The following is a 72,089-nucleotide window of genomic DNA, read 5'->3' on the forward strand; positions in this document are numbered from 1 at the left end:
CTATTTTCTGTTTAGTTTTTAAATTCTGTTCGGTTCTTTTGTTTTGAAGTTCAATTCTGTTCGGTTTGTTCTTTTCCTTCTCCTTTGTTGATTCAATTTGACAATATTTGGTTCATCCAAATGAGTTTGGGATTTGGTACTTGTTTTGGTGAGTTCTTGATCTTAGAACTATGATCCAACTTCTAAGAAAGTGCCTCTACATTTTCCAGCTCAAGGTGATTCCTCAAAGTGTCAAGAATCTTGTTCTATGTGGCTATTGGAATCACATCAATATCTGACTGGAGGACCCATGTGGGCGAGCCAGGTGTTTACAAACACGACGCCTTCGCCAAAAGGCATGATACCTACATCTCTGTGCGCCCTTGCACACCCGGGGAGCCCGTTTATGTGGACGACCGGTCGAACAACGGGGAGGCCTTCTTCTTCTTCTATTAGACCGTGTTCAAACGCATAGGCCTGCGTTTTCCCTTCTCTGGGTTCGAGAGGGAACTCTTAACCAAAATCAACGTCACCCCTGCCCAGTTACATCCCAATAGCTGGGCCTTTGTCAGGGCGTTCGGGATTCTTTACGGATACTTCGGCCAACCCCCCTTTGTGGACATCTTCCTCCATTTCTTCGAGGTCAAGAAGCAAGGGAAGAGCCTCTGGGTCAGCTTCAGCGGCATCGCTGGGAGGATCCTGCTATCTCTGTTCCAACAATCCTACAAGGATGTTGAAGCTTTGAAGAATCCAAACCCTTTGAAGGATGTTGAAGCCTCTGCTATGCTTGATGTTGCTGTGCTGGTTTAGCTTAGTTCTGGGGTAGTTTATATGTTGTAATCCACCCTTTGATTAAATCTAAAGCATTAGCATTCTCAATCTTTGTGAAAGTAAAATGTTTTCAAACTAAGTTAAAACAACCGATTGTTTTGTCGAAACAACCGATTGTTTATACTTAGGTGTTTTGAGAAAAAGATTGAAAACTGTTTTTAAAATGGTTGAACTATTAAGTACCAAAACAACCGATTGATTCGAGGAAACAACCGATTATTTGTTTTGGGACCATAACAGAAAAACTGTTTTCTGTTTGTCTGAGCTTTAAATGTTTTAACTGCTTACGCTCCAGTCATTAAATGCTTTGACCAATCTTTTAATGCAATTTAAGAGTTTGTTAAGATTTGATAACAAACTACATCTTTGAATATATTCAGAAAAACAGATTTGCAAATTAAGAATATTTGACAAGTTTTTGCTAAGTTTTTTTGAGTTTTTCAAAGAGTTGACATTGCTAAGAGTTTGTGATTGATCTAAGTGTATGGAATAGGATTCTACTTGTATTGATTTCAGTTTATCTTCTGTAACAAGTGTAATCCTTGTACTCTGTTGAACAAGTATTCATTTTTGTGTTTTGCTGAGATTGGCTGTGTGTTCTTGAGGGGATCAAGATCAACAATCTTAGTGTGAGTGTGTTGACCAAGGAGAGTGTGTTTCTTGAGGTGTTCAAGGTCATTATCTTAGTTGTCGTGTAAGTGATCAAGGTGTGGTTGCTTAGTGGATTTCCTAAGGGTTCTGAGAAGACTGGATGTAGCTTTGGGTTTGGAGTGAACCAGTATAAACAACTGTGTACAATATCTCTATCTCTAACTCTTTAAATTCAGTTTATTTTGTTGTTTGCTGGTATAAACAACTGATTGTTTCTGCGAAACAACCGATTTTTTTTCTGGTACTACAACTTTTGCTTGCTGTTTTGGCGAACTGAATTTCTGAATCAATTGTTTCCTGAGATAAATTCATTCTTGTTTGAAAAGATTGTGAAAACCCTCTTTAAACAATTCACCCCCCTCTAGTTTAAAGCCATCTTTTCTTACAATTGGCATCAAGAGCTTGGTTCTTGAAAGTTATTCAAGTTGATCCTAAAAATCATTTTTAATGGCTGATAGACTACTGTACCGACCAGGTCATCAGGCGTGATGACGTGTCTTGCACGTGCTCGGGTGGGGCGTGCTCAATGGAACGTGTAGGCCAGAAAAGAGTTCAGAAGTGGGCATAGTTGCCGATCACTGAATTGGCGTTCTCCGATCTCTGGTGTGCGTAACCGGCGGTCGCCAGAGTTACGTCGCAGTCGCCGTATGAGAGTGCTAGGAGAACGGATGATCAGAGATCGCCCGGGAATGCTAGGAGATCGGGTGGTTTACACACCGCCACAAGGAGCACATCGCCGGATCTCCTAGCAAACTTAGTTAAAGCTGTTAAAGGCTCAGGACGGTAATTTCAGGCATGTAAGTTCAGTAAGACGATTGTGGCACCAACATGGGGCATGAAGGTCGAGTGGGTTGGAGGGAACACCTTGCTCATCAGCGACAGGATTCCCAGAGTGGACATTTGTTGGTAGCAAGGTTTCCCCAGCTACAACATGCATGGTGTAGCAGTAAGGAGGGTGCCATTCGCGATGAGCGATATCACAGAGATGATGCACTTTGTTGCATCCGATACTCGCCTTGTCGGGTGGTGTTCCACGGCGCATTATGTGCTAGGTTACTCCTTGAGTTGAGGACTTAGCTGTGCGGCTGGTTACTACACGAGAATGACGTTCAAGTTGCCCCAATCCAGATGATGACACGTGTAGGGTTGGGAGCAATGGAGAAATGACGCTCAAGTTGCCCTAGCTCAGATGACGACACGTGTAAAGCTGGGTGCTACTTGCTGATGGAGGAGGGCCCAAGCTCACCACACGATGAAAGCCAAGCCTCCAAGACTAGACGGTCTAGCCTATGATGAGGAGCGTTTAGCCCATAAAGAGGAGCGTCTAGGCCATGATGAGGAGCGGCTACATAAGGAGCGTCTAGGCCATGAAGAGGATTCCTTCTAGACCGTCTAGCTTCACATACACATGGGTCAAAGCTACGATTTTGGGAAGAGAAGACCTTTGTAATTGTTACATAAAGGCCCATTAGGGGTGCTTAGTAGAAAGGGTAGTGTAGAAAGCACATTTGATGGAAACATTCTAGAAACTTGCTAGGTGTGACCGGTCATAGCACATGGCCTAAGCTTTGCATTTCATTTGGTTTACATTTCATTATGTATTAGCTTAGTTCCTACGTCCAAATAGCCTATAAATAGGGAGGCTATCTCATGTATTTTCCAAGTTTATTGTGAGTAAAGTTATGCTGCCAATTTGTGCTCAACTTTGCTTCTCCCTAGAATCCTAGGCTCTAAACTTCAATTCCTTCATCTTTTCCCTTGGGCTGGCCGAACCACCCAATACCCACACTTATCATGCACCTACAAGATCAACACCACTCTTAGGAGGATCTTGCTCACTCTCATTCATTGCTTCCGCCCCATACTCTACATTGATTCAAGAAGAACTTCATGAAATGCCATCACCTGCTATCCCAGCCCAGATGGCGACACGTGCAGGGCTGGATGCGAGCCACGTGTCCAAAAGCATAACGGCCTGGAGAGAGAAGAAACCTAGCTATAAAGGTAACCTTAACAGAATTTTGCAGGGGTACGTTTTTTATTACGGCTGATACTGTTAGGGTTGTGTGCCTACAGTACGGTCCTACAGAGCATATTCTCTCTTAGTTTTTGGGTGTTCTTGTCACTGACTTGAGCGTCGGAGCGCCACCGGCCGCAGAGGCGCCACTGTGTGTTTTTCAGGTTCTCAGAGAGGCTATCTGTGGAGTGGACTTGGAGGGCACGTGGTGTCAAGCTGGTGAGGAAGATCGTGACGAGGCAACGCTCTTGCGCTAAGTCAACTGGCAGGATCAACTACCTTTTGGGGAAGGTGCTTCAATTAACAGACCACCTTTGTTTTGTGATTTGAACTACTAGTTTTGGAAAGTAAGAATGAAAATATTTATGGAATCTCCTGACAAAGGAATTTGGGATGCAATTGAAAATGGTCCTTTTATCCCAAAGTTTGAAAAGGATGGATCTGTCATTGAGAAACCATGGTCTCAATGGAATGATGCAGAAAGCAAAAAAGCCAAATTCGATTGCATTGCCAAAAATATTATAACCTCTGCTTTAAATTCTGATGAGTTTTCCAGGGTCTCGCAATGCAAATCATCAAAAGAAATGTGGGACACTTTGGAAGTCACTCATGAAGGAACAAATGAGGTGAAAAGAGATAGAAAGCATGCTCTTATCCAAGAGTATGAGATGTTTAGAATGCTTAAAGGAGAAACAATTGCTGAGGTGCAGAAAATATTTACGCACATCATCAATCACCTTATGAGCCTAGACAAGACCTTTGATAAAGAATCTTGAAATGTCTTTGTACCGCCCAGGTGGTCGGAAGTGATGACGTGGCAGCAAGCTATTATATAGGCGTGTTGAACAGGGCACCTGGCTGGCAGAAGGGAAGGAAGTCGGGGGGCTCGTGTAGTCGCCAATCATTAAGTTGGCGTGCTCCGATCTCTAGCATACCTAAACCGGCGGTCACCAGGTTTGTGATGAAGTCGCCGGATGCGAACCCAGACGACCAAGTGATCAGAGATCGCCGAAGGATCAGGGAAGCTTGTTCCAGGCTTTCGAAGCAGAGGATGAAGTCGTCAGATGGTCATTCCCTAGCTAGCCAGAGGTTGAGGTCGAGGAACAGCTTACCCGAGCATGCACGATGAAGCAAGTGAAGTAGATCATGAAGGCGGCCGGCGAGACCACAGGGAAGGTGTGTATGATGACACCCGTACTCGCCACGCAGAAGAGATCAAGCTCCAAGGCAGTTATGCGCTGAGTTACTCCTTGCATGGATAACTTAGTCGAATAAGCCTGAAGAGTAAGAAGTGATGCTCAAGTCAAGGATGCTCCAGATGGTGGCACGTGTACAGCTGGATACGAGCCACGTGTCCAGATGTGTAACTGTCAGGAGAGAGAAAATGCACAGGTATATAAGGAATCCTAACGAACTTCTGAGGTACGCGCGTTTTAGAATACTTCTTTTACGCTTGCGAGAACTTGAGTACGCTGAGAGAGAATTTTGCACGGTTCCTGAAGTTCTTAGTTTTCTCTTAGTATTTTGGTGGTTCAGTCGCTGACTTGGGCGTCGGAGCGTGATCGGCCGCAGCGGCGCCGTTCTGTCTTTTGCAAGTTCTTGAGGTGAATCAAGGCGAAGGACGGAAGCTAACACGGCGCAAAGTCGATCCAGATTTGACGAGGCAAGGCTCTTGCGTCCTGGTCAACAGGCAGGATCAGTCTTGATAGAGCATGGCAACCAAAGGTAACCGCTATCTCCGAATCTAAATATCTAACATCATTAAGTATTGCTTCTTTGTTTGGAAAGCTTAGGGAACATAAGCTAGAGATGAATAGACTCAATGTTCAAGAGAGTGAAGATAAGCACACAAGGAGCATAGCCTTGAAAGCATCCAAGCACAAGGAAAAGCAAGATTCCAGTTGATCCTGCCTGTTGACCAGAACGCTGGAAACTGCCTCGTCAAAGGATCGACGTGTGCACCGCTTCACACCTCCGTTCCTCTTCGAGATCCACCTCAAGAACCTGCAAAGAAACAGAGCGGCGCCGCTGCGGCCGATCGCACTCCAACGCCCAAGTCAGTGACCGAATCACCAAATACTACGAGAACAAGAACCGTGCAAATTCTCTCTCACAGTGTGCTCTAGAACTCGCAAGCGTAAATAGTATAATCTGAACGTGCGTACCTTAGAAAGTTCGTTGAGAACTCTTATATACCTGGTTACTTTCTCTCTCCTAGCAGTTACAGACTTGGACACGTGGCTCGTATCCAACTGTACACGTGCCACCATCTGGAGCCTCCTTGACTTGGGCGCTGCGCTGCTTCTACTCTTGTTTTACTAAGTTACCTATGCATGGTACTGCCCAGTACATAGCCAACTTGGGAGTGTGATCTCTACTGGAACTGGCGAGTTAGGGTGCCTTCATACACCTTCCCTGTGGTCTCGCCGGCCGCCTTCATAATCTGCTTCTCCTTCATCTTCGGCGATGTGCTTTCTCTGGCGATCTCCAATCGCTTGGTCGCCTGAGTTTACATCTGGCGACTTCATCTTTAACCCGGTGATCGCCTATTCTGGTATGCTGGAGATCGGAACACGCCAACCTAATAACTGGCGACTTCACGAGCCCCCCCGACTTCCTTCCCTTCTGCCAACCTAGCGCCTTGCCAAGACGCCTATACTGTAGCAGGATGCCACGTCATTTCTCCCGACTACCAGGGCGGTACACAAGCCCCCCAGTCTTAAGCGAAGACTCGTCTAGCGAAAAGACTGAAAGAGTCACGTCAACACCGATCTACGTGGCTCTGACGCAGAATTCCAAGCGGTTGTACTTTCTGCTGCTCTGACGCTCCACCAAACCCTCGTTCATCACTCGACACGTGGCTTTATCAACAGTTACCTTCAGATATCGTTTGCGCTTCCCAAACCCATTTTCGAAAAACTCTTAAACCCATTTTCACTCAACACTGTTCCATCACTTTCCCTCGCATTCACGAACACTTTAACCTTCTTCTGCAAAAAACTCCCAGCGCTCTCCAACATTCTGAACCATCATCAACCTTCATCGTCTTCCTGTTCATCAAAAGGTACCTACTTTCCTTCTCCTGCTGGTTTTTCTTGCATTTTAACCGATTCGCATCATCCTGTAACTGCCTGGTGCATACGCTGTGGGTTGCCTTTTCCATTTCTCCTTCTACGTAACTTAGGGCTTCGTCAATCATCGCAACAAACCTACGTTCGTTCGTTTTTCACCTTCCTTCCATGATCGAGTCAGCCTTTGTAACCCCTGATCATTTTCCCTTTTCTTCTTCCTTTGCAGCTGCAACAATGACTCGCACAAAGATCACCCCGAATCCTCCTCCTTCATCAAGAAACCCCCCTTCTCAAGCACACGACCCACCACGAGTTCGTGGCGCTTCATCTTCCCAGGCTGAGAGGCCTGCGTCCTCCCGCCCTAACCCGGCCCAGGCGACTCCACCTATCGCCGGAGGAGCCCCCGTTCTCTTGCCAGACTTCAAAACCTTGTATCCCTGGGCCAACTCGACCCTTCTGAGGGAGACATCTTCTGTGAATACTGCGGGAGCAGTTTTGCGGCTGACTAAGGGGGATGAGCTTCATCAATCATTTCATAAGGAGCACGACGAAAAGATGATAGTGCTACCTTGCCCCCCCGATCTGCCTGTTTGTGCTGATGACAAGGTGAGCGCCGACGGGCCCTTCTGCTTCGTCTACACGACGTTATTCAAGAAGGTGAAACTGAAGTTTCCCTTCACCCGATTCGAGAGGGAACTCCTTACCGAGCTCAACATTGCCGCCGCCCAGCTTCACCCCAACAGCTGGGTGTTTGTTCGAGCTTTCCAAGTGATGTGCGACCATCTGGGGTTGCTCGCATCCGTGGATGTATTTTTATTCCTCTTCGAAGCCAAGCACCCAGGAGACCGCCTGTGGGTTAGCTTGAACGCAATTGCTGGGAGGTCAATCTTCTCCATCTTCCAGCAATCCTACAAGGACTGGAAAGGGAATTTCGTCCAAGTGCGCCCCAACGACAAGGACGACTCCCTACTCGACGGCTTCCCCTTGTACTGGGTGGACAAGGGGAAGAAAGAGTCCAAGAGCTGTTTCAGGAGGCCCAGAAGTCCTGACAGCATGGGAGCGTTGGACCGAGACCTCTGCCTTTTCTGGAAAAGGGTCGCGGATGCTAACATCACCTTCCTTACCACCACCCTGATCTGCTTCGAATTCTACGAGGACCAACTCGAAATTCGAATAGGTTAGAACATTTAAACTTGTTGTTTTAATACTGCTTCTATTTGACTGTTTTTGGGCGTCTTGTGCGTTATGCGCAAGACTTTGGTTTTATTTTTCCTACACCGATCACCTGCTTTGCTGCATACCACCTTATGCACTCATTTTCTCTTCGAGTTAACCCATGCATTTTCGTTCCATGCAGATAACATGTTGGGCAGGGGCATGCTTGCTGAATTGAAGGCGCTCGCCCGAACCCACGGGTTGGCGACGGGTTCTCAAACGGTGCCCAACTCGGTGGTGGAGACAGCCATCGCCCACGGGCGATCGCCACCTAAGGAACCTGCCCAACGCAAGAAACTGGTCCTCAAGAGGCCCAAGAGGAAGGCTCCCCAGATAGTCCAAGAGGATGAGGAAGAAGATGACGAGGTCACTGAGGATGGCCTCGTTACAAAGAGGAAGAGGGTGGCACCTTCTTCACCACCTGCACCACCCCCTCTTCCCTCGTCAACGCCACCATCCGCACCTGCTCCTCTTCCATCATCGCCACCCCCACAAGCTCCTGTTTCACCAGTCCAAGCTATCCCGTTAGCCACTACGTTGCCTGCGGTTGAGGCCCAAGAGCCAAACTTCATGGAGGACCCCCCGAGCGCCTCCACGCCACATATATCAGCGGGAGGGGGTCCCCCTTCAAATGCCTCAGCCGCAGAGGTTGCTCCAATCGGGGATGAGGTCGCTCATACCTCACCGATTCTGATCACCGAATCCCCGATTCCGTCGCCACGCCAACAAGCGCCCACTGAAGAACCTGCTAAGGAAGGTGGCGACGAAAACCCACAACAAGCCCCCACAGCGCCTCTGGTACCTCTACAAGCGTCAAACCTCCCCCTTGAGGTCACGAGGATGTGGGAGCCTCTATCTGCTAAGCTAAAGACGATAGCAGAAGACATCCCAGCCATCATCACCAGAGCTGTGGAAAGCTCTACTAGGAGGCTCCAAGACGACCTCTTCAACCTCAAGACCGAGAACAGCACCATGAGGGTTGAGGTGGAGAAGTTGTCTTTCAACTTGACGCTGGCGGAGATCGAACACTCCCGAGTGGAGGACGCAATGAGCACCGAGCTCAGGTTGGCGCGCAAAGAGGCCACTGATCTCCGCCACAAAGTGCAACAGCTTGCTCAAGAAAAGATCGAACTAGAGAGCAAGATTGTGCCTTACCGCGTCAAGGTGGCTGACCTGGAGGCTCTCATGAAGGCCGACGCCGTCAAGGTGCAAAAACTAGAGAAAAGGTCAGCCGACCGAGAGACCCTCCTCGGGCAGGTGGAAAAAGCGAGGGACGACGCCATAGCTGATCTTGCCAAAGCCAACGAAGAGAAGGGACAGGTAGCTGCTGAATTGGCCCAAGTGCAAGCGGAATCCAAGAAGGTTGCTGAAGACCTTCTCCAGGCTCAAGAGACCAACGAACAACTCAAGAAGCAGGTTGAAGAGCTGGAGCAACAGAATAAAGAGCTGAAAGAGCAAACTGAAGATTTCAAGAAGCGGATCGAGGAACTTCAGAAGCAAATTGAAGAACTCAAGCTAAACTCTGCTCAAATTCTGGCCGCTGGATTCGAAGCTGCACGGGAACAATTTGCCTGCCTGTTCCCCGACCTGGATCTCAGCATGGTGTCGCTGAATAATGAAGTGGTGGATGGAAAGGTGGTGCCCGCCGAAGACTGATTAATTCAATTCCTCCATCGCTTTCATACTCTCCCTTGTATTGCAACTTGTAATAGACTTTATGCCCGTTCGTACATATGTTTTGAACTGTTAATGATAAAGTCTGCGTTTTTCCCTCTTTTGACTTCTTCAATCGCTTCAACTTTCCTTGCGTGTTTTACTTTCAACGAAATAACTCAGTAATCTCGTAGGCACAATCTTGTACTTGGCTGTTTCGAACCATCTCAACTTCGAATAATAACCACATTTATCAACTCGTAACTTAAGGCAATAACCCTTAGCGTAAAATGATACCTTAAGCAACAAACTTTGACTCAGCCACCGGCTTAGACACTGCTTCACCCAATCTGCTCCATCAAAACGGGTCTTTTAACTTTTTCGCCTCTGTTTGAACTTTTCCTAGTCACCAGAAACTCTTGGCGGTCAGCTTCTTTCTAGCTTCACGCCTTGGCCATTGCTCTTTGATCTGGGGGTAGAGGCGCCTTTCGGATCCTCCTCTACCTTCCTGAACTTCAGGACCACAGGCCGGGTGGCTAGGCGCTCTCTTCGAGCCTGCCTTAGCCACCTTCCAAACTTCATCCACCCTTAACACCATACCTGAACTCGTTCGAGACGAGAAGGATTTTATCTTGCCTGAACTCGCGCATAGGCGAGAAGGTCTTTAACTCGCCTGAACTCGCGCATAGGCGAGAAGGTCTTTAACTCGCCTGAACTCGCTCATAGGCGAGAAGGTCTTTAAATCGTGCCTCTACATTGCCCCAGGGGTTACATCTTCTCGCCCCCAGAAACACCGAGGACTTCTACTTGCCTCCATATTGCCCCAGGGGTTACATCTTCTCGCCCCCAGAAGCACTGAGGACTTTTACTTGCCTCTACATTGCCCCAGGGGTTACATCTTCTCGCCCCCAGAAACACTGAGGACTTTTACTTGCCTCTACATTGCCCCAGGGGTTACATCTTCTCGCCCCCAGAAACACTGAGGACTTTTACTTGCCTCTACATTGCCCCAGGGGTTACATCTTCTCGCCCCCAGAAACACTGAGGACTTTTACTCTTTCTCGCCTGCACTCGCTCGACGGCGAGGAGGTCTTTTACATGCCTCGGGACGCGCGCGGGCGTTGAGGTCTTTTAACTGGTGCCTCCGATCGCCGAAAGACGATAAGGACTTAAAAAACTTTAACTGATGCCTCCAATCGTCGAAAAACGATGAGGACTTAAAAAAAACTTCAACTGATGCCTCCAATCGCCGAAAAACGATGAGGACTAAAAAAAATTTTTAGAAAGCATGCAAAATATCTTTAACTCGCCTTAAGTCACGTATAAGTGACAAGGTCTTCTTCAAAACTTTTCTGGAAAACAGCAAGCATGCAATCTAAAAACGCCTTGTACTTCGTAAACTCTTCTTTTATTGGGTGGCCTCATTAAAAACCCTCCTTAGGGAAAAAAGAGTGCCCCCTTCAAACTGTTTTATCAGAGACATTGTAATGTAACCTTTGTATTTGTCTTTACTTACAAGCTCTTAACTATAGTACAACTTCAGGTGCGTGGCGTTCCAAGTGCGAGGAATCGCCCCTCCTTCCAGCGTCTCTAAGCGGTAGGCGCCGTTCCCGAGCGCCTCGGTTATTCTGAACGGTCCCGTCCACTTAGGCGACAGCTTATTCTCCATCTCGTACTGGTGGGCTTTCCTCATCACCAGGTCGCCTTCTCTAAATTGCCTTGGCATCACCTTCGAGTTGTACCTTCGTTCAATCCTTCTCTTCACCGCCTCAGCTTTCAGTCTCGCCTCTTCCCTGACTTCGTCCAGTAGATCCAGGTTCAGCCTTCTTTCTTCATTCGAGTCTTCCTTTACAAAGTTCTGGAATCTCGGCGAGCTCTCCTGGATCTCTACTGGAATCATCGCATCGCACCCATAGACCAAACTGAACGGGGTCTCATGGGTTCTTGACTGCTCGGTGGTGTGGTATGCCCAGACTATGCGGGGCACCTCCTCAGCCCAGCTTCCCTTGGCTTTTTCTAGCCTTCTCTTCAAACCTCTCAACAACACCCGATTAGCTGACTCCACCTGGCCATTTGTCTGAGGGTGCTCGACGGATGCAAACACTTGTTGAATTCCCACCCCTTCGCAGAGCTTCTTCAACAGGTGGCTTGCAAACTGAGTCCCATTATCCGACACCAGGCGTTTAGGCACTCCAAACCGGCACACGATGTTCTTCCACACGAAACCTTCGATCTTGTGTGCGGTGATCTGGGCCACTGGTTCTGCTTCGATCCACTTGGTGAAATATTCAATCGCCACCACCAAGTACTTCATCTGCCTGATCGCCAGCGGGAAAGGTCCCAGGATGTCGATTCCCCACGTATGAAACGGCCAAGGGCTATAAATCGACTTCAACTCCTCGGGAGGCGCCTTATGCCAATCGGCGTGCTGCTGGCATTGTTTGCAACATTGGGCATACTTCTTGCAATCTTCTCTCATCGATGGCCAGTAGTATCCTGCACGGAGAGTCCTCGCGGCCAGAGCTCGACCCCCGACGTGGCTTCCGCATATACCTTCGTGGAGTTCCGCCATGATTCTCGTGCACTTCTCGCCATGTATGCATTCCAGGAGCGGGTGAGTGAACCCAAACCTGTACAGATCGCCATCAATCAGGGTGTACTTGCTAGAATTCTTCTTTACCTTCCCAGCCTCAGTCGGATCCAGCGGGAGAAGGCCATCCGCCAGGCACCGCTTGTACTGGGTCATCCAAGTGTCTGACTCATGGGTAGCGCAGACCTGCATCACGTTCACCTTCTCTCCCCGGCAAATTCTAATTCTCGGCGACCTCAGAGTTTCTTGCGTCAGGGACTTATGGCTTCTCGCGGCTTTCTCCGTCGACTTGCTTATCTGAAGGACCAGGTGATCTGCCACAAATGCTCTCGGCATCTTCAGAGTTTCTTGAATCACCGTCCTCTGCCTACCCCCCTTGCCTGAACTGGCGAGCTTAGCCAGCAAGTCAGCTCGGGCATTCTGCTCTCTGGGCACATGCACTACTTCAAAGGAGGCAAAAGAAAGCTTCAACTCCTGCACATATTCCAGATAGGCCGCCATTTGTGGATCTTTAGCCTGGAACTCGCCTGTTACTTGCCCTGTGACTAGCAGCGAGTCAGTCTTAGCCATCAGCACCCTAGCTCCCATCTCTTTGGCCAGCAAAGTTTCGGCGATCAGCGCCACATACTCCGCTTGATTGTTACTGGCTTTGAAGGCAAACCTCAAAGATTGTTCGATCAGCACGCCGTTGGGTCCTTCCAATATGACTCCAGCACCGCTGCCCTGCTGGTTCGACGATCCATCCACCGAAAGTACCCAACGGAAATCATCCCCTTCAACTCGCGTTGCCTCAGATGAGAGCTCGACCACGAAATCTGCAAAGATTTGCCCCTTAATCGGGCCTCGGGGCTCATATTTGATATCAAACTCTGACAATTCTACCGCCCACTTCACCATCCTTCCTGCAACGTCAAGCTTCTTCAAGACCTTCTGGATGGGCAGGTCAGTCATCACCAGTATTGTGAAGCTATGGAAGTAGTGGCGCAACCTCCTCGCCGAAAATACCACAGCCAGCGCAGCCTTCTCCAGGGCCTGATATCTCGTTTCGAGACCCTGCAACACCTTGCTCACAAAATAGATAGGCTTCTGAGCCTGATCTTGATCCTGGGCGAGCACCGCACTCACCGCCCTCTCAGTTACAGCAAAATACAACCTGAGAGGGGTTCCCGCCAGCGGTTTGCACAGAACCGGCGGGCTCGCCAGATACTCCTTCAGCTTGACGAAAGCTTCCTCGCATTCTTTCGTCCAAACAAACTTATTGTTGCGCCTCAGGCACTGAAAATAGGGATGGCCCTTCTCCCCGCTAACGGATACGAAACGGGACAGGGCTGCCATCCGACCTGTTAGCTGCTGAACCTCCTTCACCGTAGCTGGGCTCCTCATCGCCAAGATGGCGGCACACTTATCAGGGTTGGCCTCTATGCCTCTTTCAGTCAAGAGGAAACCCAAAAACTTCCCAGCCTCCACGCCGAAAATACATTTCTCTGGATTCAGTTTCAATCTGAACTTGGCGATCGTCGTGAACAATTCCTCCAAGTCAGCAACGTGCTTGCTTTTTTCCGGCGAGGTCACGACCATGTCATCGACGTACGCTTGCACGTTCCTTCCCAGCATCGGTGCAAGTACTCGATCCATCAGCCTCTGGTACGTGGCCCCCGAGTTCTTCAGCCCAAACGGCATCACCTTGTAGCAATAGCAGGACCTCTCCGTCATGAAGGCTGTTTTCTCTTCGTCCATGGGATGCATCTTAATCTGGTTGTACCCCGAGAAGACATCCAGGAAGCTCAACAGCTTACACCCCGCAGCACTATCCACCAGGGCGTCTATGCTTGGTAAAGGATACGAATCCTTTGGGCAAGCTTTGTTCAGGTCAGTGAAATCGACGCACATGCGCCATTTCCCATTACTCTTCTTCACCAGCACGACATTCGCCAACCATTCAGGGTACTGGACTTCCCTGATGTGGCCTGCAGCAAGGAGCTTCTGCGTTTCTTCTCTAATCGCCTGCCTCCTTTCTTCGTTGAACTTTCTTCTTCTTTGTCGCACTGGTCTCACCAAGCTGTCCATCGCCAGATGATGGCATAGGAAGTCGGGATCAATCCCGGGCATGTCCGAAGCGGACCATGCAAACGCGTCCAGATGCCGCTCAATCACCTTGGCGATCTGGTCCTGGAGCTCAACCTCCAGAGATCTTCCCAGCTTGAACATTTTTCCCCCGATCTCTTTCTCGAGCCACTGCTCGACAGGTTTTGGCCTGGATTCTCGGGCGATCACCGCCCTGGCGATTCCCTGTTCTCTCGCTTCCTCAGGGCGATTCCGCGCCTCTTCCTCCTCCAGACTAGCGTTTCCCTCTGCTAGCTCGGCGTCCACCATCTCCACGTCCCCTCCGGCGGTCTCTTCCATTACCGTCGATCTGGGCTTCACACCGGGAGGTGGGGTTGTTGTTACTTTTTCGCTTCTTTCTGATTAGACTTGATCGTGATCACCACCCCCTCCATAGACGACAACTTTACCTTCATGTGCCGAGTCGACGGGATGGCGCCTATCCTGTTAAGCGTGGGCCTTCCCAACAGGATGTTGTATGCTGAAGGAGCGTTTACAATGAGGTACTTGATTTTCTCCGTCCTCGAACCAGCCTCATCTATAAACGTGGTTCTCAACTCAATGTACCCCCTGACCTCCACCTGGTCACCAGCGAACCCATACAGGCACCCTCCATAGGGCCTTAGCTGGTCAAGGGGCAACTCCAGCTGCGTGAAAGTCGGCCAGAACATCACGTCTGCCGAGCTTCCCTGGTCCACCAGAACTCTGTGAACCTTCCTTCCCGCCGTAATCAACGAAATGACTATGGGATCGTTGTCATGGGGCACAACGTCCCGAAGATCCTGCTTGGTGAACGTAATGTCCACCTCCGGCGAGTGATCTTCAAACATATCCACTGTCATCACCGACCGCGCGTACTTCTTCCTCTGCGATGCGGTGCATCCACCACCTGAGAAGCCTCCTGCAATGGTGTGGATTTCCCCGTGGATAGGCATCTCGTGTTGCTGGGCTTCTCCACCCGCTGGCTGGGAACTCGACGCTCCCCCCGTCCTCCTGTCCAGCAGATAGTCATTTAGGAACCCGCTCTTAACCAGATCCTCGAGCTGATACCCTAAGGACAAACACGAGTCCAAAGTGTGGCCAAAGCCCTGGTGAAACTCACACCAGGCGTCTGGCTTTGGTCCCAGCACCTTGTCGCCCACCTTCTCGGGCGCTTTCAACCTGGCAGATATGTTGGGAATGGCGATCAGGTCCGCTAATCCCATAACAAACTTGTGCTTAGGCGGGCGATTGTATTCCCGGCGTGCTGGTTGCTGGCGCCCCTGGCTCCTCCCCTTATTCCTCCTATCATAAGGATGGCGAGTCCTCTGGTCCTTCCTGGTCGCCGCCGCTGTTTCCAGCACCCTTTGCGGCTGGATTCTGGTCTGGGCGCGTGGCCTAGTGGGAGCCACGCTCCCTCTCTTCTCAGCGACCTCACTTTCGTCGGCGATGTGAGCCACCGCAAGTCGCCTGACCTCAGCAAACGTTGCAGAGTGAGCCCTGATCAAAGCCTCGCAGAATGGTCCCGGCAGCACGCCCTTCTTGAATGCATAGACTAGCATTTCTTCATCTTTGGCCGGCGATCTGACCATCTGCGCTCCAAAGCGATTCAGGTAGTCTCTGAGGGACTCCCCCTGGTATTGCCTTATGTCAAACAAATCATAAGACACCCTGGGCGGTGCCTTGTTCACGATGTATTGCTCGACGAAAACCTTCGAAAACTGCTGAAAACTGGTTATGTGACCGTTAGGTAGGCTCACAAACCACTCCAACGCCGTTCCCTGGAGCGTGCTTACAAACATCTTGCAATACACGGCGTCTGACCCTCGCGACAGCATCATCTGCGTATGGAACGTGGTCAGATGGGCCTCTGGATCCTCCACGTCGGTAAAGACAGCCTTGACAGGGACCACGCTCGTAGGAATGGGCGTGTCAGTAATCGCCTGAACAAAAGGCATAGGGAAAACGCGGGGTGGCGATGACGGCGCTACCTCTTCAGCAGAAGAACGCCCTTGCTGCTCCTGAAGAGCTTGACGCAGCTCCTCAGTCACCTTGCTGAGCTCCTCATTCCTGGCGCGAGAGGCGACTAGGTCCTCATGCATTCTCGCCTGTTCTATACGTGAGGCTTCCACAGTTGCCTGCAACGAACGCATCATCTCTGCCATCTGCGCCATGGTCATGGCGGCGGCGCCTTCGGCAGCGACGGGCGCAACTGGACTTGAGCGATTGCTTCTCATTTTTCTCATGAAACTCAGCGAATCACAGAATGCAGCGAACAACACTTACTTCAACTACGATTGAGTCAGCGATCAATCGGAAAAACTATGCGAAACTCCGCGAGAAAACTCAAGAACACCGCAAACCTTCAAAGAAACTTGCAACTTCACCAAAAACCACTGCTCTTCCCACGGATAACCAAACGGATGAAAGAACTCAACTCCACCGAACAAATCGCGCGAAAACAGCAGGAAAACCTCACTTCACCGATCGAAAACCCAAGCGAACGGTGTAAAACGCGAGTTCACCGAACAAATTCAAGCAGACAGCGAATGATGGTTGCACCAGCACACAACCACGCAAAAACTTCGAAAACCGCCAAGAACTCACGCTGTGGATGGGAGCAAGTTTTACACGACCCCACGGTGGGCGCCTGATGATCCTGCCTGTTGACCAGAACGCTGGAAACTGCCTCGTCAAAGGATCGACGTGTGCACCGCTTCACACCTCCGTTCCTCTTCGAGATCCACCTCAAGAACCTGCAAAGAAACAGAGCGGCGCCGCTGCGGCCGATCGCACTCCAACGCCCAAGTCAGTGACCGAATCACCAAATACTACGAGAACAAGAACCGTGCAAATTCTCTCTCACAGTGTGCTCTAGAACTCGCAAGCGTAAAGAGTATAATCTGAACGTGCGTACCTTAGAAAGTTCGTTGAGAACTCTTATATACCTGGTCACTTTCTCTCTCCTGGCAGTTACAGACTTGGACACGTGGCTCGTATCCAACTGTACACGTGCCACCATCTGGAGCCTCCTTGACTTGGGCGCTGCGCTGCTTCTACTCTTGTTTTACTAAGTTACCTATGCATGGTACTGTCCAGTACATGGCCAACTTGGGAGTGCGATCTCTACTGGAACTGGCGAGTTAGGGTGCCTTCATACACCTTCCCTGTGGTCTCGCCGGCCGCCTTCATAATCTGCTTCTCCTTCATCTTCGGCGATGTGCTTTCTCTGGCGATCTCCAATCGCTTGGTCGCTTGAGTTTACATCTGGCGACTTCATCTTTAACCCGGTGATCGCCTATTCTGGTATGCTGGAGATCGGAACACGCCAACCTAATAACTGGCGACTTCACGAGCCCCCCCGACTTCCTTCCCTTCTGCCAACCTGGCGCCTTGCCAAGACGCCTATACTGTAGCTGGATGCCACATCATTTCTCCCGACTACCAGGGCGGTACACCAGTGATGATAGTGATGAAGAAAACCTTAGTTTGGTGTCAAGAAAATTAAGCAAATTCCTAAAGAGAAACTGCAACAAAGACGACAACAAGGATAGGTATGGAAACAAGAAACCCAATGATTTCAATTCAAATAACTATACTTGTTTTGGTTGTGGAGAGCAAGGTCATATAAAGGCAGATTGTCCAAACAAGAGCAAAGAGAAAAAGACTAGCTACAAGGAGAAGAAAGGCAAGACAAAAAGAGCCTACATAGCTTGGGATGAAAATGAGGTGTCATCATCAAGTTCTTCATCAAGTAAAGATGAAAAAGCAAACATATGTTTGGTAGCTGAAAATGATGACGAATCTTGCAGCTCAAGTGAGGTAAGTTCATGTGCTTCCTTAAATGAACAAAATTACAGTGAATTACTTGAAGCTTTTCAAGAAACACATGATGAAGCTAATAGATTGGTTCTTTCAAACAACCGATTGAAAGATCTTAACAGTTGGCTTGAAAAGAGAGTTAAATCACTTGAAGAGGATCTGGAAAAAGCAAAAAGTGATTTTAAAAAATTGGAAAATCATTTAAAAAATGCCTCTTGAGAAAATTGTGAAAATCTTGAGAAAAAGGTTCACTATTGTACCGCCCTGGTAGTCGGGAGTGATGACGTGGCATCCAGCTACAGTATAGGCGTGTTGACAAGGCGCCAGGTTGGCAGAAGGGAAGGAAGTCGGGGGGCTCGCATAGTCGCCAGTTGTTAAGTTGGCGTGTTCCGATCTCCAGCTTACTAGAATCGGCGATCACCGGGTTAAAGATGAAGTCGCCAGATGTAGATTCAGGCGACCTAGTCATTGGAGATCGCCAGAGCAAGCACATCGCCAAAGATGAAGGAGAAGCATATTATGAAGGCGGCCGGCGAGACCACAGGGAAGGTGTATGAAGGCCCCTAACTCGCCAGTTCCAGTAGAGATCGCACTCCCAAGTTAGCTATGCACTGGGCAGTACCATGCATAAGTAACTTAGCCAAAATGAGAGTAGAAGCAGCGCCAAGTCAAGGAGCCTCCAGATGATGGCACGTGTACAGTTGGATGCGAGCCACGTGTCCAAGTCCGTAACTGCCAGGAGAGAGAAAGCTACCAGGTATATAAGAGTTCTCAACGAACTTTCTGAGGTACGCATGTTCAGATTATACTCTTTACGCTTGCGAGTGATAGAGCTTACTGTGAGAGAGGATTTGCACGGTTCTTGTTCTCTTAGTATTTGGTGATACCGTCACTGACTTGGGCGTTGGAGTGCGATCGGCCGCAGCGGCGCCGCTCTGTTTCTTTGCAGGTTCTTGAGGTGGATCTCGAAGAGGAACGGAGGTTTGAAGCGGTGCACGCGTCGATCCTTTGACGAGGCAGTTTCCAGCGTTCCGGTCAACAGGCAGGATCAACTATCTTGTTGAAACTGTGGACAAGCTTTCAAAGGGGAAATCAAACTTTGAGAATGTCTTGGCATCTCAAAGTTGTGTTTTTGGAAAGGTTGGTTTAGGCTTTAATTCACAGAACAAGCAAGATAAGTTTTCAAAAAGTTTTTCAAGAAAATCAGAAAAACAACCGATTGTTAAGACGAAACAACCGGTTGTTACATGCTTTTACTGCATGAAGAAAGGCCACTCTGTTAGGTTCTGTAAAATAAGGAAATATTATGTTCCAAGAGGTTTTATGAAATGGATTCCTAAGGGATGTGAAGTTTCTAACTGCAAAGAAAAGTCAAACGGACCCAAATTTGTAAGGGGACCAAATCTTGTTGCTTGAAATCTTTTATGCAGGAAAACTAAAGAAAAATTGAGGGACTGAGTCATCTGATCAAGTTCTTGAAGAAAAAGACAGTCATTGAAGCTGAATCAATGCTGCGCAAAAGACCTCAACAGTAAAAAAGAGGCCTCTTGATCATAAAGCACATGGCTCATTGAAGAATTAAAGTAAGGATAAGACTTTCCTTTATTTGTTCTCAATTTCTGTTTCAAAGTTCTTTCTTATGGTTAAACAATCTTTTTATAATCAATGTCATCTGCTTTGAACTCTTTCTGCTCATGGTTAAAATTCAAAAACAAGTTTTTAACTGCTGCAGAAAAACAACCGATTGTTTCATCGAAACAATTGATTGTTTTGGGTCTGACAGCACTATGAAAAAATTGCTTTAATTGCTATTTTCAATTTCTATCCGTTGCAGATCAATTCAAAAGAGAAAATCTTGGTCAAAGAATCTGTGTTGAAAGCTGATTATGTTTAGAGAGAAGTTACAACTGTCATAAAGGAATATATTCCAAAATCTTGGAAATTCAAGAGCCTTAAGAACTAGTCAAAGATCACATGTGAAGACCATGTGATTCTCAGCTTTTTTTTTCTGACATTTTCTGTGCAGAGCTGATCCTGCCTGTTGACCGGAACGCTGGAAACTGCCTCGTCAAAGGATCGACTTGCGCACCGCTTCAAACGTCCGTCCTTCTCCAAGATCCACCTCAAGAACCTGCAAAAGAACAGAGCGGCGCCCCTGCGGCCGATCGCACTCCAACGCCCAAGTCAGTGACCGAACCACCAAATACTGAGAGCAAGAACGCTCAAGAAATCTCAAGGAACCGTGCAATGTTCTCTCTCACAGTGTGCTCTAGAACTCACAAGCGTAAAGAGTATAATCTGAACGTGCGTACCTCAGAAAGTTCGTTGAGAACTCTTATATACCTGGTTACTTTCTCTCTCCTGGCAGTTACAGACTTGGACACGTGGCTCGCATCTAGTCGTACACGTGCCTTCATCTGGAGCTTCCTTGACTTGGGCGCTGCTTCTGACTCTCTTTTTGGCTAAGTTATTTATGCATGGTGCTGCCCAGTACATAGCTAACTTGGGAGTGCGATCTCTACTGGAACTGGCGAGTTAGGGTGCCTTCATACACCTTCCCTGTGGTCTCGCCGGCCGCCTTCATAATCTGCTTCACCTTCATCTCCGGCGATGTGTTTGCTCTGGCGATCTCCCATCGCTTGGTCGCCTGAGTTTACATCTGGCGACTTCACTTTCTACTGGGCGATCGCCTGGTATGTTGAAGATCGGAACACGCCAATCTTAACAACTGACGACTTCACGAGCCCCCGACTTCCTTCCCCTCTGCCAACCTGGCGCCTTGTCAACACGCCTACACTGTAGCTTGGTGCCACGTCATCACCTCCGGCTACCAGGACGGTACACAAGCCCCCCAGTCTTAAGCGAAGACTTGTCCAGCGAAAAGACTGAAATAGTCACGTCAACGCCGACCTACGTGGCACTGACGCAGAATTCCAAGCGGTTGTACTTTCTGCTTCTCTGACGCTCCACCAAACCCCTCACCTATCGTTCGACACGTGGCTTCATCAACGGTTACCTTCAGTTACCGTTTGCGCTTCCCAAACCCATTTCGAAAAAACTCTTAAACCCATTTTCACTCTACTGTTCCATCACTTCCCTTCGTATTCTCAAACGCTCTCACCTTCTCCTGCAAAAAACTCTCAGCGTCTTTCAACATTCTGAATCACCAGCATCCTTCATCGTCTTCCTGATCATCAAAAGGTACCTCCTTTCCTTCTTCTGCTGGTTTTTCTTGCATTTTAACCGATTCGCATCATCCTGTAACTGTCTGGTGCATACGTTGTGGGTTGATTTTGCTATCTCTCCTTCTTCGTAACTTAGGGCTTTGTCTCTGTTGCAACGAACCTCCGTTCGTTCGTTGGTTCACCCTTCGTTCATAATTAGCGTCAGCCCCTGCGAGTCCTGATCACCTTTCCTTTCTTCTTCCTTTGCAGCTTCCACCATGACTCGCTCCAAGATCACCCCGAATCCACCTCCTTCATCACGAAACCCCTCCTCACAAGCACACAACCCCCCGCGAGCGCGCGGTGCCTCATCTTCTCAGGCTGAAAGGCCTGCACCTTCCCGCCCCAACCCGGCCCAGGCTGCTCCGCCTGCCACCGGAGGAGCCTCCGTTCCCCCACCAGACTTCAAAACCCTATATCCCTGGGCCAACTCGACCCTCTTGAGGGAAACATCTTCTGTGAACACTGCTGGGGCAGTTTTGCGGCTGACAAAGGGGGACGAGCCTCATCAAACGTTTCATAAGGAGCACGATGAGAAGATGGTAGTGCTGCCTTGCCCCCCCGATCTGCCCGTTTGTGCCGACGATAAGGTGAGCGCTGACGGGCCCTTCTGCTTTGTCTACACAACCTTATTCAAGAAGGTGAAGCTCAAGTTCCCTTTCACCCGTTTCGAAAGGGAGCTCCTTACCGAGCTCAACATCGCCGCCGCCCAGCTCCATCCCAACAGCTGGGCATTTGTGCGAGCGTTCCAAGTGATGTGCGACCATCTGGGGTTGCCCGCATCCGTAGATGTATTTCTGTTTCTCTTCGAAGCCAAGCACCCAGGAGACCGCCTGTGGGTTAGCTTGAATGGGATTGCTGGGAGGTCGATCTTCTCCATCTTCCAGCAGTCCTATAAAGACTGGAAAGGGAAGTTCGTCCAAGTGCGTCCTAACGACAAGGACGCCTCCCTACTCGACGGCTTCCCCTTGTACTGGGTGGACAAGGGGAAGAAAGAGTCCAAGAGCTGCTTCAGGAGACCCAGAAGTCCTGATAGCATGGGAGCGTTGGACAGAGATCTCTGCCTCTTTTGGAAAAGGGTGGCGGATGCCAACATCACTTTCCTCACCACAACCTTGATCTGCTTCGAGTTCTTCGAGGACCAACTCGAAATTCGAATAGGTTAGAGCATTTAAACTGTTGTTTTAGTACTGCTTCTGTTTAACTGTTTCTGAGCGTCTTGTGCGTTATGCGCAAGACTTTGGTTTTATTTAAGCCCACCGATCATCTGCTTTGCTGCATCCTGCCTTATGCACTTATTTTCTCTCTGAGTTAACCCATGCATTTTCGCTCTATGCAGATAACATGTTGGGCAAGGGCATGCTCGCTGAATTGAGGGCGCTCGCCCGAACCCACGGGTTGGCGACGGGCTCTCAAACAGTGCCAAATTCCGTGGTGGAGATCGCCGCCACTCAGGGCCGATCGCCACCTAAGGGCCCAGCTCCCTCCGACGTCCAACCCGCCGCCCAGCGAAAAAAACTTGTCCTCAAAAGGGCCAAGAGGAAAGCTCCCCAGATAGTCCACGAGGAGGAGGAAGAAGATGACGAGGTCACCGAAGATGGCCTCGTTACAAAGAGGAAGAGGGTGGCACCTTCTTCACCACCTGCCCCACCCCCTCTTCCAATCTCAACACCGCCATCCACGCCTGCTCCACCTCCAACAATGCCATCTCCACCAGCTCCCGCTTCCCCAGTCCAAGCCATTCCATTGGCAACTGCGCCACCCGCGGTCGAGGCCGCCGAAGACAATTTCTTGGAGGACCCCCCAAGCGCCTCCACGCCATATGTATCAGCTGGAGGAGGTCCTCCTTCTAACGCTTCAGCCGCAGATGTTGCTCCAATCGGGGATGAGGTTGCTCACACCTCTCCGATTCTGATCACCGAGTCCCCGACGTCGCCACCACGAGCAGAAGCACCCACTGAAGAACCAACTAAAGAGGGTGGCGATGGAAACCAACAACAGGCCCCACCAGCGCCTCTCCAAGCAGCAAACCTCCCTCTTGAAGTCACGAGGATGTGGGAGCCTTTATCTGCTAAGCTGAAGACGATAGCAGAAGACATTCCCGCCATCATAACTAGGGCGGTGCAGAGCTCCACCAGGAAGCTCCAGGACGACCTCTTCAACCTTAAAACAGAGAACAGCACCATGAAGGTTGAGGTGGAGAAGTTGTCCTTCAATCTGACGCTTGCGGAGATTGAACACTCCCGAGTAGAAGACGCAATGAGCACCGAGCTCAGATTGGCGCGCAAGGAGGCCACTGATCTCCGCCATAAGGTGCAGCAACTGGCTCAAGAAAAGATTGAACTGGAGAGCAAGATTGTGCCTTATCGCGTCAAGGTGGCTGACCTGGAGGCTCTCATAAAAACTGACGCCGCCAGGGTGAAGAAATTGGAGCAAAGGTCAGCCGACCGAGAGACCCTCCTTGGAAAGGTGGAAAAGGCGAGGGATGACGCCATGGCTGAGCTTGCCGAAGCCAACAAGGAAAAAGGGGAGCTCGCTGCCGAATTGGGACAAGCGCAAGCAGAATCCAAGAAGGTTGCTGAAGACCTTCTCCAGGCTCAAGAAACCAATGAACAACTCAAGAAGCAAGTTGAAGAGCTGGAGCTGCAGAATAAGGAGCTGAAAGAACAAACTGAAGATCTCAAGAAACGGATTGAGGAACTTCAGAAGCAGATTGAAGAACTCAAGCTGAATTCTGCTCAAATTCTGGCTGCTGGATTCGAAGCTGCGCGGGAACAATTTGCCTGCTTGTTCCCCGACCCAGACCTCAGCATGGTGTCTCTTGATAACGAGGTAGTGGATGGAAAAGTGGTTCCCGCTGAAGACTAATCGATTCTCTCCATCTGCTACCTTCGTGCCTTTCCGTTGTATATAATTCTGTAATAAACTCGTATTTTCTTGTACATGTATTTTTGAGCTGATACTTTACTTAATGAAATTACTTTTGCATTTCTTCTTGTAACCTCTTCGTCTACCTTTAACTTTCCTTGCGTGATTTACTTCAAAGAAATAACTTAGTAATCTCGTAGGCACGATCTTGTACTTAGCTGTTTCGGACCATCTCAACTTCGAATAATAATCACATTTATCAACTCATAAACTTAAGGCAATGAACCTTAGCGTAAAATGATACTTCAAGCAATGGACTTTAACTCAACCCCTGGCTTTATAACGTCGCTACACCCGATCTGCTTCATCAAAACTGGTCTTTGACTTCTCGCCATTGCTTGAACGTTTCCTGGTCGCCAGAGACTCTTAGCGACACCAGCTTCTTCCTGCCTTCACAACTTGGCCATTGCTCTTTCATCTGGGGGTAGAGGCGCCTTTCGGATCCTTCTCTACCTCCTTGTGCTTCAGAGCGAGAGACCGGGTGGCTAGGCGTTCTCTTCGAACCTACCTTAGCCACCCTCAGAACTTCTTCCACCCTCTACACCATACCTGAACTCGTTCGAGACGAGAAGGATTTTATCTTGCCTGAACTCGCTCATAGGCGAGAAGGTCTTTAACTCGCCTGAACTCGCTCATAGGCGAGAAGGTCTTTAACTCGCCTGAACTCGCTCATAGGCGAGAAGGTCTTTAAATCGTGCCTCTACATTGCCCCAGGGGTTACATCTCCTCCCCCCCCCAGAAACACTGAGGACTTTTCACTGGTGCCTCTACACTGCCCCAGGGGTTACATCTTCTCGCCCCCAGAAACACTGAGGACTTTTACTGGTGCCTCTACATTGCCCCAGGGGTTACATCTTCTCGCCCCCAGAAACACTGAGGACTTTTACTCTTTCTCGCCTGCACTCGCTCGACGGCGAGGAGGTCTTTTACTTGCCTCTACATTGCCCCAGGGGTTACATCTTCTCGCCCCCAGAAACACTGAGGACTTTTCGCTCTTCCTTGCCTGCACTCGCTCAGCGACGAGGAGGTCTTTAACTTGCCTCAGGACGCGCGAGGGCGTTGAGGTCTTTTAACTGGTGCCTCCGATCGCCGAAAGACGATGAGGACTTAAAAACTTTAACTGATGCCTCCGATCGCCGAAAAACGATGAGGACTTAAAAACTTTAACTGATGCCTCCGATCGCCGAAAAACGATGAGGACTTAAAAACTTTTTAGAAAGCATGCAATATATCTTTAACTCGCCTTGAGTCACGTACAAGTGACAAGGTCTTTCTTCAAAACTTTTCTGAAAACAATAAGCACGCAATCTAAAACAAATTGTACTTTGAAAACTTCTCTTTATTGGGTGGCCTCATTAAAAACCCTCCTTAGGGAAAAAAGAGTGCCCCCTTCAAACTGTTTTAACAGAGACATTGTAATGTAACTTTGTGTTTATCTTTACTTACAAAGTTCTCAACTGTAATACAACTTCAGGTGCGTGGTGTTCCAGGTGCGAGGAATAGCCCCTCCTTCCAATGTCTCTAAGCGGTAGGCGCCGTTCCCGAGCGCCTCGGTTATTCTGAACGGTCCAGTCCACTTGGGTGACAGCTTATTCTCCATCTCGTACTGGTGGGCTTTTCTCATCACCAGGTCGCCTTCTCTAAATTGTCTTGGCATCACCTTCGAGTTGTACCTTCGTTCAATCCTTCTCTTCACCGCCTCAGCTTTCAGTCTCGCCTCTTCCCTGACCTCATCCAGTAGATCCAGGTTCAGCCTTCTCTCTTCATTCGAGTCTTCCTCTACGAAGTTCTGGAATCTCAGCGAACTTTCCTGGATCTCCACTGGAATCATTGCATCACACCCATAGACCAAGCTGAACGGGGTCTCATGGGTTCCTGACTGTTCGGTGGTGTGGTACGCCCAGACTATACGGGGTACCTCCTCAGCCCAGCTTCCCTTGGCTTTCTCGAGCCTCCTCTTCAAACCTCTCAACAACACCCGATTAGCTGACTCCACCTGGCCATTTGTCTGAGGGTGCTCGACGGATGCAAACACTTGTTGAATTCCCACCCCTTCGCAAAGCTTCTTCAACAGGTGGCTTGCAAACTGAGTCCCATTGTCCGACACCAGGCGCTTAGGCACTCCAAACCGGCACACGATGTTCTTCCACACGAAACCTTCGATCTTGTGTGCGGTGATCTGGGCCACTGGTTCTGCTTCGATCCACTTGGTGAAATATTCAATTGCCACCACCAAGTACTTCATCTGCCTGATCGCCAGCGGGAAAGGTCCCAGGATGTCGATTCCCCACGTATGAAACGGCCAAGGGCTGTAAATCGACTTCAACTCCTCGGGAGGCGCCTTGTGCCAATCGGCGTGCTGTTGGCACTGTTTGCAACACTGCGCATACTTCTTGCAGTCTTCTCTCATCGTTGGCCAGTAGTAGCCTGCACGGAGATTCCTCGCGGCCAGAGCTCGACCCCCGACGTGGCTTCCGCATATACCTTCGTGGAGCTCCGCCATGATTCTCGTGCACTTCTCGCCATGTATACATTCCAGGAGCGGGTGAGTGAACCCAAACCTGTACAGATCGCCATCAATCAGGGTGTACTTGCTAGAATTCTTCTTTACCTTCCTAGCCTCAGTCGGCTCCAGTGGGAGAAGGCCATCTGCCAGGCACCGCTTGTACTGTGTTATCCAAGTGTCTGGCTCATGGGTAGCGCAGACCTGCATCACGTTCACCTTCTCTCCCCGACATGCTCTAATTCTCGGCGATCTCAGAGTTTCTTGCGTCAGGGACTTATGGCTTCTCGCTGCTTTCTCCGTCGACTTGCTTATCTGAAGGACCAGGTGATCTGCCACAAATGCTCTCGGCGTCTTCAGAGTTTCTTGAATCACCGTCCTCTGCCTACCCCCCTTGCCTGAACTGGCGAGCTTAGCTAGCAAGTCAGCTCGGGCATTCTGCTCTCTGGGCACATGCACTACTTCAAAGGAGGCAAAGGAACTCTTCAACTCCTGCACATATTCCAGATAAGCCGCCATTTGTGGATCTTTAGCCTGGAACTCGCCTGTTACTTGCCCTGTGACTAGCAGCGAGTCACTCTTAACCATCAGCACCCTAGCTCCCATCTCCTTGGCCAGCAAAATTCCGGCGATCAGCGCCTCATACTCTGCTTGATTGTTACTGGCTTTGAAGGCAAATCTCAAAGATTGCTCGATCAGCACGCCATTGGGCCCTTCTAAAATGACTCCAGCACCGCTACCCTGCTGGTTCGACGATCCATCCACCGAGAGTACCCAACGGAAGCCGTCCCCCTCAACTCGTGTCGCCTAAGACGAGAGCTCGACCACGAAATCTGCAAAGATTTGCCCCTTGATCGGGCCTCGGGGCTCATACTTGATGTCAAACTCTGACAGCTCCACTGCCCATTTCACCATCCTTCCCGCAACGTCGGGCTTCTTCAAAACTTTCTGGATGGGCAGGTCAGTCATTACCAGTATGTTGAAGCTATGGAAATAGTGGCGCAACCTCCTCGCCGAAAACAACACAGCCAGCGCAGCCTTCTCCAGGGCCTGATATCTCGTTTCGGGGCTCTGCAACACCTTACTAACAAAATAAATAGGCTTATGTGTCTGATCTTGGTCTTGGGCGAGCACCGCACTCACCGCCCTCTTAGTTACAGCAAAATACAACCTGAGAGGGATCCCCACCAGCGGTTTGCACAAAACCGGCGGGCTCGCCAGATACTCCTTCAGCTTGACGAAGGCTTCCTCGCACTCCTTCGTCCAGGCAAACTTGTTATTGCGCCTCAAGCACTGAAAATAGGGATGTCCCTTCTCTCCGCTAGCTGACACGAAGCGAGACAGGGCTGCCATCCGACCTGTTAGCTGTTGAACCTCCTTCACCGTAGCTGGGCTCGTCATCGCCAAGATGGCGGCACACTTATCAGGGTTTGCCTCTATGCTTCTTTCAGTCAAGAGGAAACCCAAAAACTTCCCAGCTTCCACGCCGAAAATGCATTTCTCTGGATTCAGCTTCAATCTGAACTTGGCGATCGTTGTGAACAATTCCTCCAAGTCGGCAACGTGCTTGCTCTTTTCCGGCGAGGTCACGACCATGTCATCGACGTACGCTTGCACGTTCCTTCCCAGCATCGGTGCAAGTACTCGATCCATCAGCCTCTGGTACGTGGCCCCCGCGTTCTTCAGCCCAAACGGCATCACCTTATAGCAATAGCACGACCTCTCCGTCATGAAGGCTGTCTTCTCTTCATCCATGGGATGCATCTTGATCTGATTATACCCCGAGAAAGCATCCAGGAAACTCAACAACTTACACCCTGCAACACTGTCCACCAGGGCGTCTATACTTGGTAAAGGATACGAATCCTTTGGGCAAGCTTTGTTCAGGTCAGTGAAATCGACGCACATGCGCCATTTCCCATTACTCTTCTTCACCAGCACGACATTTGCCAGCCATTCAGGGTACTGAACCTCCTGATGACTTTTTACGGCAAGTGCACCGCGTTTGTCAAAAGTAATAATTGTCCCTAAGGACGGATATCGATCCCACAAGGAACAGTGAATTATCGAGTACAATAATCGCTAAATATAAAAACAGAACAATTAAAAGAGTTTTGAATTAATTGTGTTGGCACTGATCAATAAGAAAACAAACAAAGAATTAGTTGTTTCAATTGGAAAAATAAGGATTAGTTTCATCTCTCTCACTCTCAAGTATTTTGATTAGCATGTCAATATTAAGTTCTTTGATTGAAATTGATGCCCGTATAAAAATCATTTATATCGATTCCTCGCATATAAAATCCTTAAGAATGTCCCCTAACTATCGATCCCTCGCATAATTATAAGAACAACTTAGAACGAAGCTCAGACGTTTAATAGCAATTAACATTTCAAGTCTATTCCTAGCACTCAAATATGTTAAGTATTGTTGTTTAGGTCCGAACCCTAAAAATACCTCCCGGTCAAATTTAAGATTCTCAATTTGTCACGGAAAATTAAAAGTAAAACAACAATACCAATAATCAATCAAGAACTGAATATTAATATATAAAATATCACCTCAATACATAAGAGTTTGAGCAGATTACTCCCAATCCCAAAGGGTAGAATTAGCCACGCATACTTCTATCACCTTCCATTCTCCCAATTGGGTTACAATTCACTCTATGGTGTTTTCCTCTCAATCTGGCCCCTAAGGTTGAGCCTCTAGCCCTCTATTTATCCTAGTTTTCTAGGGTTAGGTTGTTTATTGTGTCGCGCTAATGGGCTAAATGATAAAACATAAAATAGGCCCAATCTTCCTTATAAATCTGCAATTAACACCAAATTTGGGAATAAAATACTCTTATTCAAATAAAGATCATAAAAAATGTAAAAAGGTATAAATTCATAAATTAGGGATTATTTTATATGTAAATTAGCAATAAATCCTCATAAGTGCCTATATTTTAATATGAAATATTACTGAAATTAGACACTTATCACTCTCCCCAACTTAGAATCTTGCTTGTCCTCAAGCAAAGTAAATGAATATATATTGAATTTAAATATCAAACAGCTTAATTCACTAAACAACAGATCAAATTAGAAACTTATGATGCTTCCAAATTCAAATATAGAAAATTATAGACACAATCAATTTCCAGGATCAAATCAAAACAAATAAATGAAAATTCATCAAGGAATATCTTCTCATATGCTCACGGGTAAGTGTTTCTCTCTATTTTCACTGAATCATAACAAATCACAGTTGCTTTTCATTTCATCTTCAAATCACAAACATATTAGAAACATGAATCTTGAGGTCTTTTACAGGGTTGTAATGAGGCTGGGCTTCCAAAAAATATTGGTTTTTCTTAGATAACAAAATGCACATCTTAAAGAAGAAGAACATACCTACAATTCAACTATAGAGAACATATATGTTATCTAATTACCACTTTCTTTCGATGTCACCTTTTTCCTCATTTTCTTTCTTTTCGTGATTTTCATGAAATTTTTTTCTATCTTTCTTTTTTTTATTTCTTTTTCTTCTTCTTTTCCTGTTTTTTTTTTCAATAATAGGAAAAGATTCTTCCTATTTTCAACTTTTTGAACTTTCAAAATCAGAACCAACCATTCCCTTTTCTATATGTATTGCATTTATGTTCTCCTTCTTTAGACATGCTAAAGGGTAGAAAATTATATCAATAAAGGTTAAGGTGCAATATTAACAAAAAATTTCTTAGCCCAAAGGGGATATAAAAAAAAAAAATGGAATTCTAATATAAATGTTGGCTTTTTGGCCCTGGCTCCTAATTAACACAAACAAATGCCTCAATCATCTTCATGCTCTTTTATGATGCAACAAAAATAAAAATTAAGCAACCACAACTGTCAATTCATCAGTAAAACCCTCAAAATTGTTTAAGGTTCACACACTCACTTGGTTTCAATGGTCTCATTCCTTTTTTTCTTGTCATTATTTGTCCTAATCAATCATCCTGTTAAATTTGCATGTATCATAATTTTAACTACATTTGAATAGGGATTCAATCATATTTTCTTTTCTAATCCGTGTCTAATTCATCTCACTATTTAATATTTAAACTCAAATTCTTTTTTCCACAATTCAAAATTAATATTGTAGTTCTTTTTTATTTGAAAAAAAAATAAACTAGAAAACAAACAAATTAAAACTGAAATTTAGTCAAGAAAGATAATTCAAGACTTAAAATTACCAAACTAACAAAACATGAAATTTATTCAAAATAAGCAATAAAAACAAACTAACAAATAAGCAAATAAACAAAAAACAAAATAACCGAAAAATAAAATAAATAAAATAAGGCAAAATTCAAATAATTGAAAAGAAAAGATAATTAGAAAGATAAAACCATATTTTTGCTCAATCCTCTCTTCTTAAGAAGTCATCCAGCTTTTTGTTAAAATCTTTATCTACAGTCTTGCTTCATTTGCTGGATCTGCCCCCTGAATAATAGAACCTGTCCCAGGTCAAAAATACATAACCTGCAAAATGATTAGGAGGCATATAGGATTTTTTTTTTATATTATTTACTTTTTTATTTTTTATTTTAAATAAAATCAGCAAAGGTAATAAAACAACATAAAACTAAAATGTGGACTGGGTTGCCTCCCAGTAAGCGCTCGTTTAACGTCATCTAGCTTGACGCCTGTTTATTTCAAGATGGACAACTTTCTTTGTTGCATCATGTTGTATGCATTCTTCCTCGTTACAAGAACAACTTCAACCACACCATAAGGATCTTTGATGGATCTTTTTGCCAACTGCATCTTGGTGGGTTGAACCTCCAAATCGCCTAAATACAGTGCAGCCTTGTCCACAGATAAAGAACCTATAGACACGGGAAGATTAAAACCTCCTACATTCTTGGTATTTTGAAGCAAGTCCCTTTGAGTCATGACACTGCATCTAGCCTCCATCTCTCTATTTCTCTCTTCAATATAGCTCCTATTCTTTAGAAATCTTTCAAATGTTGAATCTTGCTTCAGATTTCCTGCAAAATAATTCCTAGGGAGCAATTTGTCAAAGAATTTTATGTCCTTCTCTGTTTTTGAAGGAGGATGAGGATATGATAAATCTTTTTCAAGAACACTTCTTTCCTTATTTTTATTTTGTTCTTCCTCACTTTGTTTCATTTCTCTCTCTAACTCTTCAGTCTCATCTTCTTTTTCAGCTATTACCTTATTGCAATGCTCTTTTGGGTTGGTTTGGTTGTCAACTGAAAACTGACCACTTTGTATTTCTTCAAATTGTTTGGCCACTTTTCCCATTTGGATCTCTATATTTCTGATCGTTGCCATGCTATTTTCTTCCATTATCACAAGCTTTGTTAGGGCTTCTTCAACTTTACTCATTCTTTCAAGCATGAATGGATCCTCAACTTCAGGTGAATTGTTCAGATAAAAACAGTGACCATTAAGATGATAACCTCCACAAAAATCACACATGATTGATTGACTATGGCTTTGAGATGAATGCACAACATATAACTGTTGGGGTAATTTAGCCATTTGCGCGGTTAGTTGCCCAATCTGCTGTGTCAGAATTTTATTTTGAGCCAAGAGTGCATCTTCTAACGACCCTTCCTTCTGAGTATTTTGTCTATCATGTTGGGCTTGATAATCAGTTGACACCAATGCAACAATAATCCTTGTTGCTTGTTCTACATCAAGAGCCGTCATTGTGCCGCCAGCTGCAACATCTAGGAGCATCTTTGTGTCAGATCTGAGACCGGTGAGAAATATGCTCAGTTGAGCAATATCTTCAAACCCATGATTTGGGCATTTTCTAAGCATCATTTTAAATCTTTCCCATGTCTCACAGAATGATTCATCTGCTCCCTGTCTGAACACAGAAATTTCAGACTTTGCTTTGATGTAGCGAGAAATTGGAAAAAATCTTTGTAGAAATTTTTCCTCTACATCCTTCCAACTAGTGAGACTCTGATTTGGAAGTGATCTGAGCCAATCCTTAGCCTTTCCTGCCAATGACAAAGAAAACAAGCGCATATAAACATTTTCAAGATCACCTGATTGAAAGCCCATTGTTCCCACCAATTCATAAAATGTAGACAAATGTGAACATGGATCCTCATGATCCATTGCTTTGAATTGATGGGTAATGATGAGAGTGAGAAAATTGGGATTTATTTTCAAGGTCTTAGCGGTAGCAGGTATTGCGATACTAGAATAATGCCTTGGTCCTTGGTACATGACATAATCTCCAAGTGTCCTCTTAGGAGGTGGGGTTTGTTCTTTTGTCATGTTGCTTTCACCCTAAAACATATTAGTGAAGAAAAAAAAAACAGAGTATATTTTTTCTTTTTTAAAAAAAATTATCAAAATAAAAACGAAAATAAATTTGAAGATAAAAATAAAAACAAATTAAAATAAATCTGCAAAAGAAAATAAAAATAACACAAACAAAATAAAATAAAACACTAAAATAACCCTAAGAGAAAAATAACAAAAATATACAGAAAAAAAAATAAAAACTTACATAAAATAAAAACTAAAAAAAATAAATAAAAATGAATGAATAAAAAATATAAAACAAAAATAAAAATACAATATACTAACGTACTTAAAATAACAAATAAATAATATGAATAAAATAAAAATAAAAATAAAATAAAATAAAACAAAATAAAATAGAAGATTATAATTGTAAAAAACTAACCAACTTATTTAAAAGATACTACCTAACGTAAAAATAAAAACTAAAACTAGAAATGATAAATAATTAAAACAAATAAATAAAAACTACCTAAACCTAAATAAAACTACGTAACTAAACCTAAAAAGAACTAAAATAAAAGAAATTCAAAAGAAAAATTAAAATAAAATAAAAATAAGATAAAAATAAAAATAAAAACAAACTAAAACAAATAACGTAAAGAAAATAAACAAATAAAAACAACAACTTTCTTTTTAAAAAAGCAAATCTATTAAAATAAAATCAAATCTAAAATAAACAAAATCAAAACAAATCAAAACAATTAAAATATTTACAATATTTAGGAAATTATACTCAACAATTCAAATCTGTTCCCCGGCAACGGCGCCAAAAACTTGATGACTTTTTACGGCAAGTGCACCGCGTTTGTCAAAAGTAATAATTGTCCCTAAGGACGGATATCGATCCCACAAGGAACAATGAATTATCGAGTACAATAATCGCTAAATATAAAAACAGAACAATTAAAAGAGTTTTGAATTAATTGTGTTGGCACTGATCAATAAGAAAACAAACAAAGAATTAGTTGTTTCAATTGGAAAAATAAGGATTAGTTTCATCTCTCTCACTCTCAAGTATTTTGATTAGCATGTCAATATTAAGTTCTTTGATTGAAATTGATGCCCGTATAAAAATCATTTATATCGATTCCTCGCATATAAAATCCTTAAGAATGTCCCCTAACTATCGATCCCTCGCATAATTATAAGAACAACTTAGAACGAAGCTCAGACGTTTAATAGCAATTAACATTTCAAGTCTATTCCTAGCACTCAAATATGTTAAGTATTGTTGTTTAGGTCCGAACCCTAAAAATACCTCCCGGTCAAATTTAAGATTCTCAATTTGTCACGGAAAATTAAAAGTAAAACAACAATACCAATAATCAATCAAGAACTGAATATTAATATATAAAATATCACCTCAATACATAAGAGTTTGAGCAGATTACTCCCAATCCCAAAGGGTAGAATTAGCCACGCATACTTCTATCACCTTCCATTCTCCCAATTGGGTTACAATTCACTCTATGGTGTTTTCCTCTCAATCTGGCCCCTAAGGTTGAGCCTCTAGCCCTCTATTTATCCTAGTTTTCTAGGGTTAGGTTGTTTATTGTGTCGCGCTAATGGGCTAAATGATAAAACATAAAATAGGCCCAATCTTCCTTATAAATCTGCAATTAACACCAAATTTGGGAATAAAATACTCTTATTCAAATAAAGATCATAAAAAATGTAAAAAGGTATAAATTCATAAATTAGGGATTATTTTATATGTAAATTAGCAATAAATCCTCATAAGTGCCTATATTTTAATATGAAATATTACTGAAATTAGACACTTATCACCTCCCTGATGTGGCCTGCAGCGAGGAGCTTCTGTGTTTCATCTCTAATCGTCTGCCTCCTCTCCTCGTTGAACTTTCTTCTTCTTTGTCGCACTGGTCTCACCAAGTTGTCCATTGCCAGATGATGGCACAAGAAGTCGGGATCAATCCCGGGCATGTCCGAAGCGGACCATGCAAACGCGTCCAGATGCCGCTCAATCACCTTGGCGATCTGGTCCTGGAGCTCGACCTCCAGAGATCTTCCCAGCTTGAAGATCTTTCCCCCGATCTCTTTCTCGAGCCACTGCTCGACAGGTTTTGGCCTGGATTCTCTGGCGATCACCGCCCTGGCGATTCCCTGCTCTCTCGCTTCCTCAGGGCGATTCCGCGCCTCTTCCTCCTCCAGACCAGCGTTCCCCTCCCCCAGCTCAGCGTCCACCACCTCCACGTCCCTTCCGGCGGTCTCTTCTGTTACCGTCGATCTGGGCTTCACACCGGGAGGTGGGGTGGTTGTTACATAACTCACTGATCTCTTGTTTTTCAGGCTATTCTCATAGCACTTTTTTGCTTCTTTCTGATCAGACTTGATCGTGATCACCACCCCCTCCATAGACGGCAACTTCACCTTCATGTGCCGAGTCGACGGTATAGCGCCTATCCTGTTAAGCGTGGGCCTTCCCAACAGGATGTTGTATGCTGAAGGAGCGTTTACAATGAGGTACTTGATTTTCTCCGTCCTCGAACCAGCCTCATCTATAAACGTGGTTCTCAACTCAATGTACCCCCTGACCTCCACCTGGTCACCAGCGAACCCATACAGGCACCCTCCATAGGGCCTTAGCTGGTCAAGGGGCAACTCCAGCTGCGTGAAAGTCGGCCAGAACATCACGTCTGCCGAGCTTCCCTGGTCCACCAGAACTCTGTGGACCTTCCTTCCCGCCGTAATCAATGAAATGACTATGGGATCGTTGTCATGGGGCACAACGTCCCGAAGATCCTGCTTGGTGAACGTAATGTCCACCTCCGGCGAGTGATCTTCAAACATATCCACTGTCATCACCGACCGCGCGTACTTCTTCCTCTGCGATGCGGTGCATCCACCACCTGAGAAGCCTCCTGCAATGGTGTGGATTTCCCCGTGGATAGGCATCTCGTGTTGCTGGGCTTCTCCACCCGCTGGCTGGGAACTCGACGCTCCCCCCGTCCTCCTGTCCAGCAGATAGTCATTTAGGAACCCGCTCTTAACCAGATCCTCGAGCTGATACCCTAAGGACAAACACGAGTCCAAAGTGTGGCCAAAGCCCTGGTGAAAATCACACCAGGCGTCTGGCTTTGGTCCGAGCACCTTGTCGCCCACCTTTTCAGGCGCTTTCAACCTAGCAGATATATTGGGAATGGCGATCAGGTCCGCCAATCCCATAACAAACTTGTGCTTAGGCGGGCGATTGTATTCCCGGCGTGCTGGTTGCTGGCGTCCCTGGCCCCTCCCCTTGTTCCTCCTATCATAAGGATGGCGAGTCCTCTGGTCCTTCCTGGCCGCCGCCGCTGTCTCCAGCACCCTTTGCGGTTGGATCCTGGTCTGGGCGCGTGGCCTAGCGGGAGCCACGCTCCCTCTCTTCTCGGCGACCTCACTCTCGTCGGCGATGTGAGCCACCGCAAGTCGCCTGACCTCAGCAAACGTTGCAGGGTGAGCCCTGATCAAGGCCTCGCAGAATGGTCCTGACAGCACGCCCTTCTTGAATGCATAGACCAGCATTTCTTCATCTTTAGCCGGCGATCTGACCATCTGCGCTCCAAAGCGATTCAGGTAGTCTCTGAGGGACTCTCCCTGGTACTGCCTTATATCAAACAAATCATAAGACACCCTGGGCGGTGCCTTGTTCACGATGTATTGCTCGACGAAAACCTTCGAGAACTGCTGAAAATTGGTTATGTGACCGTTAGGTAGGCTCACAAACCACTCCAACGCCGTTCCCTGGAGCGTGCTCACGAACATCTTGCAATACACGGCGTCTGACCCTCCCGACAGCATCATCTGCGTATGGAACGTGGTTAGATGAGCCTCTGGATCCTCCACGCCGGTAAAGACAGCCTTAACCGAAACCACGCTCGCAAGAATGGGCGTGTCAGTGATCGCCTGAACAAAAGGCATAGGGAAAACACGAGGTGGCGACGACGGCGCAACCTCTTTAGCAGAAGAACACCCTTGCTGCTCCTGAAGAGCTTGACGCAGCTCCTCAGTCACCTTGCTGAGCTCCTCATTCCTGGCGCGAGAGGCGACCAGGTCCTCATGCATTCTCGCCTGCTCTATGCGCGAGGCTTCCACAGTTGCCTGCAACGAACGCATCATCTCTGCCATCTGCGCCATGGTCATGGCAGCGGCGCCTTCAGCAGCGACGGGCGCAACTGGACTTGAACGATTGCTTCTCATTTTTCTCATGAAACTCAGCGAATCACAGAATGCAGCGAACAACACTTACTTCCGCTACGATTGACTCAGCGATCAATCGGAAAAAACTGTGCGAAACTCCGCAAGAAAATTCAAGAACACCGCAACCTCCAAAGAAACCTGCAACTCCACCAGAAACCACTGCTCTTCCCACGGATAACCAATCGAGCGAAAGAACTCAACTCCACCGAACAAATTACGCGTAAACAGCAGGAAAACCTCCCTTCACCGATCGAAAACCCAAACGAACGGTATAAAACGCGAATTCACCGAACAAACTTCAAGCAAACAGCGAACGATGGTTGCACCAGCACACAACCACGCAGAAAACTTCGAAAACCTTCAAGAACTCACGCTGTGGATGGGAGCAAGTTTTACACGGCCCCACGGTGGGCGCCTGATGATCCTGCCTGTTGACCGGAACGCTGGAAACTGCCTCGTCAAAGGATCGACTTGCGCTCCGCTTCAAACGTCCGTCCTTCTCCAAGATCCACCTCAAGAACCTGCAAAAGAACAGAGCGGCGCCCCTGCGGCCGATCGCACTCCAACGCCCAAGTCAGTGACTGAACCACCAAATACTGAGAGCAAGAACGCTCAAGAAATCTCAAGGAACCGTGCAATGTTCTCTCTCACAGTGTGCTCTAGAACTCGCAACCGTAAAGAGTATAATCTGAACGTGCGTACCTCAAAAAGTTTGTTGAGAACTCTTATATACCTGGTTACTTTCTCTCTCCTGGCAGTTACAGACTTGGACACGTGGCTCGCATCTAGTCGTACATGTGCCTTCATCTGGAGCCTCCTTGACTTGGGCGCTGCTTCTGACTCTCTTTTTGGCTAAGTTATTTATGCATGGTGCTGCCCAGTACATAGCTAACTTGGGAGTGCGATCTCTACTGGAACTGGCGAGTTAGGGTGCCTTCATACACCTTCCCTGTGGTCTCGCCGGCCGCCTTCATAATCTGCTTCACCTTCATCTCCGGCGATGTGTTTGCTCTGGCGATCTCCCATCGCTTGGTCGCCTGAGTTTACATCTGGCGACTTCACTTTCTACTGGGCGATCGCCTGGTATGTTGAAGATCGGAACACGCCAATCTTAACAACTGGCGACTTCACGAGCCCCCGACTTCCTTCCCCTCTGCCAACCTGGCGCCTTGTCAACACGCCTACACTGTAGCTTGGTGCCACGTGATCACCTCCGGCTACCAGGACGGTACAAGAGCAGAGTCAAGTCCTCTCTCTCTGAAAACCAGGTACCCATTGAATGAAATTAAATTCAAATTGATTCTTTTACTGCTATAAAATCTAGTGCAGATTTCTTCCACAAAGAACAACCAATTGCAACATCTCTTGCAATATCTCTTGCAACATCTCTTGCAAAAATCTGTGAAGTGAGTTCTCCTCTGTTTTTGTATCTACCATCATGGAATCAACTCCTCCCACCTCAAAGAGAGTCAAAACCAAGGCTGTAAGGTCTGGAGGAAGGCTAGAAGGCTGGTTTTCTGGAGAGAATGATCTCATTGAGAAGTATAGGTATGAAACAAGTATCAAGAAGATAAACAACCCCAAGGTTGTATGCTTTGATTGGCTGAAAAGTCAAAAGCTTGATAATGTGAGAAGGATGCTCAAGGATCAATCTCTCAGAAAGTTCCTGGAGATGAAGGGAAACATATATCCAAATTTGGTGAGGGTGTTCTACACAAACCTAAAGTTTGAGGGAAACAATCTAGTTTCTCATGTGAAGGGTGTAGAAATGGAGATAACTCATGAAGTATGGACTGCTGTTGCTGTCTCAAGTTCTCTGGTCTTAGAATCAACAAGGGAAACCTTGGAGTGGTGGAGGATTTTAACAAAATCCAATTCTACAAAAGTTGCTTGAAGAATAAACATGCTCAAGTTAGTACATGCTCGGTTGGAGGTTTGAAGCTTGATGAGAGATTGCTTGCTCTCATTCTGTGCTAACTGAAGAAGATCTGGTATATATCTTCTGCATCACCAAGAAAATCAAAATCAATTGGATCCATATTATCAAAGAACACATGCAAAAAGCCATGAGGTGTGTACCGTCCCGTATCCGGGCGTTGACAAAGTCAAGGTCAAAGTCAACGCCAGGAGTCAAAGTCAACACAAGGCGTCGCCTAGGTGAAGAGACGCCAAGTACCAGCGTCGCCAAGAGGAAGCGTCGCCAAGGCGAGGCGTCGCCTAGGTGAAGGCGTCGCCCAACCAGGGCGTCGCCAAGATCAAATATCATTAAGGCAAGGCAATCACAGTGCGGTTCCCCGATACCCATGGGTAGGAAATATCATTGACGTCGTGGGAAGGCCTCAGGTCCCGATAATCCGGGGTAGTGATAAAGAGAAGGAAAAGGTGGCTTCAAGGCCATAGTGATAGCACCAGTGTAGGGTAGCCTGACTCGTCAAGTACCCCTGCCGCCCCAGAGACGCCTTTGGGACAGATACGACTCAAGGGGAGGGTCACGCCCAGGGTAGCCAGGTGCAGGGTACGAGAGGAAGGCAGATACGCTCTCAAAGTGAGTGACTAGATGATTGAGGGCATGAGTTGGCACCCAAAAAGTCACCCCTTGCGCAGTAGCACTCCCAAGCAGGAGGACTCACACGTAGAAACGTCCCCAGATGGGCAGAAACGACCCCAGATGGGGTCATGGCGCTGTGAGGCCCTCCACGTGTACGATAGCCAAGTCAGAATAGAAACACCACTTAGTCAGGTACCAGGTAATTAAAGTCATTTAATACAGTTTCTGTTTCGAGCGTTTAAGGTACTATAAAGGCTCCCAAGCGTTTCAACGTCTTAAATGTGCTACGTTTTCTAATTAGACGCGTTAATTAAGTGCGTTACGTTTTATGATTAAAAGCGCTTTAAGGCGCTTTAAATGCTTGGGTAGTTTAAATAGCGCCGGGAATGTTGGAAACAGGGTTCGAACTTTTGGCTAATTTTCCAGAAACACTCTAGTTGCTTGCTCGAGCCTCGAGGTTACGCACAAGGGACTAGGGAAGGATTTTGGCCAGAACGAGAAAATACACACTAGACACAGTTTCTTTTTGACCACCTTCAGAGTGCCATACGCGGTGCTCCGAAACGGAGGTGCATAGTTTTTGGTGTTTCTTGTTGGCTGACTTGAGCGTCGGAGTGCAAACGGCCGCTAGGGCGCCCTTTTGTCCTTCTTTGCAGGAATCCACAGGTAACCAGTGGGAAGAGTCCCTAGCTGACGGTTGAGGTCGCGCACGAAGACGTCCCAGGTCAACCGGACGGAACATTTGGCGCCCACCGTGGGGCCGATATAAAACATCAGTCCCATCACAAGTTTGAGAAGATCTACCAAGTTATAGTAACGTTGGAGGAGGTTTGAAGAGACCGTGACAATGACCACCACAAGACGGGGTACTGCACGCGCGGCCCCAGCAGAACTATCCATGCAATAGGTCCTGGAGAAAATGCGGGGGCTGCAGGAGGATATGGCGGTGTCGAAACTGGAACAGGAACGCATGCAAGCAGATCTCGAAGCCTCGCATGAGAGGAATGAAGAGCTCCGTCGTGTAAATGAGGAGTTGCGCCGGGGTCTGCGAAATAATCGGGGGCAACGTGAACATGACGAGATGGAGAACCACTCCCCGCCAAGGGAGTTTTCCACTCCCTTCTCGCAGGAGATTCTGGATGCAGTGATCCCGAACACGTTCGCGGGGCCCAAGGTGATCTTCACCGGGATGGAGGACCCTGAGACGCACCTCACTGCATTTCACACACAGATGGTCCTGGTAGGCGGCTCTGACGCTGCCAAGTGCAAGCTCTTTATGAGCACCTTGACTGGGATGGCTATGGACTGGTTCATCAGCCTCCCGGACGGTCATATCACCTCTTTCCGACAACTGTCACGATTGTTCAGGGAACAATACCTAGCAAACAAGGCCCCGCCGCCGGTCTCCTACGATTTCTTTGATGTGAAACAGTATCAAGGGGAGACCCTAAAGGAATACATCAATCGCTTCGGGGCCCAGGTAGTAAAGGTTGGTACGACAAAGGAACCTATGATTGTGTACGCGTTCGTGAAAGGCGTATGCCCCGGTCCTTTTGGGAATCCATCATTCGCAACCGCCCTAGGACTTTTGCTAAACTACGGCGTCGGGCGGTAGAACATAACGCTTCTGAGGGAGAGGTGTGCGTGAAGCGCACCAGCGTCGTACCCTCGCGCCCGAGGGGACCGACGCGAGCTCAACCCGCCAGGGTCAATGAGACCACGACGGGAAGGAAGAAACCAGATGGGAGACGCCCCTACGAGGCCAGAAAGCCCCAACCCCGGGGTCCAGCGGGAGGCGATCGCCCGGCCAGAGAAAGAACGAGGCCGGCGAGATACAATTTTGTGGTGGAATTGAAGGACCTGATCGCCGTGCCTAATATAGCAGAGAGATTGAGGCGACCGGCGAAGTCCGATAAGGTGTTGGGGCCTCGGAAAGACTCTTGGTGTGAGTTCCACGAGGCTTTCGGTCACCACATTGATAACTGCCTGTCGTTGGGTTACCAGCTGGATGAGCTGGTGAGAACCGGGTTTTTGAAGGATTATGTCGCAGAACCCCCAACGACCGCCACCTTGCCGCCGCCAGCGGAAGAACAAACACACGAGACGCCGGTTCTCGGCGAGGTCCATACCATAGCTGGAGGATTTTCCGGCGGAGGACCCACCGCCTCCCAGCGAAAGAAATACGCGAGGGGGGTCAACTCGATCGAAGAAAGAATCTCGGGTGAGCCGTGGGAGTCGGACCTCGTATTCACGAGAGGGGATCTTCGAGATGTGGTGCCGCACGACAATGACCCCGTGGTCATTTCAGTTGTCACAGCTGGGAGAAAGGTGCACAGAGTTCTTGTCGACCAGGGAAGTTCAGCAGACGTCATGTTCTGGTCGACATTCAATAAGTTGCGGTTATCCCCCGACCTTTTGAGGCCCTACACAGGGTGCCTGTATGGGTTTGCGGACAACCAGGTGGAAGTCCGAGGCTACCTGGAGTTGAGGACTACGTTCACGGACGGAGAGGCCTCGCGTACCGAAAGCATCCGGTACTTGGTCGTGAACGCCATCTCCGCTTACAACATCTTGTTGGGCAGGCCGGCGTTGAACCGGTTGAACGCAGTAGCCTCCACACGCCATATGAAGATGAAGCTGCCGGACCTCAGTGGCAAGGTGATAGTCATCAAGTCATATCATGAGGAGGCAAGGAAATGCTATGAGAACAGCCTGAAAACGAAGAGAGGCGTGTTCATGGTGTATGAGCGTCCGCCGTGTGCAGACATGACGATGATTGAGGCGACGCCCGCTGCGTCGACGCCTAACGAGGCCGTACCCGCGAGGGCGACGCCAGAAATAGATGCACCCATGGAGGAAGGCCCTGCCGGCGTGGTGCCCGTGGATGAGGCGGCGCCCGTCGAGGATGATAGCAGGGAACAACCGGCGGCTAACGCCGTGGAGAGGGAGATTGGCGGCAAAATGTTTAAGTTAGGAAGTTTGCTGAGCCCAGAAGAACAGGAAGGGGTGGCATAAGTGATTTCGCGCCACCTAGATGCTTTCGCATGGTCCGCCTCGGATATGCCCGGTATCGACCCTGATTTCCTGTGTCATCACCTCAACATGGATGCCACGGTCCGCCCGTGCGCCAAAGAAGGAGAAAGTTTAACGAAGAGAGACAGCAGGTGGTAAAGGATGAAACGCAGAAGCTGTTGAGTGCTGGCCACATCAGGGAGATTCAATACCCCGAGTGGCTGGCCAACGTCGTCTTGGTGAAAAAGGCGAATGGGAAGTGGAGGATGTGCGTGGACTTCACGGACTTGAATAAGGCGTGCCCGAAGGACTCGTACCCGCTGCCCAACATCGACGCGTTGGTGGATAGTGCATTCGGCAACAAGGTGCTGAGCTTCCTGGACGCATTCTCAGGGTACAACTAGATCAAGATGCACCCGAGAGATGAGAGTAAAACTGCATTCATGACTGAGACTTGCAGTTACTGTTATAAGGTGATGCCTTTTGGGCTGAAAAACGCGGGCGCCACATACCAAAGGTTAATGGACAAGGTCCTGGCGCCCATGCTAGGGAGGAATGTGTACGCCTACGTAGATGACATGGTGGTGGCGTCGCAGGATAGGGCACAGCACACGGCAGACCTGGAGGAGTTGTTCGTCACAATATCCAAGTACCGCCTCAAGTTAAACCCTGAGAAGTGTGTCTTCGGGGTAGAGGCCGGTCAGTTCTTGGGTTTTATGCTCACAGAGAGGGGGATAAAAGCGAACCCCGACAAATGCGCAGCGATTATCGCTATGCGAAGCCCGACGTCGGTAAAGGAAGTGCAGCAGCTGACAGGGCGGATGGCGGCACTCTTAAGGTTTGTTTCCGCCGGGGGAGAGAAGGGGCACCCATATTTCTAGTGCCTCAAGAGAAATAGTCGCTTTGCATGGACTGACGAATGCGAAGCGGCTTTCATTAAATTAAAGGAGTACCTGGCGACGCCACCGGTCTTCTGCAAACCGGTAACAGGTGTGCCCCTCCGGCTATATTTTACGGTAACGGAGCGGGCTATCAGCTCTGTGTTAGTCCAGGAGCAGGACCAGAGTCAAAAGCCCATCTATTTCGTGAGCAAGGCATTACAAGACGCTGAGACGAGATACCAGGCGCTGGAGAAGCCAGCGTTAGCAGTGGTGTTTTCAGCCAGGAGGCTCCGTCATTACTTCTACAACTTTACGGTGGTAGTGATGACAAACCTCCCTATACAGAAGGTGCTGTAGAAGCCTGACGTGGCGGGAAGAATGGTGCGCTGGGCGGTGGAGCTGTCAGAATTCGACATTCGGTATGAGCCTAGAGGATCCATCAAAGGGCAGGTGTACGCAAATTTTATAGCGGAACTCTCGCCCGGAGGTGAGCAAGAGGTGGAAGTGGGCTTGTAGTGGTTGCTCTCGGTTGATGGCTCTTCCAACCAACAAGGGAGTGGTGCGGGAATAGTCTTGGAGGGACCCAACGACGTACTGATTGAGCAAGCCCTGCGCTTCGCCTTCAAGGCAAGTAATAATCAGGCGGAATACGAAGCCCTGATAGCAGGAATGCTCCTGGCCAAGGAGATGGGCGCGCAGAACCTCCTGGTGAAAAGCGATTCCCAGCTGATTACAGGGCAGGTGTCGGGTGAGTTCCAGGCGAAGGACCCACAGATGGCGGCATATCTAAGATATGTCCAACTATTGAAGGGAGCATTTAACGCTCTTGAGCTGATACATGTCCCAAGGGAGCAGAATGCCAGAGCCGACCTGCTTGCCAAGCTGGCCAGCTCAGGCAAGGGGGGTAGGCAGAGGACAGTGATCCAAGAGACGCTCAAAGCTCCGCGTAAATTCGTGGAAGATAACAGGGTGGATGTCCTCCAGATCTGTACATCAAGAGAGAGTCCAAGGAATCATCGCTCTTTGACCCAAGATACGCTGAAGACGCCCCGCATCAGCACGTACGCGGATATGCCTGAAGAAGGAAGACAAATGCAGGTATGTGTCCTAGCCGAGGGAGACACCTGGATGACGCCATACAAACGGTACCTGGTGGATGGGTGATGTGATTCCAATAGCCACATAGAACAAGATTCTTGACACTTTGAGGAATCACCTTGAGCTGGAAAATATAGAGGCACTTTCTTAGAAGTTGGATCATGGTTCTAAAATCAAGAACTCACCAATAACAAGTACCAAATCCCAAACTCATTTGGATGAACCAAATATTGTCAAATTGAATCAACAAAGGAGAAGGAAAAGAAGAAACCGAACAGAATTGAACTTAAAACAAAAGTACCGAACAGAAATTAAGAAGCAAACAGAAAATAGGCGCTGGAAAATTAAAGGAACCGAAACAACTACAACTCAAAACTCAAAGCTACATGAACAAATTGAAGAAGAAGAAAGGAAGGAGAAGAGAATGCTCATGAAGATGGAAGATAGGTTGGATGATCACGCCACTAGAAGTATGGATGCTCCTAGATGAGTGTGGAAGCCGCCACTTGAGGAAACCATGGTCCTTCAAGATAAGACAAGAGAAGAAGCTCAAAGCTCTCCAAATGCTCACTCCAATTTTGAGTATAGTTTCTTTAGATAAAATTCAAATCTGAATTTTACAAAGGAAGCACCTCTATTTATAGCCTAAGGTGCTGAAAAATAGGTGGGAAATTTCAAATAAACTCATTTGAAATTCCCACCAAAAACAAGTCACATGGGAGGTGTGACCTTTTTCTACTATGACACCTCCCAAAAACTACACCAACACCACTCTCCTAAGTCACATGGACAATGTGACTTTATTTTACATTTTCACACACCTTTATTTAATAACCACACCTCCTAAAACTATACAAGAGTATTTCAAAGCTTGGCCTTGCCCCTCATGGGATGGATTTGGGCTCTTTGGGCTTTGGCCTTCTTGGGCTTGGGCTTGGGCTTTGGGCTTGGGCCTCATCTTTATTTTATGTCTTCTTTTAATTTTGAGAAGACTAGAAGGAAGAACTTCAAATGTGAGGGTGGATGTCCTCTTCCTCCATTAATAAAAGCCTCCTTTATTTGATTCTCATCATACTCCTCGAGTTGGAGAGAATTCGTCCACGAATTCTGAATCCCTGCATATAACAAAGTCAGTTTAGTTTTACAATTAAAAGTGGAAGAAAAATGTAAACATGACTTAGCATTTGTAAATAATGGGATTTCAGAAAAGGAGGTTCTATAAATCGACCAAGTTGGAAAAATTTGTTTGGGAATGATGTGATGTTTTGGAAAAAGACCTCTTAAATGGTGACAACCATTAGGAGGTATGAACAAATCATCCCTAACATTTTTTAACCAAGATGGTGGTGAAATAGGAACCTTGGGTAATGAAAAAGATAAGGAAGGAAAACACCTTGGAGGTGAAAGGATAAGACCCATGTCAACTTGGCCTTCTTTGTCTTTTTCTTGTTTACTTGTGGTAGGTGGGTGAGTTAGGTCTTGTTTTACTTTGTTGATCTTTAAGATTTGCTTTTGTGGACAATGAAGAGCTATGTGCCCAAAACTTAAACATTTAAAACATTTGGTATTTGAAGTTTTGGTAGGCGACTTAGGAGTAGAAGGTTTTGTAGTTGAAACGTTTTTTGGAAATATGGTTTGTTTGGAAAAATTGGAAGGAGAATTTTGAGTAGACATTTTGTTGGCATCCTTCCTAGAAGAGTTGTAGAAATCATCATCATGAGTATTTTTGAAAGTTGTTTTCAAAAGATAGGATTCCACCTTGATGGCTTGGCGAAACACTTTCTTTAAAGAAGAGTACTCATTTAATTCTACAATTTCTCTAATATCTCTTCTCAAACCACGTACAAACCATTTTATCTTTGACTCTTCATTAGCATGCATATTCATTTTAGTCAAAGTTGTTTCAAAATCTTTAAAGTATTCTTCTACCATCCTATGTCCTTGAGGAAGCCTTTGGAACTTCAACAAGTGTTCCTTCCTAGAAGGAGGAACAAACCTCGCGCGCATACACTCTTTCAAAGCATTCCAAGAAACCACGGGAGGTTTCTTGCGATACATAATGTCCATTACAATTTTATGCCACCATTCTTTGGCATAGCCCAAAAAGGATAAAGAAACTAATCTAAGTTTTTGGTCATCTTGGACCTTATACACATGAAAATAATGGTCAACCTTAGTCTCCCATTCTAAATACACATTAGGATCACTATCACCATTAAAACTAGGGACTTTTTTACAAGCAATGTTGAACACTTGGTGATATCTTTGGTCACGGTTATAGCTCTCTTCATGAGAATGATGGTGATGCCACCTTCTTCTATGTTCTTCTTCACCAAGGACTGAAACTTTGCAAGGAGAATGCTGCTTGTAATATGCACCACTTGAATAGCCAGCCATTTTGCAAATAAAAAATAGCAAACACACAAAAACAGCAAACAAGTTAAGAAACAAAATTAGCAAAAACAGTGAGCTTGGCAATGAAACTGCCGAAGTGAAATGAGGCTGAAAAAAGAGACCACTCTCAAAGAAATAATGTTCTTGCACCAATCTGATCTTGAGGCCTTGGAATCCTCAAATGAAATATGTCAAAGCAAGCACACCAATCTTAAGAGCAAACCACCATAAAACCAAAGAAACAATAAAGACAAACAAGAAAAGGTATAAGCAAGGAAAGGTAATTGCAAAAGGAATACTATATGTAAGACAAACTCAAAGAGTAAGAATGAAAGACAATCAAGAAAATAAAGAACTCAATGAGAAAAGTAGGCACACAAAAGAAAACCTAAGGAAAAGCACTAGAGGAGATGAAGAAAACAAAAAATTTAGCTACTGGAAATTTTTTTTTTATGCAAACTGTGTTTGATATTCACTGATTTAACTGGAACGTTGTAGAGCGAACTGGATTATGAAATTTATACCACAGAAACTTCAAGACGTTAACTCAATAATGGCACTGGAATCAATTAAAAACAGTAAGCCAATTGAGAGAAATAAATTTTTTAAAATCACTGCCAGATTACCGTATTTTTTTCGGCAGGAATGTACACTTTTTTTATTTTATTTATCATTTTTTGTGTACTTCATATTTTTGAATGATTCTTTTTTCTATTCTTTTCTAACACTTTGAATATCTCAAATCCAGAATTTCAGAATTTTACAGTACGTAAATCAGTTGCAATAAGGAAAAACAGTAAGCACTTTTTTCAGAAACAGAGGAATCCTAATAGGAATAAAAAAACAGAATGATGAACTAGCAAAGACATAATAGAAAATGATGTATTGGAACTTGTATAGGTCTAGAATACAAGTATGAACTCAATTCTAAAAAGAAAATGCACAAAGGATCAACATCAATTCAGAAAATTATATGACACCAAAGCAAGAAACAATCAAAACAATAAAAGTACTACTAGAAGTAATGACATATATGGAATAACATGACTAAGACACAACTTGACATGATTCAAAAATTTAAAGACACAACACAAATTGTAACAAATGAAAGGAAGCTTAAGGTAAACTCTAGGAAGGATAATGCCATTCCAAAAGAGCAACCATACTCATAAGAATTATGAGTGCCATAAACCTTTCCACAAACACTTGGAGCAAAAGAAAAACAGCAAGAATACTCAATTAAAATTCTAAAACAGCAACTAAAATTGCAAGAAATTAAAGAGCTCTTGAAATTAAAGTGCACACAACTCAACAATTAACAAGAATGAACCTAAGACTCATGATACCACATGATGTGATTCCAATAGCCACATAGAACAAGATTCTTGACACTTTGAGGAATCACCTTGAGCTGGAAAATATAGAGGCACTTTCTTAGAAGTTGGATCATGGTTCTAAAATCAAGAACTCACCAATAACAAGTACCAAATCCCAAACTCATTTGGATGAACCAAATATTGTCAAATTGAATCAACAAAGGAGAAGGAAAAGAAGAAACCGAACAGAATTGAACTTAAAACAAAAGTACCGAACAGAAATTAAGAAGCAAACAGAAAATAGGTGCTGGAAAATTAAAGGAACCGAAACAACTACAACTCAAAACTCAAAGCTACATGAACAAATTGAAGAAGAAGAAAGGAAGGAGAAGAGAATGCTCATGAAGATGGAAGATAGGTTGGATGATCACGCCACTAGAAGTATGGATGCTCCTAGATGAGTGTGGAAGCCGCCACTTGAGGAAACCATGGTCCTTCAAGATAAGACTAGAGAAGAAGCTCAAAGCTCTCCAAATGCTCACTCCAATTTTGAGTATAGTTTCTTTAGATAAAATTCAAATCTGAATTTTACAAAGGAAGCACCTCTATTTATAGCCTAAGGTGCTGAAAAATAGGTGGGAAATTTCAAATAAACTCATTTGAAATTCCCACCAAAAACAAGTCACATGGGAGGTGTGACCTTTTTCTACTATGACACCTCCCAAAAACTACACCAACACCACTCTCCTAAGTCACATGGACAATGTGACTTTATTTTACATTTTCACACACCTTTATTTAATAACCACACCTCCTAAAACTATACAAGAGTATTTCAAAGCTTGGCCTTGCCCCTCATGGGATGGATTTGGGCTCTTTGGGCTTTGGCCTTCTTGGGCTTGGGCTTGGGCTTTGGGCTTGGGCCTCATCTTTATTTTATGTCTTCTTTTAATTTTGAGAAGACTAGAAGGAAGAACTTCAAATGTGAGGGTGGATGTCCTCTTCCTCCATTAATAAAAGCCTCCTTTATTTGATTCTCATCAATGGGGCTCTCCCGGTGGAGCCGGAAGAGGGTAAGAAGGTCAAAAGAAATGCCGTAAGATATACTCTGGTGGATGGAGTGTTGTTCAGGCACGGGTTCACTCACCCTATCCTAACGTGTGTAAGTGGCGACGAGTGTACCAGGATAATGGCGGGCATTTGCGGGAGCCACGTAGGGGGAAGGTCCTTAGCCTCTAAGGTGATACGCGCAGGGTTCTTCTGGCCAACAGTGAAAGAGGACTGCGCGCGACACGCCCAGCGCTGCAGGCAATGCCAAAAGCACGCTGACTGGCACAAGGCGCTGCCAGAAGAACTGCGATCCATATATAGCCCGTGGCCTTTTCATACATGGGGAATCGACATCCTGGGCCCGTTCCCACTGGCGATAAGGCAGATGAAGTATTTGATCGTTGCCATCGAGTACTTCACCAAGTGGATAGAGGCAGAGCCCGTGGCACAGATTACTGCGCACAAGGTACAACACTTTGTGTGGAAGAACATTGTGTGCCGCTTTGGTGTACCTAGGCGCTTGATATCCGATAACGGGACCCAGTTTGCCAGTCAGCAGTTGAGAAATCTGTGCGCTGAGATAGGTATCAAGCAAGTGTTCGCGTCAGTCGAACACCCCCAGACCAACGGGCAAGTGGAGTCAGCAAACAGAGTTTTTATATACTTCTCGAGAGTTCCAGCGTTGAACTCCAAACTGATCAAGGTGGCGGAGTTAAAACCTCCCGCCTCAGCGAGAATCCGACAAACCACCTGGTCATTCGGGGCAAGCTTCTTGAAGGGTTTGGATTTGAGGGCCCTCGTCTCTCTCACCCAGTACAGTGGAAAACCATCCAGGGCGGAGGGAACGAGATCAGAGCAGCAGACCTTGAAGAACCGGCCTTTCCACCCAGTAAATGAGTTTTGGAAGGGGGTCAGGAGAACTCTGCCAGGAACGTTACTGAGAGTTACCCAGAGGTTGTTCCTTTGCCTCTTCACCTCAAAGAAGTGAAGAAAGATGTCAACCGAGGGTGCACAACCCAGAAACCCGAAAAGGATGTCAAAGGCCTTGACAAAAGCCCAGCTGTTGGGATATAACTGGGCCAGAGCGGCATTGATCTCCGTCAGCAGTTCCTTTTCAAACCTGGAGAAGGGCAGGCGCACGCCGATGGTTTTGAAAACCACCTGATAGAAGTAGAAGAAGGGGACCCCGTCGTTGGCCCGTTCGTCTCCACACACCGGCTCCCCTAGAGTGCAAGGGAGCACAACAATGTCGTCGTCATGCCTCCTCGCGAAGGCACGGTGATTATAGGAGCATGAATCCCCTTTGTGTTCCCTTATGGCCCTGGTGGAGAGTAAGCATGAGCATTCGTCAAGAAGCTCGCTCGAAGCCCAAGTATACAGGTCCTTGGGGTTGACCCTGGGGGAAGTAGCACGAGAAGACATTCTTGAACAGAATCAGGGAGGTTTGAAGTTTTGGCAAGGGTAAAACGCTGGTGGGAACGAACACTGGAAGAACTCTTCGCGAGAAGAGAAAGGGTGCAAGTAGGTTACGAAAAGCGCAGAAATGATGAGGACAGTTTCAAAGTTTTGAAGAATTAAATATTGCGGTTAGAGCGCCAAACGACGCAAATGGAAGTATTGCAGTTATAGCGCTAAACGACGCGAATGGATGCACCGCACGATCGAGCCACGTGGCAGAGGATGGAAGAATGGCCCTGGCACCACTGGTTAAACTCAGAAAACGTCGTATCGACATAATGCCCAAGGGTACGATGCGCCGTCGAGAGTGGGTCAGGGGCACAGTAGGAGTCAGAACCAAGTCGAGTGACTGAACGTCCCATCAGCCATGCAAGAAGCGCCACGTGGATGGCACAGGCGAAACCTTGAGCTCTTCGCTGTCCTCAGGCGTCGACCAGGGCCAAGGTCAAAGTCAATGCCAAGGTAAAGATAACGCCCAAGGCGACGCCAGCATGAGACGCCCGAGGCGTCACCAGGAAAGGCGCAAAGGGCGACGCCATGAGACGTTGCGGGCGTCGCCAACCCAAGTATCAGCAGTGCCGCCTCCCCGATACCCACAGGTAGGAAAGACTGTGGAGGGAGACGAAATCGAAGAAGTCGAAACTAGTTTAGTGGCGTCACCTCCCCGATACCCACAGGTAGGAAAGACTGTGGAGGGAGACGAGATCGCCAAACGCCAGCGAATCACTGGCAGGGTTGTTCCCCGATACCTATGGGAAGGAAAGACCATGGAGGGAACGACCCCCCCCCCCCCTTCCAGAGCACTCGGCGTTTTTAGACACCCTGGGACGATACGGCACTGTTGTAGCAGGCCTCTCCTTAGGCGTGGGCGCCGAGCGCTAAGAATCAAGGGACAGATCGCTTTGGTGTTAGAGACACCCCGTGGACGATACGGCCCCATTAGGCAAGCCTCTCCATGGGCGTGGGCATCGACGCGTGACCTTCCCCGGACATACAAGGCCGCCCAACACAGTGAAAGAAATGGGTATAGTACAGGCAAAACAACCGAAGCATGCGAAGGCAAAGGACGAAAGTAAAATCACACAGGCGGAATTCTATATCGCAATGGCACGGAAGTAATCATGCAAAAACCCAAAGTTGTAACGAAAGTACAAACAATTCAAAGAATTACAAGTTTATCAAAGAAGGTTAAAACAAGTGTAAAGGAATAAAGTGATGGTCGAGGGTGGCGGTTCAATCGTCCAGTTCCAGGGGCACGACTTTTCCATCAACAATGTGGTGAGTGGAATCGCAGTTGGAAATGTCGATCCCCGGATTCATGCAGACAGCTTGGGCCAGAGCCTCCTGGAATCCCTCCTCGAAAGTGCCCGCCATGTCCTGGATGAGGGTCTTTTTGTCCTTCTCTAGCTCCTCAATGGTGGCGTCCCCAGAAGCTACCTGCTTCTCCAAAGCCTCCTTCTCCACGCGGAGTCGGCTGACCTCGACCTGCAGTTTGTCGTAGTCAACCTGGAGAAGGCCCATAGCTTTGGCCTGGGTAGCCATTTCCCCCTCCATCCGCTCCATCTCGTCAGCTTGCTCACAGCAGCAGTCCTTCAAGTCCTTTTGAACTTCTTCGTAAGCTTCGACTATGTCTTGAAGGCTCGTTACCTGAACTTTGAGGGCGACTTCCCGAGCGTAGAAGTCGGCCTGGAGCTCCACCGCCTCTGCCAGTTGTTACTCAGCCTCTGCTTTGGACTCTTGCACCTGCTTCAGGGTGGTTTGGTAAGCTTCGTTTTGGCGTCCCAGAATCTTCTTTTCCTCCTCCAGGGCAGCTACCCTTGTTTCCAAGGCCTGGAGGGTTTGAGTTTGCAGAACAGCATTTCTGGCCTGGGCGCGCCATTCAAGGGCCACCGCCAAGAAGGCCCCCAAGTAGAAAGGCATGCCCTCCTTCCTGTCGGAGCCCTCTGGCATTGTTCCACCACTGAAGCCCCTCATCAGATGCATAATTGGAGGCGGGATGGCGATAAAATCGGGGGCGGCAGCGACGGGGGCAGGAGAAGCAGAGACCTCTGCCGGTGGTGGAGGTGGAGCAGACTCGGCGCCTTCGCCTATATCCTCTTGGACGGTTGTGGGGGGAAGGGAAGTAGCGCTGGGAGGGTTGTCCCTGAAAGAATCCTCTCCCTGGGGCGACGCCGCCGGTAGGAGGGGAACCCTTGCAGATTTCCTCCTCTTGAAGGGTGCCACGCAATCCGAGTCTTCATCGTCGGATATGATCTCCAAGACCCGTTTCCCTTTGTCGAGGGGGGTTGGAGTCGGCGATGAGGCCACGGCCAGAGGAACGGCGGCAATGGGCGGAGGAGAGCCGGGAGTCTGAAGCGCCTCAGGACTATGTGGGGACGGTGAAGATGAGCCTAGTGGAGCTTCAGTAGGGGTCGGTGGTGGCAGAGGCAGGGTTGATAATGGGTTCGGGTCCGCAGCAGGGGCGGAAGAGGCGCCCGCTTTGGCAGCCTGAGCGTCCTTTATCGCTTTCGCCAGCATCATCCTTTTGGAGGCGCCCATCACCGATCCTACATCCAAATAAACCAAGCAGCAGAAGTCAAAGCCAAAGCAATTATGCAAAATCACAAAGCGCGTAGAAACGTGAGACGCGAATCACATGGTACAATGGAAAACAGGTGAAAGAGGCCAGAGGAACAAACATCTGGTAGCAAGGTACAAATAACAAAAGATTATAAGGGGAGGGTCTCCCTACCAAAATATGTGGTCAGGGCGTGAGCGTTGTATTCGCTCGCGATAAGCTTCAATGTATCGAAGACGATCCCCAGGCCAGCCAAGGCCTTGCATACCTCCCTGTCAGCAGGGGATAGCTCATCCAAGGCTTTGGCCCTGAGCAGCTTAGGGTGCTCCGTCCAGTACAGGGGAAAGCCGTCTAAGGCTGTGGGGTCGTGCTTGGCGCTGCACACCCTGAAGAATTTTCCTTTCCAGTTTTTATAGGAGTTCTGGAAGAGGGAGAGGATGATCCTGCCCGCGATCCCAGAGAAGCTTACCCAAAAGCTTTTCCCCTGTTTCTTCACTTCGAAGAAATGCAAGAAAACATCCACGGAAGGAAGGATGCCCAGGTGCCCGTAGAGAATTTGAAAACCCCTTACAAATGCCAAGCTGTTGGGATGGAGCTGGGCGGGGGCTGTGTTAATCTCGGTGAGGAGTTCCCTCTCAAAGGGCGTGAATGGGAGGCGCACCCTGACGCGTTTAAACACCGTCTGGTACATGAAGAAGAAGGGACTACCCTTTCTAGGTCTGTCATCCACACACACAGGTTCCCCCGGTCGGCCGGGACGAACGGAGATGTGCGCGTCATGTGTGCGGTAGAAAGCATTAAAGTTATACAAGTGGGGATCCCCATGATGATTCTCCAGGTCCTGAAAGGATGTCAGGCTGGTGCACTCGTTCAAAAGCTCGTCGGGGGCCCATGTATAGAAGGCTTTATAATTGGACTTGGGGGTCTTGGGGGGAGAACCAGACTGGGAGTTCGGGCGCGTCATGGTGTGAATAAATAGATGGAGAAAGAAGAAGGAAAAAGGTTTTTAACAAAGTGATGCCAAGACAAAAAAGGTGGCAAAACCCCAGGAAATACCACCCACGCGAGAAAACCCAGAAAGAAGGAGAAGGGAACAGAGAAGAAAGGAGAAGCGGAAGAACACAGTAATGCATAAACAGTCCCAGGCAGTTCAATAAATTATGCAATGTGATGAAGGAGAAGAGTCGGGATGTGCAAAAATCATAGCTTTGTTGTCGAAGTAAGGGAGGAAGGAGAGCACGAAGGAAAGAGCAGGAGTTGCAGGGAAAGGGTTTGAAGACGATGAACAGTGCGGAGATGCAGAGAGAATGGATGTAACAGTGGTGTGAGCGCGGGGTTTGGGGTAACTTGAACGTTACATTTGCAACCCAAGAGGCGCTAATCAGGAGCCGTGAGATCGTGCCGCGTGTCAAAGGATTAAGCGCCCAAGGGGAGCGCAAGAGACCCTAGAGGCTGGCCGTGTGATGAGCCACGTGGCGCACGATTAAGCGTAGCCCCAAAAGGTGTTATTTTCCCCGATTCAGAGGATGTCCAATCAGCCATTAAGAGCACCCCTATGGTACAGAGAGTGTCATGTCAATAATTCGAGAATTGTTGAGTCAGCAGGGAATGACACGTCATCAGGGTGGCACGTGGACGGCGTGGGCGAGGCCTTAGTCTTTGTGCTGAAGACAAGTCTTCGGCTTAAGACTGGGGGGCTTGTGTACCGTCCCGTATCCGGGCGTTGACAAAGTCAAGGTCAAAGTCAACGCCAGGAGTCAAAGTCAACACAAGGCGTCGCCTAGGTGAAGAGACGCCAAGTACCAGTGTTGCCAAGAGGAAGCGTCGCCAAGGCGAGGCGTCGCCTAGGTGAAGGCGTCGCCCAACCAGAGCGTCGCCAAGATCAAATATCATTAAGGCAAGGCAATCACAGTGCGGTTCCTCGATACCCATGGGTAGGAAAGACCATGGAGGGAGCGACGCTGTGGGAAGGCCTCAGGTCCCGATAATCCGGGGTAGTGATAAAGAGAAGGAAAAGGTGGCTTCAAGGCCATAGTGATAGCACCAGTGTAGGGCAGCCTGACTCGTGAAGTACCCCTGCCGCCCCAGAGACGCCTTTGGGACAGATACGACTCAAGGGGAGGGTCACGCCCAGGGTAGCCAGGTGCAGGGTACGAGAGGAAGGCAGATACGCTCTCAAAGTGAGTGACTAGATGATTGGGGGCATGAGTTGGCACCCAAAAAGTCACCCCTTGCACAGTAGCACTCCCAAGTAGGAGGACTCACACGTAGAAATGTCCCCAGATGGGCAGAAACGTCCCCAGATGGGGTCATGGCGCTGTGAGGCCCTCCACGTGTACGATAGCCAAGTCAGAATAGAAACACCATTTAGTCAGGTACCAGGTAATTAATGTCATTTAATACAGTTTCTGTTTCGAGCGTTTAAGGTACTATAAAGGCTCCCAAGCGTTTCAACGTCTTAAATGCGCTACGTTTTCTAATTAGACGCGTTAATTAAGTGCGTTACGTTTTATGATTAAAAGCGCTTTAAGGCGCTTTAAATGCTTGGGTAGTTTAAATAGCGCCGGGAATGTTGGAAACAGGGTTCGAACTTTTGGCTAATTTTCCAGAAACACTCTAGTTGCTTGCTCGAGCCTCGAGGTTACGCACAAGGGACTAGGGAAGGATTTTGGCCAGAACGAGAAAATACACACTAGACACAGTTTCTTTTTGACCACCTTCAGAGTGCCATACGCGGTGCTCCGAAACGGAGGTGCATAGTTTTTGGTGTTTCTTGCTGGCTGACTTGAGCGTCGGATTGCAAACGGGCGCTAGGGCGCCCTTTTGTCCTTCTTTACAGGAATCCACAGGTAACCAGTGGGAAGGAGTCCCTAGCTGACGGTTGAGGTCGCGCACGAAGACGTCCCAGGTCAACCGGACGGAACAAGGTGGAAAAGGGATAAGCAAGGATGGTGATCATGGTGCCTCATCTAGTGGTGCTGCTAATCTTGAACAAGATGAACCTGTTGATATGGATGTTCAAAATGAAGATCGACCTGAAGATTATCAAGATGCTGGACCTAGTGCTGGTGCTAGAGATTAGGAAGATGGAATGCCAACCATGTCTTCTTTTGAAAGATACATGATCAATAGGCTTGATACTTTAGGGGAGAATCAAAGGAATCTTCATGATCTGTGTGTTAGCAACTTCCAGAACATTGATAACAGATTCAACAACATGGATGCAAGATTCATGACTCTGGATGAACAGATGGAAGTTGTTCAGAATCAAATCTTTGATCTTCAGTTTGCTGATGAAGAAGAGTGAAGGAAAAACAACCGATTGGTTATCAGAACAATCAATTGTTTTCTTGCTGTTATATCTGTTTTTTTTTATTTTTCCTTCCTTCTGCTGTTGCTGCTTTAATTCTGATGTAATCCAAACAATATCTTGTTTTATCTCTTATCTTTGTCTATTTGTGAAGACAAATAAGGGGAGATATATGCTGTGTTTAAGTTTCTGTTTTTTATTTGTTAAAAAAAGTTTGGGTTATGTAATATTTTTTTGATATTTAGTTCTGAAGGTTATTAACTGTTTATCTGTGCGCTAACAAAATATCAGAAGTTCAATGTTTTGCTCAAAGTTCTATTGCAGGAATTGCTTCAGATTTAATCAGGTAGAACACAAGCATCAAGGATTTGTCTTCATCAAATAGGGGGAGATTGTTGAACCAAGTGGTGTTCAAGCTTTGAAGAATCCAAACCTGATCCGATCGGTCATCGGTAGTCGATGACGTCAGCATCAGAGAACCACGTGGACCACTCGCAGGGTGACACGTGGACCAGGTGGCAGAGAGGTCGGGGACGATCGCCAAGAGAGGTGATCGGTGGTCAGTAACCAAGTTACCACCGACAGATCAGGCGGCAGAGAGGTCGGGGGATAGATCACCCAGAATGGTGATCGGTGGTCAGTAGCCAAGTGACCACCAGCAGATCAGTTCCTAGACTCGCGCCTGGAGGCAGAGCGCGATAAGCGAATAAACACTGATCAGTCATCGGGTGTACTGTCATCGGGGTCTCGTGTTACACGCAGTTAAACGGGGACTAAGGTTCCCAGCGAGAGCGTTACGCATGGACCTCGCATGAGCACACCTCAAGGAATCATGCACGAGAGTGGTTTGAGGGAACTAGTAAGCCAGTCGGTGATTGGTGATTCCCTCAACCCATTACGTGCGTGGCATCGTGAAGGGTGAGTCGCCTACGTAGAGAGTAACGTTTGGTGAGTGTGCCTAGACCAGCCACACCCGACGTTCTCCTAAGAGTATGCAATTTACCCAGATAAGAGAAGCATCCTAAGTTACTCCGCAAGGGCGTAACTTAGGCAGACAACGAGAGGCGCTAGAGCCCTTCCAGTAAGTGACACGTGTGTGGTTAGATGTGAGTTGCAGGCCTCCACGTGTCATCATCTGGGAGGGGTGCGGTCCAGACAAAAGAGCACTCCGTACCACTAAAGGTACAGACAGGCGCAGCCAAGCGCAGACATGCGCAGACTCTCACGCTCCCCATTGCTGATTCTGAAGGTACGCTTTCTCTGAAAAGCATAACAGGGTTCTGACACATGCCAGAAAAGCATAACAGAATTTTGTTATGCCCAGAAGCAGGGAAAGAGAGATAAAAGAGAGAATCAGAGTGGGAGTGAGGGATATAGACAAAAAGAAACAGAGCGCAAGTTGGACACACACATTTTATTAAGTTTCCAGTTTCTGGTGGTTCTGTAAAACTAACTTGATCGTCGGAGTGCAAACGGCCGCTAGAGGCGCCGTCTGTGTATTTTGCAGGTCACATTTTGAAGACATCTGAGAGAGAGTTCAGAAGGTGATTCTTCAGGAGACGCGGTCGCGAAGACAGGGCAGAAAGTGTTACGAAGCGATTCACCCACGTTCAAGTTGCCGGCAGGATCAAAACCCTTTGAAGGATGTTGAAGCCTCTGCTATGCTTGATGTTGTTGTGCTGGTTTAGCTTAGTTCTGGGGTAGTTTATATGTTGTAATCCACCATTTGATTAAATCTAAAGCATTAGCATTCTCAATATTTGTGAAAGTAAAATGTTTTCAAACTAAGTTAAAACAACCGATTGTTTTGTCGAAACAACCGATTGTTTATACTTAGGTGTTTTGAGAAAAAGATTGAAAACTGTTTTTAAAATGGTTGAACAGTTAAGTACCAAAACAACCGATTGATTCGAGGAAACAACCGATTGTTTGTTTTGGGACCATAACAGAAAAATTGTTTTCTGTTTGACTGAGCTTTAAATGTTTTAACTGCTTACGCTCCAGTCATTAAATGCTTTGACCAATCTTTTAATGCAATTTAAGAGTTTGTTAAGATTTGATAACAAACTACATCTTTGAATATATTCAGAAAAACAGATTTGCAAATTAAGAATATTTGACAAGTTTTTGCTAAGGTTTTGAGTTTTTCAAAGAGCTGAGATTGCTAAGAGTTTATGATTGATCAAAGTGTATGGAATAGGATTCTGCTTGTATTGATTTCAGTTTATCTTCTGTAACAAGTGTAATCCTTGTACTCTGTTGAACAAGTATTCGTTTCTGTGTTTTGCTAATATTGGATGTGTGTTCTTGAGGGGATCAAGATCAACAATCTTAGTGTTGGTGTGTTGACCAAGGAGAGTGTGTTTCTTGAGGTGTTCAAGGTCATTCTCTTGGTTGTTGTGTAAGTGATCAAGGTGTGGTTGCTTAGTGGATTTCCTCAGGGTTCTGAGAAGACTGGATGTAGCTCTGGGTTTGGAGTGAACCAGTATAAACAATTGTGTACAATCTCTCTATCTCTAACTCTTTAAATTCAGTTTATTTTGTTGTTTGCTGGTATAAACAACCGATTGTTTCTGCGAAACAACCGATTGTTTTTCTCGTACTACAACTTTTGCTTGCTGTTTTGGCGAACTGAATTTCTGAATCAATTGTTTCCTGAGATAAATTTATTCTTGTTTGAAAAGATTGTGAAAACCCTCTTTAAACAATTCACCCCCCCTTTAGTTTAAAGCCATCTTTTCTTACACTTCGGCCAACCCCCTCTGTGGACATCTTCCTCCATTTCTTCGAGGTCAAGAAGCAAGGGAAGAGCCTCTGGGTCAGCTTCAGTGGCATCTCCGGGAGGATCCTGATATCTCTGTTCCAACAATCCTACAAGGGATGGAGGGGCAAGTTCTTCAAGGTGTGTTGCACTGAACACGACCGTACTGCACTAGATGGGTTCCCCTTGTACTGGGTGCAAAAGCTAAAACTGACCAAGCCCAAAACATTGGATGAGCTACCCTCGACTGATCGAGAAGTTTGCCAGATTTTGGCCAGCGTGGGGGTCTTAGATACGACCGAGTTGATAGCACGCGAATACAACTCTGAGGCCCTCACTGAATACCTTAGTATGGGAACTACTCCCCACTTATCTTTCTTGATTTCTGCTTATGCTAGTTTCTACTCTTGCTCGTATATGAATTGTCTGTTTGCTTCATGCTTTGACTGGTCTTATGCCTAACCTCTGCTTTGTTTGCTTCCTTGGTGCAAATTCAAAAATGGACATTGGCAAAAGCATGAGGCTTGGCAAAGCTTTGGCATCCCGAGGCAAGACCACACATCCAAGGGAGCCGAGGACCCCACACATGCGGCCTCTGAACCTATTCCTCCAACTTCTCCAACATCCCACTCCCAAAACTTTCCCAACACAACACCTATCCAAGATCTTCCCTTTCCAAATGCCACCCACAATCCTAGCTCTCCACCTCCCATCGCGGCCGTGCCCCTCACCATGGTCGAGACTGCAACCACACCAGCCCCCCTGGACAAAGGCAAAGGGGTGGTGGTGGTCCCTTCCGAAGATGACGAGGACACCGAGGATGGGCAAGTCTTCAAAAGGAGGAAGACCACCAAGGTCGTCACCTCCACCTCTTCCTCCAACCATGGTGCTGAGTCCTTGAGGGAGCACCCTCCAACCGCTACTTCGACGCCCCATCAACTGGATTTAGAGGGTGGGGTTGAGTCTGAGCCCATACCTACCCCTACACCGGCTCCAGAGCTTCCCCAACCAGTCCAAGAATTACTGAGGGGCTACTTGCGCCGGGCGATGCCAGGGGGCCCATCTGAAGAGGCAAAAAAGGAGAGTATGGCCTATTATCTTGAGGCGTTCCTTGCTTGCGCCAACTCTTGGCGTGACCAGGCTAGAGCCAAGGCCAGTGATCTCTCAACTCTTCAGGCTCTTGAAAAAGAGTTGGCTTCCCTGAAGGAGCAAAAGCAGATCCCGGAGCGTCATTGGGCTCGTCAAGAGGAATCCTACAAGGACTCCTTGAAGGAGGCTCAGAAGGCGGAAGACGCCGCCAACAAAAGACTCCACGAAGCTGGGCAAACCTACGCTGAACTACTGGCGCAAACTGTGCCTCTTCGTGTGGAGATCGCTGAGCTTAAAGACGCCGTTGAAACCTCCAAAACCAAACAGAAGAACCTCGAGGACCGTTGTGTCATTCAAGAGGTAAAATTGGGCGAGACTGAGGCGGCGCTCGATGCCAAGACTAAAGCCTTCGACTTGCTGGAAGCTGAACTTGCAAAACTCCGGGCTGAGAGGGACGAAGCTTTAGCAGCTAAAGACAAGGAGCTAGCCTCACAAGCCGAGCGCTTTGGAAAGGCGGAGAAAGAGCTAATCGACGATGCCGCAAGTGCCTTTGCTGATGGGTTCACAGAGGCCCTAGCCCAAGTGGCTTGTGCAAACCCAGGGATCGACACGTCTAGCTGCGGCCCTCTCAACCACATCGTCGAAGGCAAAGTCGTAAACTTAGAGATTCCTGAGGATTAACCTCCTTTCTGACTTTATAACTTCATAAACGCTTATTTCTTTGTACCGCTACGTTTGAATATAATTGATCACCTTATCTTCGTATTCTTACTAGTGCTTCTCTTCTTTTACTACTTGGTAATCGTGCCTGTGCTTTATCTTTGTGTCGGCCATTGCCTTCACTTGCTCCGCGAATTCCTTCTGCTTCTTTAACTCGTAATAAACTTTTAGCTTGATCTTTACTTACCCTTCGTGGCCCTGAGGCACCTACCACCGAAGGTGTTAATGGCCTCGTCATCGCTTAAAGATGAAGGAGGGCACATCTCCTCTATTGCCTCGATATCGCTCGAGGGCGAAGGAGGACTTAACTCTTCAGGCCTCGACATCGCTCAAAGGCGAAGGAGGACTTATCTTTGTCGAAGCCTACTTACTCGTGCTGGGTGCCCACACTCAAGGAGAGACCTGCTGAACGCAAGGTCGTTTCGTCCTTAGCGTGTCTAGACACTTGGGACAAAGTTGCGCTTTGGTGCCCACGCCTGAGGAGAGGCCTGCTGGAAGCAACGCCGTATCGTCCACGGGGTGTCTAAACACCAAGGCGACTGGTCCTTATCTGATGAGAATCAAGTAAAGGAGGATTTTATTAATGAAGGAAGAGGCCATTCACCATCACACTTGAAGTTCTTCCTTCTAGTCTTCTCAAAATTAAAAGAAGACATAAAATAAAGAGAGGCCCAAGCCCAAAGCCCAAGCCCAAGCCCAAGTCCATCCTATAAAGGGCAAGGCCAAGTATTAAATAATAAAGAATATTGTTGAAGGTGCTTAGAGGGAAACTGATCCGGTCGGTCATCGGTAGTCGATGACGTCAACAGAAGACAACCACGTGGACCACTCGCAGGGTGACACGTGGACCAGGTGACAGATAGAACAGGGTGAACGTGATCGGTTGTCAGTAACCAAGTGACCACCGACAGATCAGGCGGCAGAGAGGTCAGGGGACAGATCACCCAGAACGGTGATCGGTGGTCAGTAACCAAGTGGCCACCAACAGACCAGTTCCCAGATGAACGCCTGGGGGCAGAACGCGAGAAGCAATAGAGCACTGATCAGTCAACGGGTGTATGGTCATCGGGGTCTCGTGTTATACGCAGTTAAACTGGGACTGAGGTTCCCAGCGAGAGCATTACGCACGGACCTCGCATGAGCACATCTCAGGGAATCGTGCACGAGAGTGGCCTGAGGGACCTAGTAAACCGGTCAGTGATTGGTTATTCCCTCAACCCATTACGTGCGTGACACTGTGAAAGGTAAGCCGTTTACGCAGAGAGCAACGCTTGGTGAGTGTGCCTAGACCAGCCACACCTGGCGTTCTCCTGAGAGTATGCGATTTACCCAGATGGAAGAAATATGCTAAGTTACTCCGCAAGGGAATAACTTAGCACACAAAGAGAAGCGCTAGAGCCCTTCAAGTAGTGACACGTGTATGGTTAGATGTGAGTCGCATGCCTCCACGTGTCATCATCTGAGAAGGGCGCGGTCAGATAAAGGTGCACTCCGTACCGCTAAAGGTACAGACAAGCGCAGCCAAGCGCAGAGACGCGCAGACATGCACAGACACTCACACTCTACTGATTCTGGAGGTACGTTGTCTCAGAAAAGCATAACAGGGTTCTGACACATGCCAGAGGGGCATAACAGAATTCTGTTAGGCCCAGATACAGAGAGAGGCATAAAAGAGAATCAGGGTGAGATTCAGAAAAAAGAGAAAAAAAGAGAGCAAGAGTTTTCACACACACTACTAGTTTTTCTCATTGGTGGTTCTGTGATCTAACTTGATCGTCGGAGTGCAAACGGCCGCTAGAGGCGCCGTCTGTGTGTTTTGCAGGTCACGTTTGGAGATCCTAGAGAAGGTTCTGAGGGTGATTTTGCAGATAACACAGTCGCGTAGACGGGGCAGAGAGAGCTGCGAAGCGATTCCTCCACGCTCGAGTTGTCGACAGGATCAGAAACATTAGAAACCTCTATTGTTAAAGCATCTTTTAGTCTTTAGTTAAGAGTCTTAGGGGGGGGGTGTTAGTAGATAGGTGTAGGAGTAAATAAGGAGGTGCCAAAGTGAGAGAAGAGATCACACCTTCCTCATGCTTTGTTTTAGGGGCAAATTCTAGAAGCCTTTTTAGGAGGGAGTTTTTGAATTTGTGTAGCTTACATTTGAGCACCTTAGGTTATAAATAGAGGTGCTCTCTTTGTAAATTTGAGATTGGAATTAATCTAAGAAAACTCTACTCAAATTTTGAGTGATCATTGGAGAGCTTTTGAGCCTTCTTCTCTAGTCTTATCTTGATGGATCCATGGAGTCCTCAAGTGGCGGCAGCACTCTCATCTAGGAGCATTCCACACTTCTAGTGGTGAGATCATCCAACATCCTTCCATCTTCATGAGCAATTCTTCTCTCCTTCCTTTCTCCTCTTTCAATTGTTTTTTGTTAACTTGTGTTCTTGAGTTTTGGTTTGGTATTCTTGCTGTTTTTATGAGTTTTTGGTTCGGCAGTTTTATAATTCTGTCCATTCATCTTGTTCCTTTGTTTTTCTAGCTCATTTGTTCGGTTCAATTCATTCCTTAAGTAATATGTTCGGTGCAATTGCATTTTCTTCCACTTTAATCGGTTCAATTTGACTATAATTGGAACATCCAAATGAGTTTGGGATTTGGTACTAGTTTTTGGTGAGTTCTTGTCTTAGAACAATGATCCAACTCTAAGAAAAGTGCCTCTATAATGTCCAACTCAAGGTGATTCCTAAGAAGGTCAAGAACCTTTCTCTATGAGGCTATTGGAATCACATCATTATCTCTGCGCACTTGGTGCCCACGCCCGAGGAGAGGTCTGCCTGAAGGCAGCGCTGTTTCGTCCCTGGTGTGTCTAAACACACCAAGGCGATTAGTGTACTTGGTGCCCACGCCCGAGGAGAGACATGCTGAAAGAAGTGTCGTATCGTCCCCGGTGTGTCTAAACACCAAGATTACCAGGGACTTGGCGATTACGCCTAAGGAGAAGGTTTCCCGAAGGATGGCGCTTCTCCTACATGGCGTGTATCTGCACCAAGTCGCCTGGTTCTCCATTGCTCCGAACCTCCTCACTGCCCGATGCCCACACTCGAAGGAGGCGCCCCTCGCCACTTCCTTGCGAGGTGTCTAGACATCAGACATCGGGGCTAGCCGTTCTTACATGGGGAGGGTGCGTCCCGAAGGAATCCGTTAACCCCTGCCCAGGGACTAGACGCCCGGATTTAACTATGCTATGCGTACCTTTCAAACTTGACACCCATGCTCGAAGAGTGCGCTCCCGCCACTTTTTTTGGGGTGTCTTCACGTCCAAGGTGGCGGGTTCGCTTCTTAATGAACCGCACCCTTTTCTTTTAACGTTTCTTTACATTGTGAGAAAGGGAAATTCGAGACAATGTATGCTTAAACTGCTTTTTACTTTGGTGACCTCATTAAAAAACCCCCGAGAGGGAAAAATAGTGTCCCTTTTAAACTATGTTCTACATAAAGTTTTTAACTAAAGTAAAACTTCAAATTAGCTGCGTTACAGGTGCGTTCCAGGCTTCAAATTAGCTCCAGAGTTTCAAGCCTATACGATCCGTTCCCCTTAGCCTCGGTCACTCTAAAGGGCCCAATCCAATTGGGCGACAACTTGTTTTCTAACTCGTACGGATGAGCCTTGCGCATGACGAGATCCGCCACCTGGAACTGGCGAGGCCTCACCTTGGAGCTGTACTGGCGCTCCACCCTTCTCTTCACCGCCTCAGCCTTTATTCTCGCCTCCTCCCTGACCTCGTCCAACAGGTCCAAATTCACCCTCCTTTCCTCGTTGGACTCCTCTGCCACAAAGTTCTGGAAACATGGTGAGCTCTCGTGAATCTCTACCGGGATCATCGCATCTGATCCGTACACGAGGCTGAAAGGCATCTCCATGGTGGAGGTCTGGGGCGTGGTGTGATAAGCCCACACTATCCTTGGTACTTCCTCTGCCCAGACTCCCTTGGCTTTTTCAAGCCTCCTCTTCAATCCTCTCAACAAGATTCTATTTGCAGACTCCACCTGTTCGTTCGTCTGGGGGTGCTCGACTGATGCGAACACCTGTTTGATGCCTAATTATGCACTCAACTTCCCAAGTTGCTGGCTCGCAAATTGAGTACCGTTATCCGAGACCAGACGCCTCGGCACACCGAACCGACACACAATGTTTTTCCAAACAAAGTGTTGTACCTTTTGTGCAGTAATCTGTGCCACTAGTTCTACTTCTATCCACCTTGTGAAGTACTCGATGGCTACTATCAAGTACTTCATCTGCCTTATCGCCAGTGGGAAAGGCCCCAGAATGTCAATTCCCCAAGTGTGGAAAGGCCACGGGCTGTAAATTGACCTCAGCTCCTCTGGCGGCGCCTTGTGCCAATCGGCGTGTAGTTGACACTGCTTGCACCGCTGGGCGTACCCTACGCAATCTTGCCTTACAGTTGTTCAATAAAAGCCTGCACGTTCTTGGATGCTAACGATCTCCCCCCCACGTGGCTTCCACAAATTCCTTCATGAAGTTCAGCCATTATCTTAGTGCATTCATCTCCACTTACACACGTCAAGATTGGGTGTGTAAACCCATGCCTAAATAACGTCCCGTCCACCAGGGTATACCTTGCATAATTTTTTTTCACCTTCTTGCCCTCTTCTGGCTCCGCTGGGAGGATCCCATCTGCAAGGTAGCGTCTGTAGGGGGTCATCCACGTGTCTCCTTCTTCCAGGGCGCACACCTGCATGAAGTCCCCTTCTGCGGGCGAGGCCGCATAGACACTTACGCTAGGGGCTCTCGCCGTCCCCTGAGTTAAAGACCGATGCCTCTCCGGCTTTCCCTTGGACGTACTGATCTGGAGGACATCCACTCTGTTATCTGCTACATACTTTCGCGGCGCCTTGAGGGTCTCCTGGATGACGGCCCTCTGCCTTCCCCCCTTGCCTGAGCTGGTCAGCTTGGCGAGCAGGTCAGCACGGGCATTTTGCTCTCTCGGGACGTGCACCAACTCAAACGCCGCGAACGCCATCTGCGGGTCCTTTACTTGATATTCCCCTGTCACATGCCCCGTGACCAGTAGCGAGTCACTCTTCGCCAAGAGGCTTCGCGCACCCATCTCCTTTGCTAAACGCATTCCTGCGATCAGGGCCTCGTACTCTGCTTGGTTGTTGCTTGCCTTGAAGGCAAACCGCAGGGCTTGCTCAATCAACAACTCATTGGGCTCCTCCAAGACTATCCCGACGCCACTTCCCTGCTGATTCGAGGATCCGTCTACTGATAACAACCACTGGGAATCAAGCTCCACTTCCTGTTGGGCGCCTCCTGGTGAGAGCTCTGCGACTAAGTCTGCATAAATCTGTCCCTTGATGGATCCCCTGGGCTCGTATACTATATCAAACTCGGAAAGCTCCACCGCCCAACGAACCATCCTTCCAGCGATATCTGACTTCTGCAACACCTTGTGGATGGGGAGATCCGTCATCACCACCACCGTAAAACTATGGAAATAGTGGCGGAGCCTCCTGGTAGAGAATACTACTGCCAGGGCTGCTTTCTCCAAAGATTGATACCTCATCTCCGGGCCCTGCAAGGCCTTGCTCACGAAGTATATAGGCTTCTGCACCTGATCCTGCTCTTGAACCAGCACATAGCTGATGGCCCACTCCGTTACTGCGAAATACAAGCGGAGGGGCACGCCTGCTTGGGGCTTACACAACACAGGACGCGTCGCCAGGTACTCCTTCAGCCCGAGAAAAGCTGTCTCATACTCTTCTGTGCGCACGAAGCGGCTGTTCCTCTTCAGGCATTGGAAATATGGGTGGCCCTTATCTCCACCAGCTGATACGAACCTTGACAGGGCCGCCATGCGCCCCGTCAACTGCTGCACTTCTTTTACTGAGGCTGGGCTCCTCATGGCGATGATTGCTGCGCATTTATCGGGGTTCGCCTCTATTCCCCGCTCAGTGAGCATAAAACCTAAAAATTTTCCCGCCTCAACCCCAAAAACGCACTTCTCTGGGTTCAGCTTGAGGCAGTACTTAGCTATCGTGGCAAACAGCTCTTCCAGGTCAGCTGTGTGTCGCCCTCTCTCCTGGGAGGTCACCACCATGTCATCAACATAGGCCTGCACGTTTCTACCTAGCATAGGTGCAAGGATTCTATCCATCAATCTCTGGTAGGTGGCGCCTGCATTCTTCAACCCGAATGGCATGACCTTGTAGCAGTAACTACACGTCTCGGTCATAAACGCCATTTTGCTCTCATCATGTGGATGCATCTTGATGTGATTGCACCCCGAGAATGCATCCAAGAAACTCAGCATTTGGAAGCCCGAAGCGCTGTCCACCAACGCGTCGATGCTGGGCAGAGGATACGAATCCTTGGGGCACGCCTTATTCAAATCTGTGAAGTCTACGCACATCCTCCACTTCCCATTTGCCTTCTTCACTAAGACCACATTGGCCAGCCACTCAGGGTACTTTATCACCCTGATGTGTCCGGCGCTCAACAACTTCTTAGTCTCTTCCTGTATCACGATACGCCTCTCCTCATTGAACTTCCTCCTTCTTTGTCGCACTGGGCGGACCTTGGAGTCCATAGTGAGATGGTGGCACAAAAAGTCGGGGTCGATGCCTGGCATGTCCGAGGCGGAACATGCAAACGCGTCCAGGTGACGCGAGATGACAACCGTCACCTGGTCCTGCTCCTCTTGGCTTAGGCATCGTCCCAAGCGGAAGGTTCTGCCACTTATCTGTCTCTCGATGATGTTCTCAACTGGTTCCGGTCGTTTCTCCCGGGCGTCCTCTGCACGGGCCACGCCACGACCGGCGTCCCCTCTCACGATGCCGCCTACCGGCGCCTCCTTCCCAGGCTCCGCCCCAGCGGGCGTCTCCTCTATGGGTTCCGCCTCGATAGGCGTTTCCCTCCGTGTATGTAATCCTTGGGCGACGCCTCCACGGGTTCTACATCCATGGGTGTCTCTTCTTGGCCCGGGCGTTTCGTCACCGCGAAGACGCCCCTCTTTGTTTTTAAACTGTTCTCATAGCACTTCCGGGCCTCCTCCTGATCTGACTTGATCACGATTACCCGACCACTAAGATCTGGCAACTTCATCTTCATGTGGCGTGTGGAAGTCACTGCCCTTAGCCTATTCAACGCAGGGCTTCCCAACAAGATGTTGTAGGCCGAATTGGCGTTCACAACTAGGTATCGAATGCTCTCGGTACGTGACGCTGTTCCATCTGTAAACGTCGTCCTCAGCTCCAAGTAGCCACGTACCTCCACCTGGTCCCCTGCGAACCCATACATACATCCCGTGTATGGCCTCAGCAGATCAGGGGACAACTGCAACTTGTTGAATGTGGACCAGAACATGACGTCTGCGGAGCTGCCCTGGTCCATGACGACTCGGTGTACCCTTCTCCCAGCGGTGACGACCGAAATGAGCACAGGGTCATTATCATGGGGGAGGACATCGCGTAGGTCAGCCTTTGTAAACACAAGGTCTGCTTCCCACGGGTCGTCCATTCCTTCTTCAGCTACTGAGTTCACCGATCGCACATACCTCTTGCGCTGGGAGGCAGTGCATCCTCCTCCTGAGAAGCCATCAGAAATGGTGTGCACTTCCCATGGATCGGCATCTCGTGTGCCTGATCCTCTTCTGGTACTGCCAAGGCCACGACCGTAGAAGACCCAGCCAGATAGTCCTTCAGGAACCCACTCTTTACCAACTTGATGGAGATCAAGATCAAGAAGAAATAGAAGCCAACAATCAATAGACGCTCAAGAAGTCATTAGCCCACCTCATAGGCTTACAAGGAGCAAGTTTAAGGAATTAGGAAATAGTGGAAGATTGTTTTCTCTTTTTATAGTATCTTTTGTATTAAAAGGTGCTTAGAGGGAAACATTAGACACCTCTTTGGTAAAAGCATCTTTAGGCTTAGTTTAGAAAATTCTAGAAGCTTGGGGAGTGAGCTTAGTAGGGGGCGTGAGCTTAGGAGTCTTTTGGGTAGCTTATGGAATAAGCTTTGTAAATGACCGGCCCTTGCTCTTATAAAAGGAGGGCTTAGGTCCTTCATAATTCAGATTTGGAATTTATAGTATCAAAACTCTCCCAAATTGGTGATTGAGTGTGTGAGAACTTGTCTTCTCCTCTTCCTAGTCTCATCTTGAGAGCCTTGGTTCCCTGAAGTGGCAGCAATTCACACTTATCTTGGAGCATTCATCCTTCAAGTGGCGTGTTCATCAACCAAGTTCTTCATTCACATAAGTTTCCTCTATCCTCCATCTTTTCATTTCATCTCCATGTTTAGCTTAATTCTTGTTTTAGTTCGGTTCTTCTTCTTCTTCTCTTTTGTTGGATTCGTTTGGTTCTTCTTCATTTCCTTTTGTGTTGTTCGGTGCAGTTCAGTTTTTAAGCAATTTAATTGGTTCATTTGCTTTCTTACACCTTTTAATCGGTTCAATTGGCAAGAAATGGGTCTTCCATGTGAGTTTGGTGTTTGGTGCAAGTTTTGGTGAGTTCTTGAAACATAGAACATTGATCCATTTCTATTAAAAGTGCCTATTCATTCTCCAACTCAAGTTGATTCCATAAAATGTCAAAGAATCATCTATATCTAGCTATTGGAATCATATCACAACTCGTCCAACTGATGGCCCAGCGCCAAACAGTTGTTGATGTGATGCCCGAACGCTTGATGGAACTCACACCATGCGTCTTTGTGAGGTCCCAACACTTTGTCAGTCTTTGTTGGGGCCCTTAGCCTATCTGCAATATTAGGCACGACGATTAGCTCTTTCAACTCCACCACAAAATTATGCCTCAACGGCCTATTTCCCTCCCTCACCAGCCTATTCCCCTCCGATCGCCCCCTTGCCTGGGGCCTCCTCACCTCATATGGGCGCTTCCTCTCCTGTCCTTTCCTTCCAGTCGCGGCCTCGTTCACCCTGGCGGGCTGTGCACGTGACGACGCTCTTGGGCATGCTGGTGCAACACTCGTGCGCTTCTCGCACACCTCGCCCTCTATTGCGATGTGCTACACCGCGCGATGCCTGATTTCTGCAAAGGTTCGGGGCGGCTTCGGATGATCGATTCGCATAAAGGTCCAGGGCACATCCCCTTCCTGAACGCGTAAACAATCATTGGTTCCTCCGTGGTGCCAAACTTCACCACCTACGCTCCGAAGCGGTTGATATACTCTTTCAAGGTCTCGCCTTGATACTGCTTTACGTGAAAAAGATCATACGACACTGGTGGAGGGGCTCGGTTCGCAATGTACTGCTTTCGGAACAGCTGTGAGAGCTGTGCGAAGGAGGTTATGTGGCCATCTGGAAGGCTGATAAACCAATCCATGGCCATTCCTGTTAACGTGCTCATGAAGAGCTTGCATCTCACGGCATCAGAGCCGCCAACTAAGATCATCTGTGTGTGGAACGCAGTGAGGTGGGCCTCGAGGTCTTCCATCCCCGTGAACGTCACCTTCGGACCTACGAACGTGTGAGGGATCACCGCCTCCATGATCGACTGCGAGAACGGCGTGGAGAACTCCCTAGGTCGCGTGAAACATTCGCGGTCTTCCGTTTCACGAATCCCAGGGTGGTTGCGCAACCCGCGGCGCAACTCCTCGTTCGCGCAACATAACTCTTCGTTCCTCGCTTGCGACGCCGCGAGGTCCACCTCTATGCGCTCCTATTCTACCTTTGATGCTGCCATCGCCTCCTGAAGGCTTGCATCATTTCCATGACCTGCTGCATGGTCATGTTGTCGCTCTCAGCGCGCGTCAAACATTGCCTTGTTGTCCTCATTTCTTGTAGTTTCTTGAAGAACTTTGAATTGTGATGGTGATTCTTGAAAATCCTTCGGTGAAAACCGAGCAGAAACGCAAACGAACGGTAGAAACTCAGGAAAACTGGGAAACGATCGGTGAAACTGAGCAAAACCACGAACAAACGGTGGAACTGAGCGAAACTTCGAAGACGAACGGTGAAAACTTGAACGAGACCGAAAACAAACGGTGAAACTTCGTGAAACTTCAAGATGAACGGTGAATCTTGCAAGATTCTCGAAAAACCTCCACAGAATCTGCTTCTAAACCTTCAAAAACTTGCGGTGGGACTGATGTTTTAGATCGGGCCCCACGGTGGGCGCCAAATGTTCCTGTCGGTTGACCAGATTGTGGTTAGTGCATAGCTGCGACTCGCGTATCAAAGACTCCCTCGTTCTAGATTCCAGATCTTCACCCTACACCGCCGTTAGTATCTGAAACAGAGAGAACAAAGGGCGCCCTCGCGGCCGTTTGCACTCCGACTCTCAAGTTAGTAGGCAGAAAACACTATGCACCTCCGTATCGGAACACCATAACTCCGATGTTCTGAAGGGGTGTAACTGTATTCTAACGAACTTCTCTCTCGTGCTCAAGTCACTCGTGTGTACAGTATGTAAGCTAGCGAATGATTCCAGCGTGTGTAAAAGTGTAAGAATGTAAAAACGTCAAAACGTACCTCACTAAGCTTTCAGGAAAGCTTATATACCTTGTGTTTCAGTGCTGTTGCCACGTATCACTTATGACTTAAGCGCAACTCCACGTGGGAGGCCTTACGACGCTGTAACCCAACTTAGGGAAATCCCAACGCGTAAGTCTTCCCTCCTTGAAGTGCATCCGGCGTAGGGGATGACTACCTGGGTGCCAACTCATGTGCCCCAGGCTCTAGTCACTCGCCCTGGGAGTATCTCAGCCTTTCTCTCGCACCATGCACGCAGATTACCCCTGGGACGTGGCCCTCTCCCGGGTCGTGTCTGTCCCAG

At 47.6% G+C, this 72,089-nt stretch overlaps 1 pseudogene; it reads left to right on the forward strand.

Annotated features, from left to right (window-relative positions):
- Positions 1 to 32,360: 32,360 nt before the first annotated feature.
- Positions 32,361 to 32,466, forward strand: LOC150027977 (small nucleolar RNA R71; annotated as a pseudogene).
- The last annotated feature ends 39,623 nt before the right edge of the window (positions 32,467 to 72,089 follow it).

The sequence above is a fragment of the Phaseolus vulgaris genome, chromosome 4 (genome assembly GCF_051622355.1).
Source record: "Phaseolus vulgaris cultivar YP4 chromosome 4, ASM5162235v1, whole genome shotgun sequence".
Taxonomy (NCBI): Eukaryota; Viridiplantae; Streptophyta; class Magnoliopsida; order Fabales; family Fabaceae; genus Phaseolus; species Phaseolus vulgaris.